Source organism: Glycine soja, chromosome 7 (genome assembly GCF_004193775.1).
Source record: "Glycine soja cultivar W05 chromosome 7, ASM419377v2, whole genome shotgun sequence".
Lineage (NCBI taxonomy): Eukaryota > Viridiplantae > Streptophyta > Magnoliopsida > Fabales > Fabaceae > Glycine > Glycine soja.
The window spans coordinates 13407710-13479798 of record NC_041008.1 but is presented as its reverse complement, the minus strand read 5'-3'; the positions used below and the strand labels follow the sequence as shown (position 1 = coordinate 13479798).

At 33.2% G+C, this 72089-nt stretch overlaps 6 protein-coding genes and 1 pseudogene across 9 annotated transcripts in view; 4 read left to right on the top strand and 3 right to left on the bottom strand.

Moving 5' to 3' along the window:
• Nucleotides 1–1739: 1739 nt before the first annotated feature.
• LOC114418805 lies at nt 1740–8542 on the bottom strand. 2 transcript variants are annotated; one of them, XM_028384321.1, is made up of 3 exons: nt 7348–8542; nt 3528–3783; nt 1740–2375 (listed from the first exon to the last, which is right to left on the bottom strand). In XM_028384321.1, the coding sequence occupies exons 1-3, from the start codon at nt 8268–8270 to the stop codon at nt 2196–2198; spliced, it is 1359 nt and encodes a 452-aa protein (XP_028240122.1). In that variant the 5' UTR covers nt 8271–8542; the 3' UTR covers nt 1740–2195. The 2 variants fall into 2 exon arrangements, with proteins under 2 accessions (XP_028240122.1, XP_028240121.1); XM_028384320.1 differs by having other exon boundaries at nt 3522–3783; nt 7348–8537.
• Nucleotides 8438–11840, top strand: LOC114420380. Its single transcript, XM_028386292.1, has 11 exons — nt 8438–8496; nt 9381–9525; nt 9615–9636; nt 9977–10061; nt 10171–10298; nt 10377–10467; nt 10544–10697; nt 10780–10937; nt 11015–11111; nt 11220–11297; nt 11679–11840. Exons 1-11 carry the CDS (start codon nt 8438–8440, stop codon nt 11838–11840), a joined length of 1179 nt encoding a protein of 392 aa, XP_028242093.1.
• A 26970-nt stretch (nt 11841–38810) lies between these two features.
• Nucleotides 38811–43878, top strand: LOC114418803 (acetylornithine aminotransferase, mitochondrial-like). Of its 2 annotated transcripts, none has more exons than XM_028384317.1 (4): nt 38811–38970; nt 39749–40228; nt 42185–42619; nt 43042–43878. In XM_028384317.1, exons 2-4 carry the CDS (start codon nt 39788–39790, stop codon nt 43567–43569), a joined length of 1404 nt encoding a protein of 467 aa, XP_028240118.1. In that variant the 5' UTR covers nt 38811–38970; nt 39749–39787; the 3' UTR covers nt 43570–43878. The 2 variants fall into 2 exon arrangements, with proteins under 2 accessions (XP_028240118.1, XP_028240119.1); XM_028384318.1 differs by lacking the exon at nt 38811–38970 and adding an exon at nt 39022–39160.
• A 1639-nt stretch (nt 43879–45517) lies between these two features.
• On the top strand, nt 45518–51427 carry LOC114418802 (cytochrome P450 714C2-like). The gene is made up of 5 exons (XM_028384316.1): nt 45518–45928; nt 46704–46930; nt 47404–47645; nt 47821–48193; nt 50832–51427. Exons 1-5 carry the CDS (start codon nt 45634–45636, stop codon nt 51255–51257), a joined length of 1563 nt encoding a protein of 520 aa, XP_028240117.1. The 5' UTR covers nt 45518–45633; the 3' UTR covers nt 51258–51427.
• A 1306-nt stretch (nt 51428–52733) lies between these two features.
• Nucleotides 52734–57561, top strand: LOC114418801 (annotated as a pseudogene).
• Nucleotides 57562–57752: 191 nt separating this feature from the next.
• LOC114418800 (probable esterase PIR7A) lies at nt 57753–59518 on the bottom strand. The gene is made up of 3 exons (XM_028384315.1): nt 58902–59518; nt 58611–58742; nt 57753–58263 (listed from the first exon to the last, which is right to left on the bottom strand). Exons 1-3 carry the CDS (start codon nt 59463–59465, stop codon nt 57973–57975), a joined length of 987 nt encoding a protein of 328 aa, XP_028240116.1. The 5' UTR covers nt 59466–59518; the 3' UTR covers nt 57753–57972.
• Nucleotides 59519–71906: 12388 nt separating this feature from the next.
• The window catches only part of LOC114418799 (eukaryotic translation initiation factor 4G-like), an 8668-nt gene continuing 8485 nt past the window's right edge, over nt 71907–72089 (bottom strand). For both annotated transcript variants that reach the window (XM_028384313.1, XM_028384314.1), the window contains exon 10: nt 71907–72089. This exon is cut by the window's right edge and continues 420 nt beyond it. The gene's annotated coding sequence lies outside the window, so the exon portion shown is untranslated.

Below are 72089 nucleotides of genomic sequence, written 5' to 3'. Positions count from 1 at the left end.
TTCCAATCTCAAATTTGTAAAATATTTTTTAATCCCTTTTTCAGTAAAAAAAATTGTCATAAATTATATATTTAAACTGAAAAAAACAAACAGAAAGGAAAAATATCTTATGAACTTTAGAGATTAAAAAAATAAATTTTGATTCAAGGAACAAAAATAAAAACTTTAAATTTGACAAATCAAAAACATATTTATACTTATATAAAATGAAATAAAACAAATCCATTAAATATCCCTATTTGTTTTCCAAATTGAGAACCATGAAATGAAATTTTCTTTTCAATTATACAGTAAAAATATAAAAATAAAATAAAATAATTATTTTATTTTATTATACTTCATTTTAATTTATTTCACTCAACCTTAAATGTCTAAATGCGACTTCATTTTAATACTGTTGTAAGATTAAGGTGAAGCCAACGTGGATGGAGAGTTAACGGGATTAACACCATGGTGTATCATAGGTGGCGTGAGGTGACGAGAGAATAACAACTGATGGGATGTGTCTGACAGAAAGTACAGCCACAGGCCCACAACTTCTGGGCTTTCAAAGCGGTAAAAAAATTATAAAAAAATTCAACTATCAACAATAAAGATTGATATACAGATATTAAATATAAATTTAATAAATAACAATATCATAATATGGTAAGAAAAGAAAAATAAACAAATATTAAATATTGATAATGTATTTAGAATGATAGAACATTCACTTATCACTTCTCAATTATCAATAACCCTTATAATATCTTGGCAAAAAAATGTTGTGTTCTTACAAAAGAGAAAAATCATACAAAAGACAATAAAACCAACTCACTATACCTCTCATAAACCGTAGTCTGTAAATGTTTTACAATTTATACTTTTTAAATACATTTTCTTGTTATTAACTGAAATTTATCAAAATTATAAAATCACAAAAGTAAAATTTAGTAAACAAATAAAGATTGTAAATGCTAAAGTATTAATAAGAGCAATAGGTATAAAATGTGTTTACTAAAATTTAGTAAACAATGCTCTTTATATTAATATTCTCTTAGCTAGAGTATTAATAAGAGCAATAGTCAATAAATTCTAAAAGATATAGAAATTTCACTTGTAATCGGTATAAAGCAAAACCCAACAAGCAGTTCTTGGATTGGCATTCGTCAAAACGTTATTTTCTTTATTTTATATATAATCTAGCTTCGTCCCTAGGGTGTTTCAATTGGTGACTCTAGAATCCAAAGTGAAGTTTGGCTAGAAGCAACTCATAATTAAGGCCCCTTCCATCTACTGATATAAAATCAATTTTAACACTTTCCAATAAAAAAATCATTTTAATAGAATTTATTTCTCAACTTTTTCAAAATCAATTCTATGTAAAATTTAATGTTTAAAACAATGTTATACGTTAGTACACACATAAATTACCATTTGAATTATATTAAAATAATTATTTTAAAAATCAACAAATATATCATCCATTGTTTAAATGACTGTAAATATTTTACATTGTGAATAACTAACTCTCTTGTATCTACACCTCCTCTCACTAGTCGGCTTTTCTCACATGCTCTTCCAGCCCCACTGACTAAAGATGCAATCCAATCAATAAAGAGCATTGTTTTAGTTTACATTACAGGTGCAGGCATTAGGTAGATAAACCAAAACATCACACCCAAAATTCTTTTAAGCCAATCATGCTTTCAACCTTTTACACCAAAAAAAAATTATTGATATTACTTACATATATAATATAGTTATAAACATTCATCTTTACCATTTAATTTTACAAAACACAATGCCTTATCTAACCAATAGAAAACTCTAGTTAACAGGTGACATGAAATATATCTCAAGTTGGGAAAAATAGAACAATTTAGGCCAGATGTTTGTTTCTCTCCTTATTTTACCAAGCGATCTTACAACAGTAGCTGGGTAGTGGTTTCACCCGCACACCAGCATTTACATCTACGTAAATTTACAAAATGTAGGCAATGAGAAAAATTATATATGTATATGTAGTTATTTTACCATGTGGAAGCCATCACCCTTCCTCCCTCTATACAAGACTCATGGCAGATGGATAATAAATCTGCTTGCTTTCATTCAGCCTGCGGTGATGATGGCAGTGTAAACAAAGCAGTTTAAACTACCGACCTCTTCAGACGATATCGTGCATCTCTACTATCAAAAGTTTGCAGTTGACAGCCTCACACAATGGGAATTGGGATGCTCATGCTGTTAACGTTATGATGCATTTGGTTTTGCACGGCCTTGACAGCAGCTACTCTAGCTGCATTGGCTGCTCTGTTAGCAGCTGCTACTGCTCTATTAACCCTCTCATCTACCTTGGCCACATCATAGGCTTTCTCAGTTGCTCTTCTTGCTTCCTGTTTTTTCACAAAGAAACAAATCATTAATAATGCAAGCTCCCAATGATGCAAACTTTAACTGTTTGCAGTTAATTTTATCTCTTCTTTCCTTCTACACAAATGAGCTAATTCGAAACATATAATAAAAGAAAATGTTCAACTATCTGACTATTCTCTCAGCTTTGACAACATGGAAAATTGTAGACAAGGAATTTTTGACAGAATGAATGGCACACTTATTGACTATGGTTAAATGAGGGACTTCTACCGTTTTATCTTATCCAATAACCCATAATCTAGTTAAAATCAGTGAAAATTCTGGCTAAATTTTCCAGGATGTGTAGCACTACTATTTTTTACTTGAAATTTCAGTTAAGCAAGACAGAAACATAGACAAATTGTAGATTCAAAAATAAAAAAAATTACAATAAAACATGTGTTATGGGATACCAATCAGAATTTCCGATAACTCAAATCATAAAAAATTCAAAAGCACATAACTAAAGCATATCATAAAAAAGTAAATTTCTCTCCCTTGAGAGATGCTTAAATTATTCTCTCCTTGAACGATTAATATAAGTTTCATCTGAGTCTATTTTAATGTAAATGAACTTTAGTTTTTTTTTTTTCTCTTGCTTTGATTATTGACATGATTGACAACTAGTTTTGAATCTGAACATTTACTATCAATTTCATGACCTTAAAAGATGAAACAAATTTTTAGATAAATTTAGGTATTTAAAATTTCGTTTACCTTCTAAAATATCAAAGTAGATAATAGATGTTAAAAGCTAGTTGCAAGTGATACTATAAGTAATAGAAAAGGATAAAATATTATTGGGAGGCACATTCATAATAGTTCACAATTGTTTTAAGAGGTTCGTTTACATTGAAAATTATTAAGGTGTAACTTGGATTCACTGATCAAGAGAGGGTGGTAGTGTAATTTAAGAATCTCTCAAGAGAGAGTAAAGCAATTTACTCAGAAAAAACTGACACATTCTTATGCCATTGACATAAAATATCAAAGCAATTGTGGCAATGACAAAACAGAATCACCCAAACTGATTGTTCTACGGCAACTTGTTTTGTCTCTAATGATACATTGTGAAAGAATATTAAACAATATATTAAGGTAAATTAAATCATAAATGTAGGGTGAACCTGAACTGCATTAAGTACTCTGGAATGATTGACACCAACAGGAGAAACAGGATAGGTGGCACTCTGTGTGCTTGGAATGTCAAGGACTCCATTTTGCCAGTGACCAGACTGGGTTTCTCCATTTCTAAATGTATACATTCCAACACCTTGCCTTTTTCCTTCATGCCAGGATCCTTCATAACAATGCCCATTTGCAAAACTATATACCCCAAACCCATGCATCTTATCCGCAAAGTATTCACCAGCATATGCATCACCATTTCTGATAAAAACAGAAATCATTAGTTCCAAAAAAAAAAAAAACACTATTATTGGTGAGCAAAGAAAAAGCAACCACAGAGCCCTATGTAATTTAATTAAACAATAAGGCACCAATGATCCTGAGAAGAGAGGAACCCACATTCAAGAAAAAATCAGAAGAATGTATTCGTGCATCATAGGATTAAGCACCTATTTTCATAAAATGCATGCCCAAGATCCTACTCACTGATACTTGACAACACAGTCCATTTTGAGATGAGAAACAGAAGGTATCAGTGTAGATTGTAGATGCTCAACAAAGTATATACAAAAGTGCACTGATCAAAGAACAAATAGTTATTTTGTTTTTACTGACTGGTTCCGTTAAGTAAAGCAAATGGAGAGGGAGAAGAAAAGACACCACACTCGTAGCAGCATGTAATATTAAATTACACAATATCACAATAGTTGGAATTACTGCTATGTGACCTGAAGATTTCAAGGCCAACTTGTGGAATTAGCTTCTTGCAAGGAACTTGAGATTATGCGTCTCTTCAGAACATGTGTCATGTTATTATTATGGAATACCCTATTGTTTTAAAGTTTGGGAGGTATAAAGCACCTTTGAAACTGAGTCTATCGTTGGGAGCAGATACTCTTCCATTGTAAACTGAAATTGGCAATAATGAAGATAAGTCCTAAGAACATAAGTGCATACAATTACTCTTTTAATCTTTCAGTTTTTACTGCATTTTAGTAATTATATTTGTTGTCTCCTGTATTCTTAATAAAAAAAATCCAAAAACCGCTTAAAATTTGAGACAAGATCCACCAACTTAAAATTTGTGAAACATATTAGGGGGTTTTATAGATAACTATTTGATCTTCCATTCAAACGAATTACAAAAGGAATATAAAATAACAAGGAAATAATATTCCCTCAAAATGATTTTCTACTCTCCTCTTGTATCGGTCTTTCTTCCATAGAAGGACTTAAAAAATTGTTCACCCAGATAATGAAAAAGAACTCATTCTCTTCAACAAATAGTAGAAAGAAATCACCTCCTTTTCCTTCCCCCTGAAAGAGGTCCCTTTTATGTTACACAAACACATCAAAGATTACAAATACAGGAATTATCACTAATATATAATATCCTTCAATCCTATTTCATTCCTTCACAAATAATTCTACAATCTTTACCCTTGCATTCCCTTTGGGTTTTACTGATCCAAACAAGTTTGAAATGATAGCTCTGATTGTGTGTCTTTAGACCAAGATCAGAGTAAGAAGCATGTTTGTTTTCCCTAAATGACTCATGTCCCCCACAAACTTATACTAGCTACTCACTGGACATTTACTGCTTCAAAACTTAAAATGTAGTAGGATAAGAGGGAAAGGTTTTCAAACAGATGTTTTGTATCAAATTAGTAGTCAGCCACCACAAATGAATGTGGCTTTTCATATAATAGCAGTACAATTCCACAAAGAAGTGGCATTTCCTTTCTTGTTGCCTCTTCCTTTCTTCTTATTTCCCCATGTGCGAGGCCTCACCAGGGGCGCAGGTGGGAGTGGATGCAGGTGCTTTTAACTCGAAGTATCAGTCTCAGGCCATTTATTCAAAGCCATTTGACCAACTTCATGCTTATAAGATTTCATGCTTACTGCATCTTTTTCATTTATTTCAATATTAGACTCCCATTTTTTTACCTCCACATAGCTAGTCAGTTGACAGCCAAATGCCAATGCAGGTAAAATTAACTACCATTAGAATAATATGTTATATGTTATTCAGTCATTTACATCTTACTTCCTTCCTGGAAAAGACTAAAGATACATTAAAAATGAACATCCTCAAAAATATCAAAACAATGGCTTTGAAATAAGTGCATACATATCATGCTCAACAATTGTAACCAATAGGTACACACATCTGACACAAGACCCAAGCCAAGTAAGTTTCAAAGGCCTACAAGGTACTTTTGACAAAACAGAAGCCACAACTGAAACAAATCAAATAGAAAAACATGTTCTAAATCTTTATCTCTACGCACATGCTTATTACTTTCAGCTGTAAGAAATAAATGGTATTTTAACTTTGAAGATTATAAAATAAAACCTAATACAACCCGCAAGAGCAGCAAAGGTTACAGTTAGAAGAACTTGCGGCAAATCTACGAAACTGACAACAAAGTACATAACAAAATCAAGCCCCAATATCCAGCCAAAATAACTCAAAATAGCTTTTACACATACACACAACAAATAAAAACAAAACAAAACAGGCATGCAATCAGTTTACATCAAATAAAAGCCGCCATCACACCATTTTCAATTGTCAAAACACTAAACCCCAATAGCTAAACAACATGTCAACAACAAAACAAGACCTAGACACACAGGGACAGCTAGAGTAACAAACATCACTCCAGAAACAAGAAATTGTCATAAACAGAAAAAAGGCAAAGCACAAAACCAAATCAAGCACCAATAACCTGCCAAAAGCATCTTATAAAACATTCATGCACGCACAACAAACAAAATCAAAACATGCACGCAATCACAACAAACAAAATCAAAACATGCACACAATCACAACAAACAAAAATAAAATCAACACCATTCTTGATTGCCAAACACCAATCAACAACATCAAAACTAAACGGACACAACACAGAAGTCACATCTCACAACTGAAGCAAATCAAACTTTTGTGTATGTTTATCCTCCTATGCACATGCTTTGAACTGTAAAAACTGAATAGAAATGAATAGCATTCCAACATTCAAGATTATAAGCCCTAACACAACCCACATGGACAAAGACCAGTAAAATGTTATTGAACGAAGAAATTGAGGCAAAGTACAGAACCAAATCAAGACCCAACATCCTGCCAAACTAACTCACAAAAAGCTTCACACACACACACACACACTCAAAAAATCAAAACAAAACAAGCATGCAATCAGTTTACATCCTACAAAAGCCTCCATAACACCATCCTCGATTCTCAAACCTTAAACACCAACAGCTAAACAACAAAGCAACCCCCCCAGCTAAACACATCATTCCAGAAGTAAGATAATGTCATAATCCACAAACCTAAGAAACCACAAAACCCAACCAAGCAACAACAAAACCCTTCCAAAACCAAAAACACCTCACAAAACATTCACACACAACAAACCAAATCAAAAACACACCCCCCACCAATTCACATCCAAATGCCAAACAAACACGAACCAACAACACCACAATGAACATCCAACAAATCCAAGCCAATACACAGCCATCAACTACTACAAACCAACCGATTTCACACATGTAGTAAGATAATCCAGAATCACGTTGAAACACTAACTACCACGATTTCAACCGAATGTTCACATGTTTAATTTCACACTCACAAACCAATTCCGAGTCCACAATTGATTCTGAGTTCAAACAACATTTCCTAACTTTTACAATTAGATAATAAAAAAATATCATACCGAATTTTACTACCAACTTACTTTTAAAATAAAATAAAAACATTCAAACACAAATCTCTATCAGTTGAATTAAACACAAACCTCCTCCAATCCATACCTAAAATGGTAGTGTCCAAGGCCATGCTTAACGCCCCACTTGAACTCCCCGACGTACCTGCTCCCATCATCGCACGTGTGAACCCCACAGCCATGACTCTGTCCACTGGCCCACTCCCCGGCATAAACATCCCCGGTGTAGAACCGGTACACCCCGAACCCGTGTCGTAACCCCTGCCGGTACTGGCCACGGTACCGGCTCCCCCGGGCCCATGTCTCCACCCCGAACCCGTCGTACTTGCCATCCACCCAGTCCCCCTCATACTTCCCACTCATACTGTAATAGTAAACCCCACTCCCACAACACTTCCCTCCATTCAACTCTCCCTCGTACACGTCCCCGTTCGCGTATGGTACCACAGACAAGGAAATGTTTATAATCGGAGAGACGGAGGAGGCGGTCCGGGACTGCCAGCCGATAGTCCAGAAGACGGGGAGCTTGAGAGTGGGCCGGGCCTTGGGCTTGAGATTGAGGAAGAGGAGGAGGGAGGGGATTCGAGGGAGGGCGACGTTCAGAGAGAATGAGAGCACGGCGGAGAAGGAAAACGCGGAGATGAAATCGAGGAGGAGGGAGTTTGTAGGGTGGGAGACGAGGAAGTAGAAGAAGGGGAGCGAGAGGAAGAGGAAGAGGCGGAGGCGGTGCCGGAGGCGGCGGCGGAGGGACACCGCGGCGGATAGAAACGTGGGAATTACGGTGGTGGTGGTGACATGGCGTGGTTTTAGGGTTGGAGGTTTGGAGAGGAGGGGTTGGGGTGAGGGTTGGGTGGGGAGGGAGGGTCTTTTGTAAGGTGCGATGGAGGTCAGTGATTCGTGGTTTGGGTTCGGAGTTAGGGTTGGGAGTGGGTGGTTCGGGTGCTGGTTGTAATCGGAAGAGACGCCGCTGCTTTCTTTTCCAATCTGAACTTCGGATTTCTTCTGATGCATTACATAAGGGAAAAAATAAACAGAAGCAATATCTTCTTCTCCACTCTGTTGTGTTTTGTGTTGTTGAGGGTGTTGTTTTGTGTTTTTTGAATTTTTTTGGGTGTTTTTTTTTTTAGTTTTGTTTGTGTTTGTGTGTCTATCTATTGGTTAAGGAAATGCTTAGAAGAATGGTGAGAAAGAATTGGCATTTGGAAGAAGAGAACTGCTGCAAGTTGCAACTGGCTTGGTGGGTAGGGATGGGGTGGGGTACGGGAGTAATTTTTCTTAAATGGAAAATCACTGGAAATTTCTGAGGGTTATCTATTTAGTGTTGGCTAAAGCTAAACTTAATAAATGTGAGCATGTTAATAAATAAATACACGTTTAATTTCTTAAGGTAATTATTATTATAAAAGGTTAATAAATTTGTGACAGTTGGAATGAATGACATTGTAGTCTATATATTATCTATAAAAGAGAATCCTCTGAAAATTCTTAAAATACTTCTATCTAAGATTGTGACAGTTTGTCCATTTCCTTGATTTTTTGGTCTTTTAGTCCTTAATTGTCCACTCTTCTGATGCTTACAGGTGTCTTATTATTTTGCTGATTGAGGCATTTACACGTGTTTTATTTTGCATGTTGTGCATGTGCTGGCCTTTTATTCTTTACGTGGTTTCTTGCATTTCATTCTTCATTCTTCAGTTTGCGTGTTTTTGCTTTTCATTTTTCCAGATACAGACCAGCTTAATTTGGGTTCTGTTTGGTGCTGTTTTGATGTATGTTTTCTTACATTCAATGTTAGCTTATGGTTTTTTGGCTTTTCTTTTCTTACATGCATATTACCTTTCGGGTTTTTGGCTTTTGTTTCTGTGTTGTTTTCATGTTTGTTTTGTTACATGCATGTTATTTTTTCATTTTGCTGTGTTGGACGATGTTTGGTTTGCATGTTTGGTTATCGTGTTTGTCTGTTCGTGGTACTTCTGTTGTTCTGTTCTGGTGTTGTTTTCATCTGTGTTTTCTTACATGCATGTTAGCTTCTCATTTTTGTGTGTTGAATGAGGTTTTGGATTTTTTCTTAGCTTATCGTGTTTCTGTTTTGATGGTGGTTTTGTTTTTTTTTTTTTGCAGTATTATGGCACATTCTCCAGACAAGATAAAGAGCATCGATGGCTCAAAAGAAACTCTTAAACTTAGTGTGAGGATCAGTGATCTATGGTTTATTGGCACGCCTAACAAATCTGAGCAAGCTGAAATGGTGTTTGTGGACTTCGATGTATGCTTCAATTCTGGGTTTTTTTTTGTAGGTTTATTACTTATTACTTATTGTTCAGTTCATTGTGTTGTAACCTTAATGCAATCCAGGGTGATGAGATCCACGTTGTTTGTAAACAAGACCAATTGAAGTAAAAAAAATGGACTTGAAAGAAAATTGTACTTATGTCATGCACAATTTTAAAGTGCTAAAAAACAATGGTCAGTACAGAGTGTGTGATCATCAATTTAAATTGGTGTTTATTGGGGTTACTGTTGTGAGGGAGTGTGTTCTAGGGGACATCCCTTTTAGAAAATACAGGTTTACTGGATTTGCAGATGTTGTGGCTGGCCAGTTTGAACCTAGAATATTGGTTGATATGTTAACTTATATTTTTGCAATTGAGTTTATTTTGAAAGTTCTGTTCTTATTAGAATTAAATAACATTCCCTGATTTCCCTACTTGCTTTAGATGTTATTGGTGTTGTGGAGGAGGTTGTCTTTCGCCAAGTTTCAGGAAAAGGTAGAAGGGTAGTCTTCAAACTAAAGGACTTGAGGTAAAGTTCAATTCTTGGTGACAATTTGTGTGATATGCTTTGTCAAGTTGTGGCTATGATTACATTATTATTAATAACTGATTGTGTCATAACTATTTGTTTCTGATAGCCAGCAATTGCTATCTTGCACTTCGTGGGATGATTATTGCTTGCAGTTTTTGAAGTTCTTAGATGATTATGAAGGTGATGGCCCAATTACAGTTCTATTGAGCCATTGTAGGATCAAGGAAGCGCAGGGTATATCCTCATCTTGAATTTATTGATTTCTTTGTTTATGTTATTGCATGTTATGATTCTATTTTTTAAATGATTTAGGATCTTATCCCGCATCGATCAGCAATTCTTTCAAGGCTTCAAAGTTAATTATTAACCAGCCCGTGATGGAGATTCAAGAATTCAATGAACGGTATTTTTTGTATGTGTTATGTAATGTATGTTGATCATTTTTTGTCTTATTTTTGTTGTTCATTCTATATTTATAGGCTTGCAGAGTTGGGTATTGAGGCTCGGTCAGGTTTTAAATCCCATGGTGAAGGGAGTACACAGCTTTCAGGTTCTATTCAATTATCATCAAAAGAAGCATTATTTGGCAAGGCTAAGGCAAAGTCTATTGCTAACATTAACACCATCTCTGAAGTAATGATCTTATATAGATTTTAATTCTTTGTCGTGCATTATCTGAAGTTTTTTGATTTGATGTGTATGGTGTTTCACACAGGAAATTGTTTGTGTCACTATTGGCACAATTACTAGGATTGTTCTGGACAATCATTCATGGTGTTATACAACTTGCATTCAGTGCCATAAAAAGAGTGATGCAGAGATGGCGCCCTTTACATGTGCATGCGGAAAATACAATAAGGAAGTTGTGCTTAGGTCATTGTGATCTTTTAAAATGTTGTGTATTTTTCATACCTTCATCATTTTTTTACTATTGGTGCATATGGTAGCAGGTATAGGCTTGAGGTGATGATCAACCAGGGAAATGAAAGCACAAAATTCCTGCTTTGGGACCGTGAGTGCAGTGAATTAATTGGTCAATCAACTGATGTAGTTAATAAGCATAAAATTGAAGTGTGTTTTTGGATTCAACCGTAACTGTTTATGTTTGATATGTTATTTTTTGTTTGTGTAATACAATTATTCTCTTTGAACAAGGATGGTGATGTTGATTTGAATGCTTCACCCCAAGCACTTGATAAGCTGCTGGGTTATGAACTTGCTTTCAAGATAAAGGTGCAACCCAAGTTCGGAATTTTGTTGTTTTGAAGTGTTTAGCTGACTCGAGCTTAATAAATGTTGTGATGGATATGCTAGCTGATGCTGAGGTAATGTTCAATGCAAGTTATTTGACATTAACTATTGTGAAAAGTATGTATTCTATTCATATTTATTTGTTTTCCATGGGTTGTTATCTTCAATGTATGTCTTATTCAGACATCTTCAAAAAATGAATATCCCAGTTTCTGATTCCAATCATTCTGCTCAACATAAATCTGTGAGTTTTGATGACTGCTCTCATTTTTTAATATGATCTTTCTTGCAATTCTTGCATTTTGACACTTCATGGCTTTCAACTTAGCATTAAACTTATTCATTGCTATTTGTTTTATCCAGCAATCCCTGACTGTGACATCAGACCATGATCCACTGCTTGGACTCCCCTTGACGCCTACAAAGCGGCAGACATTTCAAGATTGTGATGATGAAGTAGGGACCCCTCAAATTTCACCTGCACAGCTTTCACCCAACAAATTAAAAAAACATGGCGCAATTTAGTGCATTTGGTTGTTTTCAAGTTGTGTTGAACAATTTTTTTTGCCTTGCTATTTGTATATTGTACATTGGCTCCTACCTTTAATTCTGTTGTGGTGGTGTTGCTTTAGAACTCTGATCAGAACTTTTGTTTAAATTTTAATTTTATTTTGTATGCAAGTATCCTGGGATTTTAGTTCTGTGGTTTATCCGATGTCACCTTAACTATTGCACTATATTTCAAAATCCTTATTTGTTCAATTGTTAAAATAAATATCGACAGACCATGCTTATATTAATGGTTATAAAGCCATCTTTGAAGAAATCGACCTATGAAAATGTTATGAATTCAAATATATCGTGAGAGATAAAACAAGTAAGATTTGAAAATACAAATCAGAGATTGCCAGACAGAAAGTTCAGAAAACATGTTCTTCACAATCATGATAACTTAAAATTCAATTAAAGTTTTAACGGGCCATTAAAGCATCTGATTTTAAGGTGTGCATCTTTAATTGTCCGAGCACAAAGTATTCACGGGAAACAAATTAAAATATTAGAAATAATGACCACGAAATATTGATCACTAGCACAACTAAATCAGCATTCATATCTGATTAATTCATCTGATTTTAAGGTGTGCATCCTTAATTGTCTGAGCACAAAGTATTAACGGGAAACAAATTAAAATATTAGAAATAATGACCACGAAATATTGATCACTAGCACAACTAAATCAGCATTCATATCTGATTAATTTTCTAACAGCAGAATATACACACCAAGACAAAAGTATCAGCTTTGGAGTCTTGAGAAACATGATCTTGGATCATCAATGATATGTAATTAAGTGTTTCTTTATTATCAATCATCGTTTAACATGATTTGTTATTTTAGATGCCATTTTTTGCTTGATTTTACTTTGGCAAATGCATAATTGGATATTTGATAAATTTACTCCATCTTTCATCATATGTCTCAATATGATGTACAATTAATAAGACAAGTAAAAAAACAATTTCTCTTTAGGTTGACATCCTAATTCTGCCATGCATAACATTTTCGATATCACATTTCTTATCAATGGTGCCAAAGCATAGGTATAATAATGGTTATAAATGCATGTCTAATCATTTTAGTGCATTTAATTAGCTGTCAGCATTCATAATTTGAGTGTTTTTCCTTATGCTTACTTTTTATTACTTACTTTTCAAGTTTTAATGCGGCCATCAAAACCATCGCTATAATCATGCCTATACATGCATGTCTAATCATTTTTATCAAAGTATGATCCATTTAACCAGCTGTCAACATTGATAATTTTAGTCAACAAGTCAAGTTATGTCTTGGTCCGAGTGGAATAGCATTTCTTTTCTGCATGTCCATGGACTTTTGCAATTTAAATTTTGCATGTATTGTAACATTGAAACAAGAAGTCAGTAAAAATTTTATAACTCAGTCAAGATTAACAACATCCATCAAGAACATGGATAACCATGAGCATGCAAATCATCGTGATACAGCACAAGCCAGGATAAAGAATAAAGGTATTAGGCAACACAAAGTTAACGATCAGACTCAGAATATTGATTGTAAGCAATTAAAAATATTATCTTCCAAATTATTGTTAATAATTTTAATTAGTTTGTTGATTTAGTAATACAATATCCACAATTTTTTCACACAAAGACAAGCAAACTATAAGGTGCATTCAATATTATGTGAATCCATTCCACATTAAATAAATTCTACTAACTAAACTTAGATTTAATTCACTTTTTTAGTTAATATTCGTGATTCATCAGAGGATGAGAGTTCTGAATCAACACAAGGTACCAATTAAAATCGACTTTATCAAATTAATTTTCAGCATTATAATGCTATAATCTAATCTAAATGCAATTTTCATAGGCTGTGTTTCAATTTCTTCACCTGAAAACCAAAATTATATGTCCTCAGCTAATGACCCCGCAATTAATAGAGAAGGTAACGATTAATATTCATAAACACTATGTTATTAGCTTACTGTCGAATATCTTTCACTGTACAAAACTGCTTTTGTTTATCGTGTTTCAATTTACATGTTTTCCTAAAAAAATTTCAATGACCAACCTCACTTTGCCATATGTCATTAAATTATTTCAGGATATTCTGATCTTGGTGACCAACTCATGCAGTGTAGTCACTGTAATGAAAATATGTGGTATGATGAAAGAGTCTCAAAAGATAAAAGAACTACAAATCCAAGATTCAGTTTATGTTGTGGAAATGGCAAAGTTGAACTTCCATTGTTATAGAATCCACCTAAATATCTCTACCAACTTTTGTATGATCATGGTACATCTGATAGTAAAAATTACCAACATAACATAAGGACGTATAACATGATGTTTGTCTTTACTTCTGCCGGTATTAAGTTTGACAAATCAATTAATCATTCAAGAGGACCTCCTACAATAAGAATTCAAGGTCAACCATGTCATTAAATAGGTAGCATGTTACCAATGCCTGGGAAAGAACCAAAATTTGCACAATTGTATATCTTTGACACAGAAAATGAAGTGCAAAATAGGATTAATGCAATAAGGTAGTTAGTATTTCATTGTTATTATTATAAATGCACAACATTGATCAACAATCTTACATTTAAACAGAATTCAATTGTTTATTCTACATTACTAATCTTGCAATCATCGTATATATAATTGTTTGCTTTGTTCAGCAGTCCACATAATCAAATTCAAGAACACATTGTTTCACAACTTAGTGAGATGCTGGATGAATTCAACGTGCATGCAAAAACTTTCAGGATGGTGAGAGATAGATTGCGGGATGTTCAAGTGGATAATATCAAGTTGAAATTGATTGCTAATTGTGAGAAAGATGGTCGTACATATAATGTACCTACTGTTCCTGAAGTTGCAGCACTAATAGTAGGCGATTTTGATGCAAATTCAAAAAGAGATATTATTATTGAAACTCAGCATGGACAACTACAAAGGATCCATGAATTACATTCTAGCTATCTAGCTCTACAATACCTTCTCTTATTTCCTTACGGGGAAGATGGATATAGACCTGATATTATACAAAGCAGTCGATCAGATGGTAAGAAAAGGAAAAGAAATCTTTTACAATGAGGGAGTGGTTTTGTTATAGGCTACAATGCAGATCAAATGAGTCTGAGACTTTGTTGAATTCTAGGAGACTATTCCAACAATTTGTTGTTGAGGGGTATACTATGGTTGAGTCAGAAAGACTTTCTTACATTAGAAACAACCCTAAAAAACTTCGAGTTGACAAGTTTTGTAGCTTACAACAGTCATTGGATGATGGAAGCAGGAAAGGCCTAAATAAAGGTAAAAGAGTCATTTTGCCTTTAACTTTTATTGGCAGTTCGCGCTATATGATTCAACTTTATTTTGATGGTATGGCCATATGTAGCCATGTGGGCTTCCCAAATCTGTTTATTACTTTAACCTGCAATCCAAACTGGCCTGAAATCCATAGATTGCTAAATCCGTTGAATCTGAAAGCAGCAGATAGGCCAGACATAATCTCCAGAGTCTTCAAACTAAAGTATGAACAAATGCTTATGGACCTGACAAAGAAGCACATGCTAGGCAAAGTTACTGCATGTAAGTTGATTCTAAGTTTGGTGAATTTATATTATGTGTGACATTGTTATTTTACATTGCCAATATTAATCACACAATCATATCTAATAACTTTAATTGTTGTCTATTAACAGACTTACTAATAAATTACATATATGTATACAATAGAATTTCAAAAACGAGGGCTGCCTCATGTCCATTTGTTGCTTTTTTTACATCCTGATAACAAATACCCATCCTCAGATGAAATTGATCAAATTATATCAGCAAAGATACCTTCACAGCAAGATGATCCAGAACTGTATTTATTAGTAAAAAACCATATGGTTCATGGTCCATGTGGAACTCTGAATCCTGGATCTCCATGCATGAAAGGAGGCAAGTGTAGTTGTTTCTATCCTAAAATGTTCCAGCCGCATACTGTTTTAGATTCTGATGGTTTTCCAATCTATCGTAGAAGAAACAATGGTAATGCAATTAAGAAAAATGGTGTTATAATTGATAACAGGTATATTGTACCTTACAATCCAAGATTGCTGAGAAAATACCAAGCACATATCAATATTGAATGGTGTAACCAAAGCACTTCTATCAAATATTTATTTAAGTACATCAACAAGGGATATGATAGAGTGACTGCTGTTTTGATTCATGAAGATAACGATCAAACTGAGAATGGTGGCACTCATAATGATGAGATCAAAGAATATCTAGATTGCAGGTATTATTAAAACTTGATCTCTAATTTATCTGATCATCATTGTTATAACAACTACTTTTATCTTCCTAACAGATACATATGTCCCTGTGAATCTACTTGGAGAATCTTTGGATTTCCAATACATGGCAGAAAACCTGCTGTTGAAAGATTACACTTCTATCTTCGAGGCCAACATAGTGTTCTCTACGAAGACCATGATGATATTAATGATGTATTGTCTAAGCCAAGTATCTCTGATTCAAAGTTTATTTCATGGATGAACACCAACCAAAATTTTGTTGAAGGGAGAAATCTTACTTATGCAAAATTTGTTTTTAAGTTTGTATACAATCAGAAGAAAAGATGTTGGCACCTTAGGAAGAAAGGCTATACCATTGGCAGATTACTATGGGTTCCACCAATTACATGGGAATTATTTTATTTGAGAATGATGCTTACTGTTTGTAAAGGAGCTACCCCATTTGAGGATTTAAGAACAGTTGATAATGTTCAGTATTTTACATATAAAGAAGCATGTTTTGCTATGGGATTTTTACAAGATGATAAAGAATTTATTGAGGCAATCAAGGAAGCAAAAGACTGGGGTTCAACACATTATATAAGAAAGCTATTTGTGTTGTTACTTTTAACTGCAACAATGAGCAAACCTGAACAAGTTTGGGACCAAACTTGGCATTGGATGGCTAATGACATTGTCTATAATTATAAAAAATCATCAACAACTCCAGGTTGGTGCTAATTTCCCATCAGACAAATCAATATTGATACGACACATAATTTGACTTTTTTTCCCTTTTGTGTATTAGCATTACAACTTGATGATATAACTCTTCAAAATTTGGTCTTGCTTAAAATTGAAGAACTGCTGCAAGCAAATCAAAGATCGCTTACTATCCTTCAATGCCATATCCAGAGGATGCGAATTGTCTAGCTTACCTAGACAATAGCCTTATATTAGCTAAACTCAACTACAACAATGAAGAACTTAGATCAGAGTTTGAACATCTATTTTCTCACATGACAGGTACATTAACTACAGAGCAATTTACCCCTCTAAAAATTATTATGTGCATTTCCTTCTTAGCTTTTCTCATCTATAAATTAGTATTTTAACTTCATTCATTTTTCTTTAAATCTAACACCACATATCAATGATTCCAGACGAACAAGCTTCAATTTACAACCAGATTGTTGAAGCTGTTAATAAAGATGAAGGTGGTATGTTTTTTCTCTATGGATATGGAGGTACAGGAAAAACATACATTTGGAAAACACTTGCAAGTTCACTGAGAGCTGACAATAAAATTGTAATAATAGTGGCCTCTAGCGGCATAGCTTTTCTGCTATTGCCTAGAGGTAGAACTGCATATTCAAAATTTAAAATTCCATTTCCAGTTTTTGAAGACTCAACTTGCAATATCCATCAAGGAACTCAATTAGCTGAACTATTAAATCAGACAAGTCTGATCATTTGGGATGAAGCACCCATGACTCACAAATTCTGTTTTGAGGCACTTGATCACAGTCTTAGAGATATCATCAAACACAACTCAAAGGACAATAAAATCTTTGGAGTTAAAGTCATGGTCTTTGGTGGAGATTTCCGGCAGATCCTGCCAGTCATTCCAAGAGGTAGCCGCTCCGATATTGTTAACGCAACAATTAATTCCTCTTATCTATGAGATCATTGTCAGATCTTGAGACTGACAAAAAACATGTGTTTACAAAACAACATGCAAGCAACATATCAAGAAGAAACTGCAGCTTTTGCACAGTGGATTATAGATATTGGTGATGGTATTATTGGAGATGAAAATGATGGCTATGCTACTATTGAAATTTCACAGGAACTATTAATCACAAAATATAATGATCCTATTCATAGTATAATTAGCTCTACATTTCCAGATCTATCTCATCATCACAATGATCCTGAATACTTCCAAACCAGAGCAATATTAGCTTCTACAAATGAAACAGTACAACAAGTTAATGATTATATGCTTACAATGATACCGGGTAATCATATAGTAAATTATCTTATTTTGTTTTTCATCTTTTAATCAACTTTCTTGGATTTTACATTTTTGGTTGATGAATTTGCTTTTTTATGTCTAAAATATTGATAGGTGAACAAATGGAATATCTAAGCTCTGATTCAGTTGACAAATCCGAAACCATTGAAAGTTGTCATTTCCGCTCACTGACAACTGAATTTCTGAATTCATTGACAACATCTGGCTTACCCAATCACTGTCTCAAACTCAAGATTGGAACACCAATAATGCTATTAAGGAACTTAGACCAAACTCAAAAGTTGTGTAACAGTACTAGGTTAATTATCACAAGACTAGCAAAACATGTTATCGCAGCTGACATAATTTCTGGGACAAATATCGGAGATCATGTTTATATCCCACGAATGTCTATGTCGCCTTCACAGTCACCATGGCCTTTTAAGCTATTGAGGAGACAATTTCCGATAATGCTTCCTTATGCCATGACAATTAATAAATCCCAAGAACAATTACTATCTTCAGTTGGACTTTACTTGCCAAAACCAGTTTTTTCGCATGGCCAACTATATGTTGCATTATCAAGAGTCAAGTCAAAGAAAGGACTTCGAATTTTAATACATGATCAGAACAAAAAAAAAAAAACTTCAACCACGAATATGGTTTTCAAGGAGGTCTTTACAAATATTAGAAGGTAAATCCAATTTATTTCCGATTGCAAATTTAATTCTAACCACAACTGTATTTGCTTCTTACTCATATGATCTCTGATATACAATTAAAACATCATCAAATGAGCCAATCTATAATTCATTAATTTTTAAAAACCAGTCTTCCTTTATGGAGTGCATTTTCTTATTTATTGCATTTTAAATTTTCATCCCTTTTCATGAACTCCAAATTAACCATTTCTTTCATGAATTGCACAAAAGAAAATAAAATGTTTATCTCAATTTAAATGCTACCATTCAGCAAATGAATTCTATATGTTACTCTGGCTGTTTTCCTAGGATGATACACTTATTATTATTCTTTTAGTAGAACCATTTATCTTTTCTTAGATAATCAATTGGCCTTGCAAAATATTATCTATGCCAAATCATTATCGACTTCAGCATTAGACAGGTCATTCATCTGATGATGCAAATTGTATTTATAACAATAGAACAAATTAACTTACTCTTTGTTATATTCAGCAATAAAAATACCTCTTCACTGCCTCCACCACCACAGTCTTTCATACTTATCATTCTGCCAATTCATGTCCGATCTTTGAACGGAACATTCAATACTCCACAGTTCCCAAACCACTTAACTTGTCGTCACTTACACCCCCCCGAAAAGCAATGACCCTTCCATCACCCACTACTTTACATCATCAGACCATGCTTCGTTTCTCTACCACCTTCATTTCAACTCTAACCAAATTATTCTCTCAAAGCGACTAGCATCATGTCTCCCGCTTCATCGACTGCCTCAAGCAAGGTAAGCCTAAACCCAAACCTGACTGCATGTTCATTCATTTCCTAATTTTTTCCTTGCATTTGGTTACATTTTTTATCCATATCCCTAACCAAAATTCAACATCTTGTCATCTATGTTTGTAAGTTTTTGAATTCCAATTTAGGACAGACATATTGAACAATTCTACGTTTGAATCCATGATTGTCTCACTCAACTTTCTTTCCTGTGGCAAAGCCCTAATTCAATTTTCCCTGCTTCTGCTTCATTTATTTGTGCCCATTGTCTTAGGTTTCTTGCATACTACGTTATCATCTATCTTACCCTTTAGATATTAGTAATGTTTAAATCATATTTTTGTCCCTCACACTTTTTGCATTCATGTTGCCCTTTTATCGCAATGCATGTTCTATTTGGACATTTTGTTGATACTAATTCAAAAACCTGTTCCGCTGATTCTGATGTTCTATTGTTAAATAGATAGTAAGAAATTTAAATATTAATTTGATTTTCTTCATTGCTAACGAATCCTGAAAATTATTCAATAATTTTGAATGATGCTACTATATTGTCACTGTCAATGAACCCTAGGTAGCATGTCATCTAGAATAACATTTGACTCATGCATGTAGGAAAAAACAGCCTACGCATATCCTGTGCGATTATACCCCATCCTAAACAAAACAGAAACAATATTAAGTTAAACCTTTTTAAATGCCTATTAAATTTCCTAGCATTCTATTACCATTATTTCCAACTATTGTATTAAGATTCTAAGTAGTTCGGTCATATACATGATCTATTACATTGTTTTTATAATGCTGACTCTGCCCTTTCAAATTTTATTGCCTTTGGTCCTTAATTAGTGTTATGAAGTGTATTTTCTTATTTGTTCGATCATTTATAATCCTGATCCTGCTCTTTCAAACTTTCTTGCTTTTGGCCTTTAATTTGAATCATGAAATGCATTTTCTTATCTGTTCGATCATATGATCTCTGATTAAGAACTTTTGTTGCTACTGTATTTGCTTTTGCTGCATTTTCTGATCTCTATTTTATTTTCTTTAGCCATCGTTTGATCTTTGACTTTCGCTACTCTGCATGAATTATGCATGTTCTGTATTCCTTATTTTCATGTCTTGCATCTAATTTGATGCGTGTTATATTATATGCATCTTCTCTTATCTTGTTTTAATTATCCTAAATTAGAACTGTTAAATCCAATTACTACTACATTGCAGCAACGCCCCAATTTAGACCTGCAGACAATTAAATTATTCAATATACATGTTTTTTAAATGCTAAGTCCATTTTTTTCTCATTGCACTGCAGTTGAGATTGCCTGCTATCAGACAACCATAGATATTGCAATTTAAAGCTGCCTTCCATTGTGACAAGGTTAAATCAAAACCTTCATTTCCATATTTTATCCTTTGTGCTTCTGATATTGTTTTTCCTTTTTTAAATACTTTTTTCCCATTGCAGGACGCCATAGAAATACCAGGCTTCTATCAGCGCCAATGGCTACCAAATTATCCTGAAATTGTTGAATTTATGTATGATGGGGAAACCTACGAAATTCAAGTCAGACAACACAATGGAAAACTTTACTTTGCTGATGGCCTAACAAGATTGAGGATAGAACTCCAGATTTATGAATCTGTGATGATAAATTTCCTGGCCTGCGACCACCCTTCAAAATTTGACCTCCACTTCACTCCACCATTAGACCAGTAGAAATGCAAAAGGCGCCGTGCAACAAGAAAACACATCTGGACATATGAAATCACCCAATCAATGCTAGGCGCACCATATCCACGGGTAAAATATTCATATCCATTTATATCTTCTATACAAATATTAATTTCAATGCCTAACTCTTTTTTTTTTCCTACAGCAACTTCCAGCCTCTGTCACACAATGCCTAATCCACTGTGGTGATCATATGACAATTCTCAGAAGATTCGGACCTCCACTGCAATGGAATGTAGTTGGGCTCGACAAAGACATTGGTGATAAGTATGTCAGTCTCCCTTGGTATAAATTCCTTCAAGAAGGTGATTTTAACCATGGAGACGAGCTCTCATTCTACTATAGGCGTGTTGAGAAGATCTGGGAATTGATTGGGATGATAGTGATATAGATTAGGAAAATCTATGGTGTCATTTTGCAAAACAATGTTTATGTTTATTTTCGATGTCTTTATATTTATCTTCAAACAATTTGACATTACAACTATTTAATATGAATGCTACTTCTTTTATCTTTTTACAATGTCTTTTTTATTATTCTTCCATCGAAAATCATTTAGACAAAAGACCCGTGCATGCGCACGGGTTACCGACTAGTATTAATATATACACTATTTATTTTAATATATATATATATATATATATATATATATATATTAATTTTCAGTTAAATATTGATATGCATGTAGCAATATATTAAAATAAAAATTACATATAAAATATAATTCATAGTCATATTTTTTTTATATAAAAGCAAGTATTTAATTCACCGGATGAACTATTTGTCGACAATCACATTAATATTTAAATTATTACGGTGAATTTATGTTTTTATTATAATAATTTTAGTTTGAATGTAATATTTAAATTTTTTCTTTTCTTATTTAAATAATTAATTAAATATTTTATTTTACGAACATAGAAAGTATGAAAAAAGAATAATAAATCAGGATAAATATTTTTGACGAAAGTATAAAGAAAAAATTTAACAAATTATACATTACACAAAATTCACATAAAGGTTTTAAAATATTCTGCGTACAATGCATAATTCAAAATCTAGTTAGTATAAACGTTATTAAATTTGTCATGTATGGTAGTTTGAATGGCATTGTAGTATTAATGTATACAATATGTATTTTTTTTAAAATAATTAAACAATTATTAAAAAAATGACAGTTTCAACTGTTAATTATTTAGAGTAGATAACATTATATATATATATATATCTATATATATATATATATATATATTAAGAATGTAAATGTAAATAATTTTTATATTATCAATTAATTATTTTTATAATTATATATACTAACAATCATTATAGTAAGTTTATTGATTTTTATAATGATTATTTTAAATAATTGGAAAGAAATTTTTTTTATCTATAATAATTTCTATTCAATTTAAATAAAATTGTGTCAAAAAAATTATTTTTCAGTAGAGAAAAATAATAATTACTTTATACTTAAATTTTTATTAGTAAAAATTATATTTAATATGATTTTTAATTTATTGATAGTCTATAAATTTTTATCCTAACAATAGATTAAACTCGTATAATTATTTGAATAAAGATATAAAAAATTGTGGAAAAAAGTGATAGAAAGGGGAGCACCCAATGCCCAACATGACTAGGCAAGCTGTCAATAACACATTGTGATTGACAATTTCTAGAACACTAATACAGAAATCCAAATCAAAATCGTAATTCACTTACAATTACTCAATTAGTCCTTAAGTCACCAGTTACTCACCAAGTAAAAACAAAGTGATTTAATTCATTTAAAATTTATTTGATAAGATAAATTTAACGATGTTTTTGGACTATAAGACATTTTGTAGGAAAAAAAGTTTTTAATTTTGGGAATCTTGGATTTAGAATCTTAGATTTCTGGAAAATAATATTTTTTGAGAATTTTTTAAGAATTTTTTTAGAAAAACTTTCTCATGAACAAGGTGAGAATTTTATTTTATTTTTAGCTTAATTTGTTTGTTACAGTAAAAATATCATATTATGTTTCTTTTATTAACATCATTAATAATTAAATTAACTAGTAAAAATATTATATAATTTTTCAATTTCTATAAAATTTAATCAAATAAATTTTACTTATTTTTAAGATTCATGATTCCTAGAGATCATGATTCCCAAACATAAAAAAAAAAAAAAAAAAAATTATCCCTACGAAGCGCCTCATGTTTTCATTCAAATGATAAGGGTTAAAAATGAGTATTTATATACTACTTTTTATGATTTTTTTAAATATTTTAATATTTTATAAAAAATAATAAATGGAAAATAATATAATCATTTTATTTTTTTAATAAGTAGAAAGATTAATAAAAACAAAATAATTGAAGGATTTAAAATTATTCTTTTTTAATTTCATAAAATTATTCTTAAAAAACCTGAAAATTGAATTTGGGATAACATTATTGTTCTTAAAAGAAAGCAATAGCTTTGTCCCTTGGAAGTGTCGTTGGTTTAAATTCAACCCTTTTAATTTGTCTGCATTTGAATTGACGTAGTCATCCACCGCGGGAATGAATACAAAAAAATTATTTACTAAAAATAACTTAAACATAGTTTATTTGTGAATAATAATTTGGTCAACAGTAGTATAGTTTAAAGAAAGTTTTTTGGATTGCTCCAGCATATGTTATGACGTTGAACTAAACTCGGGTATAGAAAACTCTACTTGGGGCAAAATGACCAAAATGGGTCATTTTTACAAAATTTTTTTTATCAAAATGGATCTCTTTTGATATTAATTACCGAGTGGGTCAGTTTTGCTCTGACTGGCGACACGTGACAGCGGGGGATTGGACATGCCCGCGGCTGGGCGTCACATATCACGCTCTGCACGCAGGTGCCCTGCTGACAGACGCGTTGACTAGCGCTGCTGCTGTTGACCGAAGCGCCTCGGGTCGCGCCCAGACCCAGACGCTTCCAGGTGCCCTTAAAGTGTGGTCCCCCCCCCGCCCCCTAACACGAGGCCCCCCCTTGCCCCCTCCCCCACAAGGCTGTCCCACAAGGTTTCTTGGTTCCCCTTCTTGTTTTGGTTAGTAATTTTTTTAATGTTTTTAATTTATATAAATTGTCTTATTTTAATATTTATATGTTTTATTTTTTGTTGGTAGGCATTTTATGTATTTTAGTGAATTTGTTTGTAGAGATAAATATTGTTAGTTTTATAGTGTGTTAGATTTATTTTTTATTTTATAATAATATAAAAATCTTAATTATTGTTAAAGATAATTATAGATAATAATATTGTTATTTATGATTTGTCATTTAAATATTATATTATTGTTTTTGTTAATATTTAATGATATTAATTATAATTTATGTTATTTGTAATTGTAAGACTTTGTTGTTGTTGGGTTTATAATTTTAATTTTTAGAATATAATTTTAATCAAGATTGATAATAAATATTACTGTAATATTGTTATTGGGCGTATTTAACAAATAAAGGCATATTGTCATGTTTATTAAATTGCTCCCCCTTCAATAAAGGCGTATAATAAGATTGATAATAAATCTTCATGTAGTTTATTAAAGGCATATTCATTAAATTTTGTGTGTGTGTGTCAGTGTCATGTTTATTAAATTGCTCCCCCTTCAACAAAGGCGTATAATAAGATTGATAATAAATCTTCATGTAGTTTATTAAAGGCGTATTCGTTAAATTTTGTGTTTGTTTGTTTTAACAAAATAATTTTGAAGAAATTTTTTATTTCAATTTACTGTCATTATAATTCATTCATTTACTTAAATTACGTGTTCGTTTGTAAAATTTAAATTATGTATTTTTTTAGAATATTGTTTGCGTACGTACTTAGACTTTATTTATTATTTATGATATGTGTGATTATTAATTTTTTTTTCTATACAGGAGTTTTAATATGGCAAGTTCGTCATCTTTTACTCATTATGATGTGGCATCTGGACCATTAGAGGATGATTTATGGTGGATGCAAAAAAATCATATATCACAGCATATTTGGAATGATGCTGATGATAGGATGTTAAAAATCCGACAAGCTACACCATTGTACAATCATAAAGAAGCACCGCCCGACGAAATTATTCCTCTGTTATAAGTTTCGGGTTTGTACCCGATAATAAAATTGGCGGAGTTGAAAGTAAATGGAGCATTAGTTAATGCTTTTATTGAAAGGTGGAGGCCAGAAACGCATACATTTCATTTGAAGTGTCCGGAGGCAACTATTACACTTCAAGATGTTTCTGTGCTACTTGGTATTTATGTGGATGGAAGACCTTTAATTGGAAATACGAATATTGACTGGTTTGAGTTGTGTCATGAATTATTGGGTGTCATGCCTGATGATGCTGCACTTGATGGGAAGTCACTTTTATTGAGTTGGTTGGCTTCTCAATTTGCAAATATTCATGATTTTACAGGCAACCAAGAAGGGCTTGAAAGATTTGCTCGTGCTTGGATCTTAAGATTCATAGGAGGAGTGATGTTTGTTGACAAAAGCAGCAAAAGGGTGCCAATGGGATATTTGCAATTTTTGAGAGACCTTAGAGAGTGCAGCAGTTATGCATGGGGAACTGCTCTGTTGGGTAATCTTTATAGAGAGATGTGCATCGCAACAGACTATAATGCTAAATCAATAGGCAGTTTCACTCTCTTGATTCAATTATGGGCATGGGAACGATGCCCAACGTTAGCCCCGTCGCTTATTCCTCCACAACAACAAAATGCACCACTTGCCTTCAGGTATACTTTCCTTTACTATTTTAAATTGATTATTAATAAATATGGTTGGTTGATGTTAATCATTATTTTATGTAACATTTTATTTTGTTATTTAATTTTTTGTGAAGATGGTTGGGTGGTCAATTGCATCACATAGGCAATGACAATTTACTTGATTTTCGTCGTAAATTAGATGTCATGAAACGCGACGAGGTAACAATTTTGACGTTTGTTTATTAAATGATGTTGTAATTCTTAATTAATTTATTAAATTTAACTTTTATATGCAGTTTGTCTGGGTCCCTTATTCTGGACATGTGGAAATGAATTTGAGTCAAGTTTGTTTTATTGGGTCTGTATTATGGACATGTATCATACCACTTATTTGTTTTCAAAAAGTGGAATGGCACCAGCCGGATAGAGTTATGAGACAATTTGGAATGCAGCCGCCTATTCCGGGCCCAGTAATGCAATCCAACAACATACATGACTTGACATTAAAGGGAAAGGAAGGAAAAAATTGGATGCGACAAATGCAACCCGCGCTTAATGAATGGAATAGTCGCTATGAAAGGAGAGTAGAGCAAACGCCACCACAAACAGGGACCCTTAGTCTGAACTCTGAATATATGAGGTGGTACAGGCGTAAAACAAAAGTTTATGTTGACCCAAAACATGCAAGAAGAGGACTATTAGTATACATTGTTCATTATAATTTATAAAATAATGTTGCGCTTATTGAAGATTATTTTAATAACTATTCCTTTATTTTCTATGCAGGGTGAAATCGCCGAAACACTACATTTTATGGTGTCGCCTGTTGGGAGAAGGGTTTGTACTTTTGACGATTTACTGTCATGTATCGAGAAGATCACTCTTTTGTCTGACGAAGAGGATAGGATACTTGAGGCACATGAAGATGCTCCCCCTTCTCAGCCACAATTTGAACATCAACAGTTCAATATACTACAGCGCAGTGTGGAGACTCGAGGCTTAGTGCGACGTTGGGAAACTGTTGATGCAACAACGTACAGTTTGCCTCCGATGCTAGAACGACAACATGGAATGTATTACACACCGCCGACATTCACCCAAGAACCATCGCAGATGCCGCCGATGTATTCATACCCACATGATTTTCAACTAGGGTATACTTTGACAGACATATTTGGATCCTCTCCTCCTTCAACGGGAACTCCTTCATTTACCCAAAGTGGTGAACTATCGACCCCAAATGCCCCTTTTGCTGGTCCGTGGAATGTACCTGGAGATATACCCGACATGGACGACTTATTAGGGGTCGATTTACGTCATGATTTCTCTACCGAGGCTGACCAAGTGGATGAAAGGGCAAATCGTAGAAGAAGAAATCCTGATAGGGCAGCTAGAAATTGGGACCGACCATGTGGGACTTCGTCGCGGCATCACAGACATAGTGATGATTGATTAATAATGGGTTTACATTTTTTCCACATGTTTTAACATTTTCATGTACTTTGTATTGTTTTTTTTTCATGTTTTAATATTGTCATGTACTTTGTATGGTTTTTTTCCATGTTAATTTAATATTATTGCCACTTTAACGTTTCAATCTTATTGTGCAATGCTTTTAAAATAAATAAAAATAAATAACGATAATGTCAATGACACATAATTATAACCAAATATTAAATTATTAAGTTACAAAAAAGTTGGTGGCCTATAATGCAAACATAAAACAAAAGTGATATCTAACGTAATTTAATGGCCAAATCAAAAAGTATTTTAAAACATTTTAGGATTTCAAAATGTATTTTAAGTGAAAATGTATTTTATTGAAAATGTACTTATATATACTTCAAAAAGAGAGAATAAAAAAATATAAAAAAAATAATAAATAATACTAATAATAAAAATTAAAAAAAAATAATTTTTTTATCAAATATACAATTTAGAGTCTATAAATAATTTAACATAAAGTATAAATGATAAATAAATACTAGTAATAATGTTATTGAAATTTTGGGGTGGGGGTGTGGGAAGAAGGCTGGGGGGTGTGGGAAGAGGCTGGGGGGTGTGGGAAGAAGGCTGTGGAGGGGGTGTGGGAAGAAGGCTGTGGAGGGGGTGTGGGAAGAGGCTGGGGGGGTGTGGGGGGCGGGGGGGAGGCGCCTGGGCCCTGGGCACGACCCAAGGCGCCTCGGGCAGCAGCGCGTTGACTCGCGCCTGCCAGCTGGACGCGTCCAATCGCGACCCTGCCACGTGTCACCAATCCGCGAAAACGCCTTAAGGGGTAACGCTTTGTAGTAAAAAAAAGTGACCCCCTCGATAATTAATATCAAAAGAGACCCATTTTGATAAAAAATTTGTAAAAGTGACCCAGTTTGGTATTTTTGTCTGATACTTGACCTCCAAGATTAATGTATGGTATAAAAATTAGTTTAACTAATAAAATAGGTGATGCAATCCTCCCTAGGAAGGGACCAGTCACTAGAGTCATGAGCAAGAGACCCTAAGAGGATTGCTGCTGAAGAAAGTCCTAGGGTTCTCATGAACCTCAAGGTAGATTTCTGAGTCCATGGGCCAAGGTCGGGTCCAATTATTTGTATACACATTAGACTAGGATGTCATTATATTTGATCCTTGTATTTAGGGCTCTATAATGTAGGTAGAGTATCCTATAAATATAGGATTTTTCAGCCTTGTATTTTAGGACACCTAGACTAGTTTTTGTATTAGGGGTAGTTTTGTAATTCCACATACACTAAGTGAATATTTGATGTGCGTGTTGGGAAATAAATTTAATTGAATTGGTAGAAGTCCAATACAATTAAATTTTAGAGGGGAATGTGAGTATTTGCTTACTACACCTCATTGTCACATCGTATAGTCACACTTTGTGCATGTTCTTCATGATTTACATGTCTCATGACACCTCATCACACTCAGTGGAGAATCTTGGAATTGATCTTGGATTAGTGGGCTGAACCATAACTAAAATTCACTAATCATAATTAGTTAAATTTTGACTCCAAAGTTTGACTCCACAAATTTAATTTTAAATTCAAGTGAAATTTGAATTGAAATTCAAATTTCCCTCCAATTTTGTGTGACACTTAGGCTATAAATAGAGGTCATGTGTGTGCATTTTTTGAACTTTGATTATTTGAAAATTAAACTTCAGATTTTAGAGCTGTTTTAGAGCATAAAATTTCGTGCTCTCCTCTTCCTCTCCCTTCATTTATCTCCTTCTTCCTCCAAGCTCTTATTCATGGTCTCCTATGGTGGTGAGCTTCTTCTAGACTCATCTTCTCCTTGAAGTGGCGTCTCCTCTCTCTCTTCCTTCTCCATTTCGTTGCCATTCATCTTCCAAGAAGTAAAGGAATCCATTGATGAAAAAGATCATAGACCTACAAGCTCCAATGGAACTTACATCAATAGGTGCTTGTATTTTTTTAGCATATAGATTAGGATTTATTTTTTGTCTATGTATAAAAAATATATTAGAAAAAAATTCAATTTAATACTTGAAAAAATATTAGTCTTCATTTGTTTAAACATAGATTAGTTTATTTTTTAGAGACACGTATAAGTTTGTTCATTTTTTATAAAATATGTATTTTAATCCTTATATTTTTAGTAAAAATTGGTGTTAGTAATTGTAATTTAATTTTTTATCAAATTGGTTCATTAACTTCAAAAAAATAGTTATTTTTGTGCCTTATCACAAATGAGTGAGAAGGTCCAGTTGTAAAGTTTATGTAATTAATATAATATAGAGTTGGCCAACGTCAGGATGGACGTGGTTAAAATGACTTCACGATCTCGCACGTCAGACTGAGAGTACCCTTTGTTAGGAGGACAAGAGGGAGGATCTACAAAACAAAGGACTCTGACACTTAAGTAAGTACGTGAGTAGGGTGAGAATGAAAGATGAAAAGGGTGAGATAGAACCTAGTACTTATAGAGTGGAGTGGGAGTTGTGTATCCTTGTTTGTAGGGACTATTATGGTGTTGTAATAATCATTGCAGATAATTACTAATTTGTAGATGATAGCAAGTAGATAATTGAAGCTTACAAATAATTGAATATCCGCCATGTCATAAGGAGGTTGCAATATTATCATTAATATTCAAATAATGAAGTGCTTAAAGATAACTTGTCGGTTTAGGAGCCCAACTGCTAAGGGTGATGCGTCTGTGCTCTTGTGCCAGGGTTGACATGGAAGGCTGATGTGTGTATTGGAGTGCCACGTCACTTGCCACGTCCACTTTGTAGACCCTGGACAGTACATAAGCCCCTAAGCTTTGAGCTAGCTTGTAGGCGAAAGACGTTGTCTAATGTCAAGGGAGATTATCAAGTGTCGAGGGTAGTGGCCTTGACAAGTATAAGGGTCGCAAGTTTGTTGAGCCCCCAAGCATGGACAACTATTGTCTGGGTTGTTGTTATTAAGTTATCCAGGGAGGACATGCTTTTGGTTTTGCAGGTGAAATCAGACGTGTCAGGTGAGTGGAGTCCTTGCATTTGACAAATCTACCATTTTCTGACTGTTGGAGAACGTATTAAAGACAAGCATTTTGTTTGCCTTTTTTGCTACAGGCGAGTGCAGTGCATGCACGTTACTCATGCATATGTGTCACCCATGGAGTGGATACGTACTGGAGACGCAGTACGTGGGTGAGTGGGACTACATCGTGGTGCAAACTTTTGGGGTGTCATTTTAGCTCCCGCCAATTACCAAAGAGTTGCGCCCTCTTTAAATGGAGTATACATTTGATTTGTGATCACCGTTACTTTGAATTTCTACTTCCTTTCTCCTAAAACTTCTTTGCCTTCTACTCATAATTTGGGATTCTCCTTTGTTTGTCTTCTTCATTCTTAAGGTACACCTTCTCTTCATCATGTCTTTCATTTCTGACTTCGTCATGGGTATGGGTGGTAATGACTCTGGGGTTCGATTCAGCAACCCCTCGGAGGAGGAAACTTGCGATGGAGCTTCTAATAGCAAGTCATCTTTTTTTCAAAGGATCGTGGGCTCCTACCATGTTGGTGGGGATACTTCTCGCCTTCGTATGAGGGCACAACCTTTTACTAATTCTCTGGATAGGGAACTCATTCCAGTCACCACGATCATTCCCCTTTCTACTTTTGGTGGAGCAAGAAGTAGTGGTCACGGGGACGTTAGGGCTTCCCTTAGTGTGCGGCGTAGCCACAGTGTTGGGTCTTTATCGTCCCCTCCTGCTGTTGTTGGCAATGAGTGAGTGAGGGATGATGTTTTGAAATATCGATCCCTTATTACCTTTGCAGCAAGCGTCGCTGCTCTACAACGTCAATTGAGGTTGACAGACCCCGAGGATTCTTGGAAGATTGTCATCCAAGCTTACAAGAGTGATGATTTTCCCTTTATGAGGGCGATGTTGAGTTATCCACCCTTCTTTTTTATGTACCATTGTCTCTTCGAGGTCTTGGGGGCTGATTTTCCCCTTGAACTCATTTCAATGTGTTCTGCTTGAGCACTTAAATATGGTACCCTCTCAACTTCACCTTAATAGTTGAGCCATGGTAAGGGCCTTCGAAGTCCTATGCCCCTTCTTCAACATCCTGCTTGTGCTTTTGTTTGTTTTGTAGATATCATGCGAGATTTTGCATGGAGGACTTTGGTCAAGCAGGGCAAACTTGCAGGTGGGATTGTGCCACCTTCTATCGATCCTCCTGTTGGAGAAGGGGGTTAACTTGCTACTAGGGTTGGCCCCAATGATGATGAAGTTGTTAAGGTCTCCCCCGACGTGTCTTTCTCTATTTTGGCTAAGAGGAAGCGTGATGATGACGCTGGGTGTCAAGTCGCAAAAAGTCAAGGGCTTATTTCAGCCTCCAAGCAAGGAGGTAAGCAGTAGGGTTGAAGTCCGGTTCGGGTCGCCCCTCCGGTTTGCGGGGTCCGCCTTTAGCTTTGTCAGTTGTCCAAGCGGCTACTCCTACTATTGCTACGGTTGTTTCTTCTACTCCTCCAACTCCTCCTTTTGTGTCTGTTTAGAAGGTTTTACTGTGATTACTACATCGGTCGCTTCCGCTAGTCCTGTCATGGCTCCGCCTTCCACCATCGTTGCACCCTTGCTGAGTGCTAGTGTGACAACCACGAGTGCTCCAGAGATATCACCTCCTTCATCAGCTTTGCCGGTTTCTGCTTCAACTATGTTGGCAAGCATCGCCTTCTTCCTCTTCTCATCCAAGTGTCTCCTTAGATCACATCTACACTTCTTGTGATACTAATTCACTGTGGGGTATGGGTTATAGCCGAAGTAGAAAACCCCGATTGGATTTGTGTCTCCTTTGGACAAAAATCTTATTCAATTAGCTAGAGTTTAGAATGCAACTGATTCTGCGAAGGTCTTCCTCCAAAGAAGTCTGCGCGATTTTGGAGGAGAATGGACTACGACACCTGGAAGCTCTATGCAAAGTGGCATCCTTAGAGGTTGAGGTAGCCAAGTGGAGGGTCACTACTCGTACGGTTTGGAGAGTGGAGTGTCCTAAGGTGGCCAACACCACTATCGCCTTTGTTGAGGTCGTGAGGTCGAACCATTAGTTATCATCCAAGGTTGGCAGTGTTCTTTCCAAGCTATTGTGCACCATATTAGATGGTGATGAACTGTTTGAGCACTGCAAGGGCTTGTCGAGGGAGAAGAATGAATTGGCTGACAAGGTAGAGAACATTGCAGTAGAAAAGGATGAGCTTACCAAGGTGGTTGTTGATCTCCATGCCCGGTTGAAGGAATCAGAGTCTGAGCTGAGAGTGTCAAAGGATAGGGAGGCCACCAAAGAGCTTAAAGAGGAGTTGCTGGTGTACAAGAAGGACGTCATAGACCAACACAAAAAGGGCTTTTATCTACAACAATCCTACAATCCATCTCATAATATATACATATTATATAGCCCTAAGGAGATAACAAATTCCAAAGCAGATAGTAGACCAAATGCTTCTCATTTAAGCACAGTAAGAAACAACCTCTTCCAATTAGTCTTGGATATGACTATGTGAATGTTTAGTTTTCAGGTAGAAACGTAATTTTGAGGCATAAGTAATTTTATCAAAGGATCAAGACTCATGTTTTCACTTTTATCCATTGGATGTGAATTGAAACACACATAACATTTATAACTTCAATCCAAACATGCATGTCATGATCATATCTAATAAAGAAGTCAAACCCATTGTAGTTTGCATCATAAAAAAATAAAAATAAAAGTGGCATCCACATTGCATACAAATGTACCAAAATTGGGGGGAAGTCCAATGCAACAAATATGTGAATGATGAGTCTGGTATGGTTCAACGTTTAATCACAGGGTAGTCTTTAGCTTTAACCTTTAGACCAATCTTAAAAATATGCATATGCTTTATGCAAAATTGAGATATCAAAATTACCTTATCCTTACATAGTTTATTGTTTCTATTCCAGCTCTAAAGACTCTAAATAGCATTGCAATTCAATTCTAATTATGGCTACCATATTTCACATAAGATAAAAAAAATAATTGCGAGAAAGATTCAACATTAATCAACACAGTTGATTAATAGTTTCTCGCAAATTAAGATGATTCCAACAATCAACATTCATGAGGCAAGTTACTAGAATATGGCAGGTACTTTTACATTTATTTCACATAAGGTGCATATACTTGAACAAGCAACCTTATGACTTTGCAATTTAAGATGAATAGGTAGACAATCCTTACAGGCTCACCATAGCATCATCTTCACATGAGGTGGAACATTAAGCTTCCAAAAAATTCATCTAGTCCCTTGTGACAATAAGGGACTCATGTTGGATGAATTTCAGCATGATCAAAAGATAAGCATTTTTTATTATGTAAAGACCATTCTTTGTCCCCAACCAAATCCTTTTATCTTCTTTAATTGTTGACATCAAAGGTGTCCTTCTTATGGCTTTCATATCTTAGAGAAAAAACAATTGTTTTTAGCAATGCTATAACTTATAACTTAGTTCTTTATAAGTGACATTGAATTGTCTTATTTCGTTAGACAATTTTGGATAGTGAAAAAAAATCAACCATAAATGTAAAATTAAATAGGTGATCCCATGGAAAGTTTCATAGAAAAACATATTGAAAATTTTTGTGTCGATTTATGGGGATAGTCCTTGATCCTAAAAGTAATTTGTCATTACATGTATTACATATAAGATTTGCATATAATATATAATGATTGAAATTTTTTGTGTTGGTTTATGGGGATAGTCCTCGATCCTAAAAGCAATTTGTTGTTACATGTAATGCACTTAAGATTTACATCTAATATATAATACTACCTTCGTTCTTATATATAAGAAATAAATGAAAATATTTTTTTGTTCTTAAATATAATAAACATATGACCACTTTTAAATGCATTAATTGTTAATTTCCTTCTATTCTCTTATTTATTGTAAAAACTATTAATGAGATAAGTCATGTTCATTGGGGGGAAATGTTATTCCTTGAAGAATGAGTAGTGTCATTAAATGCAACCACCACATAAATCATTTAATTTAATGAGTGTTTTTGGAATAAAATCCAAATTTTTGATATTATTAATTAAAGTTAACAAAAATAATTACTTTTATTGATCTAAATGAATTAGGTATTTATTTCTTATGTATAGGAACAAAAGTAGTAATAATTATTCAAATATGTTTTAAAGAAAATATTTGAACAATTATTATAATTTTAAATTTTTAATCCTATATAATTTGTTTATAATGTTTTAAAAAATCACATAAATAAATATAATTTTGTATATTTTTGTTAAGATTATAATTTTATTAAAAAGTTAAAACTTAACTTAAAAAGTACACTTTAAAAAATTCTATGTACATTTTAACAAAATACTAGTATTTGAACATAACTTATATTTATATTTTATCCTATCATTATTTTTTATTTGTGTCAAAAACATGATTTTTTTTTACAGAATGTCAAATACATGATAGACTAAAGTTGAGTCCAAAAATGTGAAATTGTATAATTAACTATTGGCTTTTGCTATATTCACTTCATCTTTTTGCTAAGTACACTTCCATTTTTTTAATACTTTTTAGAACATAACTCCTATGAGAACACTTTCTTATATAAGAACAATCAATAACAATTATCATATCAAGATTAAAAAAAATAAGAGGATTAATATTAAAATATCTAAAAATTCAAATTAAAATCTAATATAACGATCAAATCTCTAAAAGATTTATTAAACAAACCATGTCCTAAAATATCTTAATTATTGTTAATTCATCACCATCACTATGACTATCATCACCTCCACTGCCATGACCATCATTGTCATTGTCGTTGCCGCCACCATCACTGTCAACGCCAATGATGGTGGTTGCGAAAATGACAATGACGATTATGGTGGTTGACGACAGTGATGGCAGCGACACCAGTCATGATGGTAGCTACAGTGATAGTCATGGTGGTGGTGGCAGCAACAGCGACAAAGGTCATGGTGGTGGAGGTGGTGGCGGTTGATGACAACAACAGTGATGATGACGACGATCATGGTGGTAGTTGTAACAGTGATCATGGTAGTGACAATGATAGTCATAGTGATGGTGATATGTTAATTGAGATATTTTAGGAATTGATAATTGAGATCTTTATGAATAGGTTTGTTGTTTGGTTAATCTTTTAGATATTTGATGATGTATTAGATTATAATTTGAAATTTTAAATATTTTAATCTTAATCATTTATTATTTTTAATCTTGATTTAATGATTGTTCTCATGTTCTCACATAAGATAGTCTTTTCACGTTAGTTGTAGTCATACTCTTTGTGCGCATAATATTGATAAATAATAATTATTTCATAATGTACTTTTGAACAATATTTTGTTTTTAACATTCAATGAAGTTGTTTTAAAAATATATTTTAATTTTAGAAAGTACTTTTCATAATTTTTAATAAATGAAGTTGTGTTCTAAAAGCACTTTCTAGAGTAATTTTTGTTTTTTCTTAACATTCTAGAAAGTACTTTCTAGAATACTATTTTATGTTCCATAAATTAATTTTCAGAATGTTAAAAAAAATACGAAAAATTCAAACAAAATACTAGAACCATTGAAAATCCCATATAAAAAAATTGTACAATACTTGACCAATTGAAGAGAAAACATATAATCAATGTTAGACCTACAATTTGTAAGACTCTAAGAAGCATTCTCTTGCAATAACTTTGGACAAAATTAAGATATAGTGGTATATTATTGCATATATAAAATGAAAGACATCAATGCCATTGGTATGAGTGAATAAAATAAATCAAGAAGAAAAGTGTTTGAGAGCATAAACATAATGCAATTGAATTTGAAAGATGAAAAAACTCTAATGCAAGAGTAAGAGAGGAGCAAAGGGAGACTAAAACAAAAGATCCAAGGGAGGGATAATAAAATAGATGAGAGAGTGTAATGAAAGAAAGGATGAGTGTGTTATTGTGCTGAAAATGAGAGTCAAGAGAGAAAAGAAGATTTGAAAGGGGAGGGTTAATTAACTAGTGGATTTAGCCGTTGCTATTGGCACCTCACTTATTTACTCATACACTTCCCCCCCCTAAAATACCATCATCTCTTTCTCGTTCGTGTATAATCCTATCGGCCATTCTCCTTCAACAACAAAATGAAAAAAACACCCTTCTGCTAAACAATGCTTTTATCCCATCTAATGAGCAATATAATTTATTTATTAGATTGTTGCTTAATAATTGTCCCGTTTAGTTTTTGCTTTTACCCCTTCCTTTTATTGTTTAGATGTCTATGTTTTTAGTTGAAAGTTTATTGGCGGGACAAATATTTCTCAAGAAAAGGTTTGTCGATTTTCAATTTTATAAGCCTCGTGTACTGTATTTCGCCATTCCATTTTTATGCATAAACAATTCTATTAGGAGCAATATTGTTGGCTTTAAATTTGATACCTGCACCGTCGCTTGTCTCGTAAGAAATACATACGATACATTTGTTAGCTAAATTCTTCTACAAATTTATGAGACATAGAAAGCAGCTAAGTGCAGTAATTTTTAGATACAATTCCTTTTCTATATAATGCGTCAAATTCTCATGTAAGAGATTAGATTTTATCTTTCTTCAAAAAAGCTTATAGTTAAAAATATAGGGAGAAAACTTTATGCGACCAAGTTCTTTTTGTGAAAAGTTAAACTAATTTAAACCTGGACCAAAGTTTACAGAATTCGAATTAATAGATACGCTTCATTATAAAGTGATGTATAATAGCTAATAAGTCCTCCATGCTATACTAAATATCTCTCTTGAATATGGTGAACATAGATTGGGTTGGACTCCGTTTGACTAAAACCAATCACTTAACCTAATAAAAAAAATTTCGGATTGGATTAAATTGAATTTGAGAAATTTTTTACCAAGCTCAACCAAAATTAATCCGGTCATAAATGATTTGGATTGTGTTTGGTCAACTGGGTCAAATTATTTTAAAAATAATTTTATTTTGCAAAATTTAAATTTAAATAAATTATGTAAAAATTAAAACAAATTGAATAATAAGTATCTATTAGTCTCAAATGGACTTTTTTAAAATTTAATTATTTTGTGGCTTATAACTATCATCCTTCATGTCCATAGTCAATTTGTCCAAAACATAATATATCTCACCATTTTGAAGGTATTTCTCATTTGAAGTACTTCACACACCCAACAATAATGATACAAAATAAAATTGAAAGCAATAATACAGTTTGTTGGACAATAAAATAAAATTGAATCTTAATTTTGTATATATTATTATTATTTTAAAATAATATATATGTTCAAATTGGGTTGGGTCATGGGTTTGAAATACAAAATTCATTACCCACCAATTTAGTATTGGGTTGGGTCAACTTTGACCTAAACACTTAAAAAATTCAAGCCAATATGTTCACATTAGGTTGGGTTCGCGGGTCACCTGGACCCATGAATATCCCTAATTTTGAAATCAACAATAACTAATACGTCTCGGTCAAGGGGTGCATTTTTACTTTTCATAAAATCTTAAATATGTTTTTGGGACCAAAAACATACTTGCACTTTTTTAACGTCTTTTAATTAATAGTACGTGTAAGTTTGCGTTTTTTTAATTTTGGTCTCTATAAGATATTTTGGTTATTTTTAGTCTTGTAAGCTTGCATTTTTTCAATTTTGGTCCATGTAAGTGTAAACTTATGAGGACTATAAAACGATTAAAATTGAAAAAATATAAGCTTATACAGACTATAAATGAATAAAAAATTTTGCAAGAATCCAAATAGAAAAAATGCAAACTAAGAGGAACTAAAATAAAGTCATAAGGAACAAAAATAAAAAATGATAACTTACATAAAACAAAAACATATTTAATATTTCACAAAAGAGGGAGGAATTAAAAAAAATTTAAAAAGAAAGAAAGAAAAGGTGCTTTAAGTAAAGAAGGAGATACGAATAGCACTTTAATATTTATAGAAAGTTGTAGCTATAATATAAAAGCCCATAATACACATTAATCTCCAAGAATAATTACCACATTAAAACAACCTTATGGTTTCCCTAAAATTTAGTATATCCCTAAGGTCGGAATAAAACGTGAGCCGCCAAGCATAAATATCACCTAACAACAGTATCAGAATTTTCTATTTTTCTTGCTTTATTTTATTCCACACGCATGCAAAAGCAACTTTTTAAAATTATTTACTACTATATTTTATTACTAACTCTCTCTCTCTCACTAAGCTACACCTTTTGTCTCTCTGATTTTTCTCAGCACACACTTGAAAGCGAGAACACCCTTGTTTGTTTTAGCTCCTAAGTTGGAAGCTTGTAGATTGATTTTCACTGCCAAGGTGTTGTTTTTGCTTTATCACACAGCATCAATTGTTAATCTTTGAGAAATTATTATTATTATTATTGTTTACTGTATAAAATTAGAAATTGTTGTTAGTGTTTGCAAAATGAAGGTCGAAGGGAACCACCAAATGGGACTTTGATTTCCTTTGAGACTAATGCATGCTAGATTGAAATCAGAGGATAAGGGTATCCCAATTCTTATTCACCAAAAAGCAATTGTTATGATTTGAACTTTGAAGTTATGCTTGTTATCTTATTTGAATTGGGGGAAGAAGGTCTTGAATCTGATTGATTGTGAATTAAATTTGTGTTATTTTATAGTACTCACGAGGTGAAGACTGAAAATCGATTAGTGTTATATCAATGCTGGTTTCTTTCTCAATTACCAAACTTTTTGTTTTTTTTACTTTGTTGAGTCCAGGGAGTGTAGTTTTGCATAGAAAGCTGCATCAGAGTTTTGCTTTGTTGAGTCCTGCTTTCACTTTGGGGTATAGTTGTTTTGGGGTTAGGTTTTCTGTGGTGTTTTGTGGTTTGTTTACTGGTCAAATTTGTCATGCATTTGAATTTGATTCGAAATCTTAATTTAGTTAGTGTTTTTTTTTTCTCTTTCTTTTCTGCAAGTTGCTCTCTTTGGCATTTCCAGTTGCCAATGTATCAGTTTTGTTTTGAATAAATGAGGTAACCTGAACCTGAAAATTCTTGCTTCAAGTGGAGGGTTTGAAGTCTGAACTATATGGGAAGCTCATTTGATTTTTTTTTTTTTTTTTGTTTCAGCAAAAGAAAGTGAGGGAATCTAACCCTTAATTGAACACAATGAGTTCATTTTACATGTCTCTGAACCCTTCAATTTCTCAATCGTGTTACAAACCCAAGCAATTTTTCAATTTGGAGAGAGAGAGTACTTTGGTGGGAAGAAGTCCTGTTATTCAGATTAGATGCCGGAGGGTTGTGAGTGCGTGTCTTAACGTGGATGTTGATGCACCTGATAGTGGGAAGACAGCATTGGAGAAAACCAAGGATGTGATCGAGATGGAAGGGAAGTTCTTGGTGGGGACATATGCAAGAACACCGGTGGTGCTTGAGAGGGGGGAAGGTTGCAAATTGTATGATGTTGAAGGGAGAGAATATTTAGATTTGAGTGCTGGGATTGCTGTCAATGCACTAGGGCACGGGGATGCAGATTGGTTGAAAGCTGTTGTTGAGCAAGCCGGTACTCTTACTCATACCAGCAACATATTCCACACAATACCTCAGGTTCGGGCATGTTATTATATGTTTGTGAGTTATATCAATGTCTTCATCTGCATAAAAGTCATGGGAAACTTTATGTTTACCTATCAGTACCTTAGGTATGGGCATACAGTGAGTTGTGTATTTGCATCTGAGTTTATTTCTATATCATCTTCAATTTGCATAGGTATCATGGAAAAAATCTGGAATAAACTACTGCTATTTATTTATTTTTGGTTTGTTTAAGACACTAGTTTTCTTAAAAACAATTAATCTGGGCAACAAATTTTCTATTTGTTTCATTAGTGGTTTATTATAAATAATTCAAACTTACATAATTTAGCCTTGTTTTGGATTTTTTGATCTGTGAAGTTGTGCATAATTTTGGAAAGCTTTGAAGAGATTTTTCAACGGTTGGAGCATTGGAGGTGGGAATGCTGGTTTTTATGATTGCTTAATGTGGTGTTTATCAACTATTATTTTAGCTTTAATGGAGATTATGGAAGTAATATTTTACTGGGTTTATGGTGACAAAGGACTAGATTGAAAAGTGTATGCACTTAATATTTTTTTTGAAAAATGTATGGAAAACTTTAAATTTGATGGTGGAACATGGTTCTCTTAATGGTGATCTACCATAGCTTCTGAGAAAAATTAGTTTCCAGGATTGAGTACTTGTTTTATTCCTTACCGTTCACTAAATGAAGAGAAACCCAGTTATTGTTATCAAGCTTTAGTAATCCTTAGAGTATAGTGCTTACACTGTTACAGAATTTTGTAATTCTATAAACTTTAATTTTTCTAGAACTTTAGTAGGGAAAGGAAAACTAAACCAATTTATGAAAATGAAAAAATGTCCCAAATGAATCATAGTGTACATTACATTGTCCTTAGTTATTAGTCTTCATAAGGTGTTAAAAGATTTAGGCTATGATTGATTCAGTTTTCATTTTTTAGTTTTAAAAGCTATTTTCTAAAATTGTTTTATACTACTTACTAGATTACTTCTCACTCAAAATTGATCAAGTTTTAAAAATTATATTCAAAACAAGAATTTTACAAAGCAAAAAACTGAAACAACTCAAAGATGTTTTCTTTCTCTTTTTCCTTACCAGGCTCTCTAATACATACTTTGATCCAGTCTGAGTTGATTATAGCAGTGGAGTGATTGCTCTCCTTGCAAAGACAATCCATCCTTCTCAACCAGACACTCACATCTCTTCTGGAATTTTTGTTGTGTTGTGCAGTGCAGTGATTGTTTTGCAAGGAAAACAAATTGATTACAAAAATTCCAATCAATGCCTGAAACACTTTCGGAATCAAAGCTCATAATCAACATGCTTGGAATACTTTCATCTCTTCTCCGTCTCTTTTTCTCTTTTTTAATTTTTTTTTTATCAAACAATTAGTTTTCTAATTTTTTAGTTTAAGAAAACTAAAAGCTCTTTTAAAAAGGGTACTCAAACATGCCCTTATTTACATCCCTCTCCAATTTTGGACCCTATTGTTCATAGAATCCAGTATATTGTATTTTTCCAATATCAATTTTCTTCTTTCCCTTGTATGTTTGCATAAAGGCTAGTTAATCCTACTTTATATGAATCCTCTCTCACCGTTACTCAATAGAGTTTCAGATTTGAAGATTTCAGCTGCATATATTATATTGCTTTGGAGATTACAACGAAAGAGATTGTCACTGATCATTTGGGTTTTGTAATGTCACTCTTTTATTGTATCTACATTCTGAAAAGGAAAGAAAACAACTTGTTTAGTTTCTGCTTTATCCAATAAGTATATGGTTGTAATGTTATCATGCATGCATATATTATAACTTTATTTTTGTATCTATTTATTTGTAATTGTTTATAGTGGTTCTATTATGCTTTACTTTGGTTCATTTCTTGTAGCAGCATGTTTTGTGTCTGCACAGTGTTGCTTCTACCTTCATTTGTTTCTGTAATTATTTTGGAATTGATGCAGGTAGAACTTGCGAAGCGTCTTGTGGCTTCTTCTTTTGCTGATCGTGTGTTCTTTGCAAATTCTGGAACCGAAGCGAATGAAGCAGCTATTAAATTTGCAAGAAAATATCAGAGAGACACAACTACTGACGGCAAAGAGCCGGCAACAGAGTTCATAGCTTTTAGTAACTGCTTCCATGGGAGAACCCTGGGTGCACTTGCTTTGACAAGTAAAGTGCAATACAGGACACCTTTTGAACCTGTTATGCCTGGAGTGACCTTTCTAGAATATGGAAATGCTCAGGCCGCAGTAGAATTAATTAAGCAGGGCAAGATAGCTGCAGTTTTTGTAGAACCCATTCAAGGAGAAGGTGGAATTTACAGTGCCACAAAAGAATTTCTACAGTCTCTGCATAGTGCTTGTGATGAAGCTGGGGCACTTCTCGTTTTTGATGAGGTATCGAGCATCTAATATTGATATATAACTGTACTTGTATGGTAATAAGCAAATGCCTAGTGTTCCTGAAAATTTTTAAACAGAGATTTGCTCATATAACAGGCAACAGTATTAGTTTTCTCTTTTAATTTTTTTTTGAGTTGCTTTGGAAACGATTGTCTAATATCTTACTCTTGATGACATTTTCACTTGAAATTGTTGGTTGGTTTATCTATGCCTTATTATTGATTGAATGATAGTGAGAAGAATGAGATTGTCTAGTACCATGACCTTCTATTAAATCCACAAAGATTTCTTAGTTCATAGTGCGGCAAAGTATAGCTGTCATATTTTGAAGTATATTTATAACATGTTTTAGTTATTCCATTTAGTTGTTAATATTATTGTATTTAATTATCATATGCTTTCCTGTGATTTTGTAGGTTCAATGTGGTTTAGGTAGATCAGGGTTTCTTTGGGCCCATGAGGCATTTGGTGTCTTCCCGGATATGATGACCCTTGCAAAGCCTCTTGCTGGAGGCCTACCTATTGGAGCAGTCCTAGTGACTGAGAGAGTTGCTTCTTCTATAAATTATGGTGACCATGGAAGCACTTTTGCTGGAAACCCTCTTGTTTGTAGTGCTGCCCTTGCTGTTTTTGATAAAATATCAAAACCTGATTTCCTGTCGTCTGTATCTAAGAAAGGCCTCTACTTCAAAGAATTACTCAAGCAGAAGTTAGGAGGAAACCAACATGTGAAAGAAATTCGTGGTGTTGGGCTAATCATAGGAATAGATTTAGATGTACCTGCCTCACCCTTTGTCGATGCATGCCGAAATTCTGGCCTTTTAGTATTAACTGCTGGAAAAGGAAATGTTGTCAGGCTTGTCCCACCATTGATCATAACAGAGAAAGAGCTCGAGCTAGCGGCCGACATTTTGTGCAAAACTTTACCAGTTCTTGATAACTAGGAGTGTAAGAGAAAGAGGTTTGGCTTTACAAGCAAAATAGAAAACTTAATTGGTTGTGTATTGTTGAGTAGCTTTTAGATGCCAAAACTTCATGGTTTCCCTTTCATTTAAGATGTCTCGATGGTAAGAATATTTCAGAAATATTGTAGCATTTCTTTGATTATGCGTCCCGGATCAGATGGTTTACATGGTCTATTCTCTTTCTGCAAGAGATTTATTTGGGTATTTTTTGTCATATAAAGTGTAATAATAACTACAAGGTCTTCTGAGTTCCCCTCATAACCGTAGATAAACTATCTTCTTTTGGTAGATGGCTGTTGTTCAGATTCTTCTTTCTCCGTTGGAAAAACTTCTAAAAAAGTCTACCTAGTTTTGTGGTACATTGACTTGTTTTGAATTTTCTTATTTGAAATGAACTTGTGTTGTGTTGCTAACTTTTGGTCTCTTCTTTATCTATATTTTTTCCCCAGAAAAAACTCCTTTAAAGTTATATTTATGTGTCTTGGGCAAATTAACTGAAACATATTTATTTGTTCATTTTAAAATTTAAAGATGGTTATTATTACTTCTTTTTTGGTTACTACTTACTAGTGTAGTTGATAAAATAAGGATTATATAATGCATCAATGGTGCAATCGGAGGATTACTTTTTTTTTATAAAAAAAACTGTCTTGTTATCCCTCTAGGCTCTAGCTATTATGTAAAACTGTACAACCTGTAGCTTGTCCTTGATTTATTTTGATAGAGTTAATTCTAAATCATTTAACGCTTCAATGCCTGCAAGATGGAGAAAAGAAAGATGGATAATTTTTTTTTTTTTTGAGAAGGAAAGATGAATAATTTTTTTTTTTTGAGAAGGAAAGATGAATATTTAATACAATGAGAAAATAAACAAATGAAAAAGATAAGATGGAACCTTAAAAACGATGAATAGAAGAAGCCATTCATCAACAGTGTGATTACGTCAGCCAGCTGTGACTTTCAAGTTTCAACGCTGCAAGAGAGAGAAATGGAAGATGAAAAGATGGATGAATTTGTTAAGATAAGTGAGTGACGAGGAGATAATGAGACTATCAGAGTATAAAAAAATTAATATGGTTGTACTATATTGTATTAACTTCTTATAAAGTTTTTATTAAAGCCCAAGGTCTAATTTTATGTGATGTTGATACTGGTAATAACTTTTTATTGGGAGTAGACTTAAATTTGTGTAGATAAATATAGAGAGAGAAATGGAAGATGAAAAGATGGATGGATTTGTTAAGATAAGTGAGTGACGAGGAGATAATGAGACTATGAGAGTATAAAAAAAATTAATATGGTTGTACTATATTGTATTAACTTCTTATAAAGTTTTTATTAAAGCCCAAGGTCTAATTTTATGTGATGTTGATACTCGTAATAACTTTTTATTGGGAGTAGACTTAAATTTGTGTTGATAAATAGATATATAAATTATTTTAAACATTATATTATTAATGATTTCTGCCAGAGTATTGAAAGACCATGTCTATTAAACTCTTCTTTTATTCAATATTCTCTTACAAAATTTCACCTAATTTTTTTTTGTTAAATTATTCATTTGTTTCCAATAATTTCATGATTATTATCTTTTTAATCATTATAATCTTTAATCTCTATAGTTTATATTTTAATTTTTTTTAGTTCCTGTAATTTAAAAGTATTTATTTTAATTTTAATAATTTATATTTTAATTCTTTTTTAATTCCAAAATTATAGGGACTAAAAAAATAAAAGTCATGAAACTATAGAGATTAAAAGTAATATTTTTAAACTAGAGAAACTAAAAAAATATTAAAATATAAATTGTAGAGATTAAATAAGAACTAAAAAAATAAAAATTATAAAATTATAAAAATCAAAATAAGTAATTTAACCTTTTTTTTTTTTTTTTACAACAGTGGTACAAAAATTAATTTAAGAAGACACTGCTGACTTTATAGTTTATAATGACCAAGAAACTTAGTCTTACAATTGAATCACGGAGATTCTGTAGTTTTATTGTGTAAACCGAAGGAGCAGGGAAAGGAAAAGAAGGTAGTGATGGAGATGAACACAGTGCAAGTTGTGTTGGTAGCAGTTGTTGTGGTGTTGATACATGTTTTCAATGTTTTATTGTTGAGGTCAAGATCACTGAGAGCAAAGCTTCATAGGCAAGGGATTCATGGTCCTTCACCTCACTTCTACTTTGGCAACATCCCAGAAATGAAGACCCTTTTGCTTCAAGTTCAGTCAGCACCAATCACTCAAGTCAAAGACAAAGATGATCATGATTCTCTTTCTCACAAATGGCCTTTCACCCTCTTCCCTCATATTCAAAAGTGGATCAGCCAATATGGTCAGTTACTTTGGCCAGTCTCATAAACATGTTGTTTCCTTCATTTTATTTGGAGAAATGAATCAACTATCAGTACTCTTTGCAAGTTAATATTTGGTTTTGAATGAACTAAAAAAAAGAAATATTGTTTTAAAAGTTTTCTAGTGAGATTTTGATTATAAAAATTGGAATGTTCTAAATGCAAAATGAAAGCACATACTTGATGTTTTTGTTTGACTTTTTGTTTTTGGGGTCTTTCATATTTTGAGTTTATTGGTTTATCTATGACCAAGCATATTGAAGGCTAAAACACTGAGTTGAGTTTGAGTTTACTAACAGTCTATTATAAACACTTCATGTTCTTGATCTGATAAAGTTGATAGAAATGTTCTATAGGGAGAAACCTTTTCAGATTCCATAGCAATGTATTTTACTGCTTCGGTGCCAAATTTTGGAATAGTTTCACTAGTTCAAAAGGCCCTATTGGCTACAGGCCTGAAAGAATCAAGTTCGCAATTCTCATGTAAAAGGTGAAGATGTTTACCCTACTTGTAGAAGAATGGGTAGAATGGTGTGTTTTAATGACAAGTTTAGACTTGTAATAATAAAAGCCATAATAAAAAATAATCACATACCAAAAAAGAAACCCAGAAAATAATAATACTTTGCAGGAAGTTCTAAAAAGGGTTGGCATAATACTAAATGAATATTTAGTCTCCTAGGACTAATAGGTGATATGATTTTATTGCCGTCCATTTAAAGTCCAACTTTTGATTTCAGTTTGACATGAATGCAGGTCCCATATACTTGTTTTCTTCTGGGACTATACAGTGGCTAATGGTGTCAGATATAGAGATGGTGAAGGAAATCATCATGTACACCTCTTTGAATCTGGGGAAGCCTTCTTATCTGTCCAAAGATATGGGGCCACTCTTGGGCCAAGGTATATTGACATCAAGTGGGCCAATTTGGGCTCATCAGAGGAAGATAATTGCCCCTGAACTATACCTTGATAAGGTGAAGGTAAGTGTATTCTACCCTACCCTGCTGAAGAGAAATGGAATGCTGCATTGGCCATAGAGAAGAAATAAATGCAGAGTTAATTTAAAATTTGGCCCATGAAAGTGACATCTTATGTTGCTTTGGTCCTTGAAAGTGCTCCATGTAGCCGAATGGCATCGTGCAATCCATGTAGCTAAGCTCACCTACTAGGATAAGAGTTTGTTGTTGTTGTTGTTAGTCCTTGAAAGTGCAAGTCAATACAAATCAATCCTTAAAATTGTCAACTTGCTGACAAGTTTACCCTATTCATGGACCAAAGCAACACAAATTGTCAATTTAGGGACCAAATTGTATGTTATCCAATTACGTATGTTGAAGTATTTTGACTTTGAAAACTAACCTAAAACTAATCTACAAGATAGCTAAAAAATGTCAGTTATACTGTATTACAATACGAATCTCATGATTTTCTTTTGCTGTAAATCATGTTGAAGGCAATGGTTAATCTGATAGTGGACTCAACAAATGTAACACTAAGGTCTTGGGAGGCTAGGCTTGAAAGTGAGGGAGCAGTTTCAGAGATTAAAATTGACGATGATTTGCGAAGTTTGTCAGCTGACATAATTGCTAGAACTTGTTTTGGGAGCAATTACATTGAAGGAAAAGAAATATTCTCAAAGCTTAGAGATCTTCAAAAACTCTTATCCAAGATTCATGTAGGAATTCCAGGCTTTCGGTATGTATGCTCATAAAAAGCTTTCATGCTCATCAATCATAAGAGATATAATGTGCATATTTTGCATTGTAATGCTTTCCTTTTACTTTCATCTTTATCATATATTTGTATTTTATGTTCTTTTTCTTGTTAGTGATGCTACTAAAGTGAAAAATGGTGCCATAATCTGTTTTAGATATTTGCCAAACAAAAGCAACAGACAGATGTGGAGATTGGAGAAAGAGATAAACTCAAAGATATCAAAGCTCATAAAACAACGCCAGGAGGAAACTCATGAGCAGGATCTATTACAAATGATACTTGAGGGCGCAAAGAATTGCGAGGGCAGTGATGGCCTATTATCAGACTCCATCTCATGTGACGTGTTCATGATAGATAATTGCAAAAATATATTCTTTGCTGGTCATGAGACTACTGCAATTACAGCCTCATGGTGCTTAATGCTGTTAGCTGCACACCAAGATTGGCAAGATCGTGCTCGTGCCGAGGTGCTTGAAGTTTGTGGAAAAGGTGCTCCAGATGCAAGTATGCTTAGAAGCCTGAAAACGGTATGTTGTACACCGTATGTGCTGAAACTAAATGTTTCCATGAAACATATTAAATTGATAAATTCATTGGTCCTTGGATTAATTTTCTTGGACTTCAACAACTCTGCATGGAATGAAATTTCAATTCAGAGATTTAGATTGGACACAATGCATGAATAACATTTAATGACATTGTAGTTGGAGAAATTTCATTGTACTTTTTAACCATTTCATTTGCATTCTAATCTCCCCAAGAGGAAGAAAACAAGTTGAGAGATCATCATAACATAGTAGATCTATCTGTGCTGTCCAAAGGATTTTATATAAAATTTTCTTGCTCATGATTTTGTTGGCATAAAACAGGCAGTACATGCAAAAAAGTGATACATAGTGTTGAAAATAGGATGGAACAGACAAAAAATAATCATGCTATTTGGCAATTCGTTTATAATAGCCTTGATGGTTTTAATTTGAGAAAAAAAGTAGGAGAGAAGGAAAAAGAACATAGAAGAACTCGAGTTTTAATTTGGAATAGCTAGTACAATATTTTTATTGAATAAGCCTCATATTTAAATACATTTAAATAACTAAATAAAAAGATCATACTCCATTATCTTAGGAATGGTTATTGCCCACTGATAATTAAAAAAAAACAAAATAAAAAGCTAATTTGAAATTTGAAACTAACTTATTCTCTAACAACACAATAACTAATTCAAATTAAAAATCAAAACCTTGACAGCATCTAAGGGTGCTGAAAAATTATTGCTTCCTTCACACGTGATTGAGTCTTCATTCTGCTCAATTCTTTCATCTTTCTCCTTCAAGTGTATCTTCTTGTTTGTATGCTCTTGTGTAATAGGTGCAAATTTTTCTTTATTTGAATTACTTTGGGACTTAGGGGCTGCTATTTTAGAATTTACTTGCTTTTCTTCAACTTTCTGCCTTTTGTGAGACAATTAAGTGATATTCTCTTTTATTGAAAAAACAATTTGTTCCTCCTCCAACGGATTTAAAGCAAAGCTTTTTCCTCTCATCTTTACTTTGACAATATCCTTGTCTTTTGCGTCTTTAATTAAATAAATTTTGTTTTCGAACAACACCTTATAACCTTTCTCAACTAGTTGTCCAACACTCAACAAATTCTAATCAATTTCAGTAACATACAACACATCAAAAATGAGTTTTGTACCTTTGTTGGTTGAGATTGCTACAGTTCCCTTGCCATTCACACGGATGAACTTGCCATCTCCAACTCGAACCTTCAATATGCATATAATGCTTTGTTCCTTGAATAAATCCTTGTTGTTTGTCATGTGGTTAGTACAACCACTATCAATAAGCCAATTTTGACTTGATTCAATACTAGAGAAACCTGTAGCAGCAAACAGGTACTCCTCCTCCGGATCAACAACCTTTGTAGCTTCACTGTGTGGTTGATTCCTGTTTTTGCAAATAACAGTTTCATGTCCCATTTGATTACACTCACTGCACTTAGCATTATGTATTTTCTGGAGGATGTCCTTTCTTTATGTAGTGTTGTCAAGGCAGATAAGATTTCTTCCAATTTCCTTTTGCATTGGTTGATGCTGAGCTTGCTCCCATTCCATCTAAGTTCTTGTTTTTCTTGTATTTGTTTGCATTCTGGTGCTTGGCTGGTAAAACTCCTTTAACTTTTGATTCTTCCCTCATCAATCTTCTCTGATCTTGAGCATGCAAGGCATGTATCACCTCTGTTGAAGAGATCTTGGACAACTCATTTGTAGTCTCCAAAGTGGATATTGATGCTTCATATCTCTTAGGCACTGTAACCAGAATTTTTTCAGCAATTCTTGAATCTGCAAATATAGTGTCTAACAATTTAACCTTGTTAGTGATGCCAACCAACATGTTCGAGTACCCTATAATTGTCTCGGATTCCTTCATCTTTTGTACCTCAAATTTCTTCATCAAATTTAGTACTTACATGACACGAACGTGCTCATCCCCTTCATACTCTTCCAATCCCAAATTTCTTTGGGTGAATTGAGAGTCATGATCATCTTTTGAGTAACACTAGCAAATAGACATGTCTTTACCTTCGTCTTCTTGGTTTTTTTCTCCTTGTGATGCTTTATTTGGTCCATAATGGGATTTTCAGGCAGCAAGAGACACTTCATAATCCTCTTCCACAGCACCCCACAAATCCAAAGACTCCATGTAAGACTTCATTTTCATTTTCCAAAGGTCATAACTCTCGTCATCAAAGACAGGAGGAGCAATTTGCGAGAAACTAGATTCTCTCGAGAAGGGCGTGGGTTTTAAGTTGGAATAGCTGACACAATATTTTTATTGAATGAGGCTCATATTTAAATACATTTAAATAACTGAATAAAAGGATCATGCTCCATTATTTTAGGAATTGCTACTATCAATAATTGAAGAATAAAATCAGAAACTAATTTAAAATTTGAAACTAACTTATTCTCTAACAACACAATAACTAATTCAAATTAAAAATCAAAACTGCCTTGACAGCATCTAAGGTACATTTAACAACAAGCCTTTTCTGATTTTTTTGTGCCTCAAATTTTATTGTAATTATAGTTGATCATTTCCAAGTTTCATGAGCATTCTTACTGATCTGTGAAGGCCATATATAAAAATGTTACACTTGCAGTTGACCATGGTGATTCAAGAGACTTTGAGGCTTTATTCGCCAGCAGCCTTTGTTGTTAGAACAGCTCTCCAAGATGTTAATTTAAAAGGCATCCTAATTCCAAAAGGAATGAATATTCAGATTCCAATCTCAGTGCTGCAACAAGACCCTCAACTCTGGGGGCCTGATGCTCACAAGTTTAATCCAGAAAGATTTTCAAATGGGGTGTTTGGAGCTTGCAAGGTTTCACAAGCTTATATGCCATTCGGAATAGGGGCTCGTGTCTGTGTTGGACAACACTTAGCCATGACAGAACTGAAGGTGATTTTGTCTCTCATTCTGTTGAAGTTTCACTTCTCTCTCTCATTAAGTTACTGCCATTCACCTGCCTTCCGTTTGGTTATAGAACCTGGCCAGGGAGTTGTTCTTAAGATGACAAGAATTTAAGCAACAATGTAACAGATGAATGATGAAAACATGCAGGTAATGGGATGGTTGATATAGTCATAAGACATCATTTCTCTAGCTGATGAATGCTAATAAGTTTTTTTTTTTATCCAAATTAGATAATAATATTTTTTTTTATGAAAGGAAGATATTCTCATACTTCGAAGTTATGAGACGAAGATGATCAAAATTTATCATTTGATGAATTTTTTTAAAGATTAATTTAAATTAAAAAAAACTTAAAAAAATGCAATAACGCATATAACTTTTTTAGTATACATTTTGTTTTCTATTTCGTCCTTTTAAACATCATAAATCTCTAATTTAATTGATTTTAAATATTATAACTTTTGTATTTATTCTCTCTACAATGAGGATTAAATTAAAAAAAAATGTGATATCTGGCATGCATGATTAAGTAAAATATATAAAAAAATAAAACAAAAGACTATTGAATGGATGATTTAACGATTAAAATATTTTATGAATGTCTGATTTTAAAAAATAAATGAGGTATCAAATGATGGAATTATAGACTAAAAAATTAGTTAAATTTAAACTAATTTAATTTCTTTTTTCCATTAAGATACTGATTGATGTAGAAAATATTTTAACATTAAAACATAAAAATGTGGAAATAAAAGTTTTTCATGTTTGATAAAAGAGAATTAAAATATTTTTTCAAGCATGAGATTTTTATAGATATTAGGGGTGGGCAAGTAGGCTAACGGATTGGTTTGCAGGCCTATTTTTTTTTTTTTTTAAATGCAATTTTAAAATAGATATATATTTTCTTTTAAAAAAATAACCAAATTTTTAACAAATACTTAATTATAAAAGTTTTAATACAACCAAATAAATTTTCAACATAAATACAAAGATATTTTGGACTCAGCTTTTAAGATTAATTGAGTTTGGGTTGGATTTAATGGGTGGTTGAGGGTTTGCGGGCCAACCCACAAACTCTACGGGTCAAACCCACATAGCCCGCGAATCATGTGGAGCGGGCCTAAAATCCTATATAGCCATAAACTTTTTAAAAAAATTGATCCAAAGTCTACATGGATCGCAAGTCTTGCATACCAATTCATGGACTTAACCGATTTACCCACCCTAATAGATTTTCATTTATAAATAAGCACTCTTTTTTTAATCACTTTTTCTCAAGTATAGAACTTTCAAATACAACTATTAACCCTCTTTCTCTATACCCAAATTGAAAAGTATTGCCCGGGATTTTGCAATATCCTGACTAATTAGGTTGGGAATGTAGATGTCATTTTTTTATTTTTTAATTGAAGTATTAACCTTTTCTCCAATGTGAGTGCATAATAAAATACCTTCAATAAAAAGATGTAAAAAAATTTAATTTGTTAATAAAAAACATTTTTGTAATGATTTGTTTTACGTTAATATTTTTTTTCATGTCCTTTTTATTTAATCTTAAATATAATACTTATTGTATTTTTTTGTCTTATACAGCAATCTTTTCATTCTTACATATTATTCTTTTTAGTATTTCCTATCTATGATTAGAATTGAAATTGAAAATAAAATGAATACCGTGCATAGCACGGTTGGAAACTATAGTAAAAAACATACAATTGAATTACACAGATTTTGTTGTTTTGCTGTGGAAAATAAAGTTGCATAGTGGTGATGGAGATGAGCACCATGCAAGTTGTGCTGGGAATGGTTTTAGTATTGTTGATGCACGTCTTCAATGTTTTGGTGTTGAGGCCAAGATCACTGAGAGCAAAGCTTCACAGGCAAGGGATTCATGGTCCTTCACCTCACTTCTACTTTGGCAATATTCCAAAAATGAAGACCCTTTTGCTTCAAGTTCAGTTAGCACCAACCACTCAAGTCAATGATAAAGTTCAACGTGTTTCTCTTTCTCACAAATGGCCTTTTCCTCTCTTCCCTCATATTCAAAAGTGGATCAACCAATATGGTAAGTTACTTCTGTCTTGTCTTGTCTTATAAACATCATGTTTCATTCCTTCATTTTGTTTAGAGAAATGAATCAATAGTCACCATGGTTTTATATTGTGGTAGTGGGTAGAGGTTGCTGCTGATCTTTGACAATGCAGGTTAGTGTGGAAAAATGCAGCTGATGTGCCACAAATTGCAGTCGCGCTAAGTCTAAAAATTTCATGTTGTGGCTGCAATTGTTGTTGCAGACAATTTTTAAAGGGCAAAACATAAATACAATTGTATAGGTACTTTTGTTACTGTTCTCTAATCAGAATTGGAATTTTACACGTGTAATCTACGTTGACTTTTAATGTAAACCTTTATTGCGTGGATTATCGAGTGAAACTCCAAATTCTGATAGAAGTAACAACTAACAAAAGCATATAGAGCTGAATCAAAGCATTATCTTTCTCTAAAACCATGATAGTCTTTATCTTATACAGTTGATGGGTTTTCGAGTAAGAATTTGATTATAAAAATTAAAACATTCAAAATATAAGCGTACACTTGATGCTTTCATTTGAGTTTTAGAGCTCTTTCATATTTTCTGAGTTTATTGGTTAATCTGTTAAATTAATACAGCAAAGAATATAGACAGCAATGAAACATAAATCATAAACACCATAAGCAGAGAAAATGAGAGAGTAGAGCTATTTTCGTTTCTGCTGAACATCCATACTGTTTTGCATGTTTCCGTTCATTTTTAAGTGCAAATACATGAGAAATGACAGTCCATTATGACACCCATACATGGTGTCATCAAAAGACATGCAACCACTCACATTAGAGAGTGCAATTTTGCCCAAATTAAAAGCAAACATAAAAACCACTAATAGGAACATGGCTTTGATTTGGTCTTGATAGAATATATGATACGATATTCTATCAGTATTGTTAGCCTAACTAATAAGTTTGAATTTGATAAAATATATTATCAAAATATATGATAAAATATTGTATCATTATTCTTAGTTTATCTTTAAGTTTGTAATCCTTTATATAAGCTAATGATACTTAACGAAAAGGAAGATTGAGCTAGCTTTTGGGGTTGAGTTAGGCCTCTCAGAGATAGCGCGTCATTTAAACCCTTTCTTTTTCTTCTCCATCAGCATGTCTCACTCAAACTCTATCTTTCACACTGCCCTAGCTGTCTTCAACATCAAAAATCATTTTCCAATACACCAACAGATATATAAACTACACTTCAAGTATTGAGGCAGTCGATGTGAAACTTGGATATTTCCCAATAGGTCTATTCACTTATGACATTCTCAATTTCAAACATAAAGAATAAGTTCACAATTATAATATAAAAAAGTGAATATATTTTCCCTAGTTGTACTTCTGTTTATAATAATGGGTAGAATGATACTTTGTAGGAAGTGCTGATATGAAAATAATAATCATAAAATCAAGTAGGTTGACATGAATTCATTGCCGTCCATTTTAAGTCCAAATTTTGATTTCAATTAGATTTATGCAGGTCCCTTATACTTGTTTTCTACTGGGACTGTACAGTGGCTAATGGTGACAAATACAGAGATGGTGAAGGAAATCATCATGTATCTCTTTGGATTTAGGGAAGTCTACTTATTTGTTCAAAGATCCGGGTCCACTCTTGGGCCAAGGTATATTGTCATCAAGTGGGCAAATTTTGGGCTCATCAGAGGAAGATAATTGCCGTGAACTATACCTTGATAAGGTGAAGTTAAGTGTATTATTGTACCCTTCCATGCTCAAGAGAAATGGAATACTACATTGGCCTTAGAGAAGAAAAAGAAATAGAGGGAGAGATAATATAAAATTGGCTAAAATATGTTTTTGGTCTTCATAAATTCATATTTTTTCAATATTGGTCCTTGTAATTTTTTTGTCAATTTTTAATCTTTATAAGTTTGTGCTTTTTCAATATTGATTTTTGTAAGATATTTTGTTCATTTTTGGTCCTACAAGTTTCCATTTTTCCAATTTTGGTCCCTATTAGCACGAACTTATGAGGACTATCAAGGAAAAAAAATTAGAATTTAAAAAGACTAAAATTGAAAAAACACAAACTTACAAAGACTAAAAACAAACAAATAAACTTACAAGGATCAAAATTAAAAAAACACCAACTTACAGGGATTAAAATTAAAAAAATAACTTAAAGGAAGGGACCAAAAATGAAAAAAGATTAACTTATATAGGGACCAAAAACCTGTTTAAGCTTATAAAATTTGTTCCTTGAAAGTGACAACTTATGTTGCTTTGGTCCTTGAAAGTTCTTGTCCATACAAATTGGTCCTTAAAAGTGTCAACTTGCTACCAAGTTTATCCAATTGATGGACACAGGCAACGCAAATTATCAAATTTAGGGATCAAATTTTATATTAACTCAATAAGAATGTTGAAGTATTTTGACCTTGAAAACTAATCTAAAAGTAATCTACAATAGAGCTAAATAATTTCAGTTATTCTACATTAGAATAGCAATTTCATAATTTGCTTTTGCTGCAAATCATGTTGAAGCCAATGGTTAATCTGATAGTTGACTCAATAAATATAACACTAAGGTCTTGGGAGGCTAGGCTTGAAAGTGAGGGAGCAATTTCAAAGATTAAACTCGACGAAGATCTCTGAAGTTTGTCAGCTGACATAATTTCCAGAACTTGTTTTAGTAGTAATTAATTACATTGAAGAAAAAGAGATATTCTCAAAGCTTAGAGATCTTCAAAAACTCTTGTCCAAAATACATGCTGGAATTCCAGGGTATCAGTATGCATCTTAACCATATATTTGGTGATTGGCGATTTTCAACAAATCTCAGCCATCATACAGAGAGTGTTAGAGAGTGTAAAAAAGAGTATCACTAGCATTCTTCATTTGCATTCTTGTTCTTGACAAATGTTGTCATAATCTGTTTTAGGTACTTGCCAAACAAAAGCAACAGACAGATGTGGAGATTGGAGAGAAAGATAAACTCAAATATATCAAAGCTCATAAAACAACGCCAGGAGGAAACTCATGAGCAGGATCTCTTACAAATGATACTTGAGGGTGCAAAGTATTGCAAGGGTAGTGATGGTCTCTTATCAAATTCCATCTCACATGACAGGTTTGTGATTGATAACTACAAAATTATTTTCTTTGCCGGACATGAGATTATTGCCATCACAGAATCATGGTGCTTAATGCTGTTAGCTTTGCACCAAGATTGGCAAGACCGCGCTCGTGCTGAGGTGCTTGAAGTTTGTGGAATAGGTGCTCTAGATGCAATGCAAGTATGCTTAGAAGCTTAAAAACGGTATTTTATACACCGTTTGTGCTAAAGCTAAATGTTTCCATGAAATACATTAGAATATTAGGTTCATTGGCCCTTGAATTAGAGTTGTCTTTATCTTGGACATAAAACAACATGGCTAGGAAATGTTTCCAGATATTTGAATTGGACACAATGCATTAATAACATGTAATGAATTTGTAGTTGGAGAAATTTCATTATAATCTTTCCCATTTCAATTGCATCCTAGTGTACACAACAACAAAAAACAACAAAAACCTTATCTTACTAAGTGAGGTCAGTTATATGAATCCACACGGCATCTTGATATACACAAAAGGAGGAACAAGTTGAGAGATCATTAAGAGATAGAAGACCTATTGGTTTTGTTCAAAGGATTTTATATAAAATATTCTTGCTCAAGATTTTGTTGGCATAAAATGGGTAACACATGAGTGTTGAAAATAGGATGGAACAGACAAAAATTAATCATGCTATTTAGCAATTCTTTTATAAGTGCCCTATTCTAATTCAACATTTATTTGTGTCTCAATTGTTTATTTAGATGTTGTAAATCTTTTCAAAGTTGACCTTCTATAAAAATGTTACACGTGCAGTTAACCCTGGTGATTCAAGAGACTCTGAGGCTTTATTCACCACAAGCACATGTTGTTAGAACAGCTTTCCAAGACATTATTTTAAAAGGCATACTAGTTCCAAAAGGAATGAATATTCAGATTCCAGTCCCACTTCTGAATCAATACCCTCAACTCCCTGATGTTCACAAGTTCAATCCAGAAAGATTTGCAAATGGGGTGCTTGGAGCGTGCAAGGTTCCACAAGCCTATAATCCATTTGGAATAGGGCCTCGTGTGTGTTTGACAACACTTAGCCATGGCAGAACTGAAGGTGATTTTGTCTCTCATTCTGTTGAAGTTTCACTTCTCTCTCTCATTAAGTTACTGCCATTCACCTTCCTTCCGTTTGGTTATAGAACCTGGTCATGGAGTTGTTACTAAGATGACAAGAATTTAAGCAACAATGTAACTTTTCCCCCTTGTTCTTTAAGGTCCTATTCTGCTTTCTGCTTGGGAAATGGGATGCTTGATATAAGCACAAGGGAAATCATTTTTTCCATGTCAAAACTAATGAATTGATTTTTTATATGTAGGAATCGAAAACATGTATCAAGGATTTACAACAAACTCAACCAAGTGAGTTAGATCCTTTGGTAAAACTAATGAATTTGACATCACATGTATTGTCAAACTAATTAATTAATGCAGCAACAAATCATTAAATAACTATGTCAAATTTTTTACATCAGCCAGACAGCCACAAACCAAAATCAAACATAAAAAGACATAGTAATTATAAGAATGATTAAAAGTTATTGGTTACTTATTTTTATGATACATGGTCCATAAACATGTTTTTTTTTCTTTTTATGATGACGCAAGACACATTAACATTTAAAGATCAATATTTGTAAGCAATCTTTAATAGTTCAAAGCTAAGCTTTTTTGGTTTGGAAAACATGACCATATGATCTGAATCCTTTATCACTTTCACCTCAGCATATGGACCGGTGCTTTCAATTACCCACCTTTGAAAGTCCTCTGTGTGCAAATTATCTTTTTCACTGATGATGAAGACTTTAGATACCCTTCCATTCTTGTACTTTGTAACTGCAGTTTGTTTCATCAATAATTTAACATCGCTTGTAATGGGAGGTAAAGGTCTCACTAGACAGAAAGCAAGTGTCAAATCCTGCACAATACGTAATTGAACTTGACTTCATTAATGAGGAAATTACAATATTTTTTTATCATGGGGAACATTACATAGTACATAAAAAAGATAAAAATTTTATCAAAATTAAATCAAGTCCATGTCAATAAACTAAAATATAATTAATGAAGTGTTTATATATCATTTACAGATCAAAGAAAGTGGATAGTAGAACTCTTCCTAAAGTTCTTACCCAAAAATTAAAATTTTTACGTTGTTTTTTCTCTAATAAATAAATACCTTCTTTATGATTATACCATCTTAGTTAAAATCAAAATATATAGTAAACCTGTATGAATTGCAATTTTTTTTAAAAAAATATTTACCTCATTTGATGTCAATTGATAGAATCTGGATGCTAATAATTCAACTCCAAGCGATGAAAGAATTGGAGCTTTGTTAACCCCATCCAATATGAAAAATTCGTCCAAGTTAAGGGAAATCAATCTTCTCCTTCTCTACAATAGCCAACATAAAAATTCCTCAAAAGTGTCTAGTTTCACAATGGTAATTTAATAAAGTGTTATAATGCATTTATATCAATACATAAAAATAGTGCTTTGATGCATACAAAATGATAGATGGGAGTGGTTTCAATACAAACACATTGAGAGTACCTCTTGAAGAAAAGCTGGGTAGGTGAGATTTTGAGAGACAACAGTGGCAGTGATGAAAACTGCAACAGAGATTTTCTCAGGGTAATTTTCCATGGCAATAGATGCTGATAGCCCACCAAGACTGTGACCAACAAGAATCACCTTTTCCTCTGGAGGAAGAGAGGCCATGAATGTCATCAAAGGCTCATTGTACTCTGAAACTGAATGAACCTCTTGCCTTTGCTTTGGATTGACACCACAAGCAGCCATGTCTAGAGTTGTGACATTGTGACCTTCAGATTTCAGCTTATTGGCCACCTTATACCAACACCATGCACCATGAAGGCCTCCATGGACCAGCACAAAATGCATACCATTAACACAAAAAGACAGAAAAAATAAGACAAGGGCCACCAAAAAAGGCAAAAAGTATCTCTCCCGTTTACACATCTTCAAAATTTTGGCCTTGTTTTTCTTTCCTTCATTGATGACTTTGCTATATAGAAACTGAGTCTTGGTCTTCTCTTTTGCTTTGTCTACTGATCTAATGTTGTTTTCAGCTAGAATAGTTAATTGTTTAATCATATGTTTGTTAATTTTATAGACAATTTCTTTTCTGATTGCCCCGTGCAGCACGGGCTAAAATCCTAAAACAACGTAGTATTTATATAAGCTAGCTAGCTCATTATGAAAGGCAAACCTTGCCAAATTAATTTAAAAATTATCATTTTCTTTCTTATTCTCTCTCCTCTCTTTCCTTTACTTTTTGGCTGCTGCATCGGAGAGGATCCAATCTGAAGAATAAAGCTAATTATTTTTCTGAGTAATCATTCTATGGGCTTATTTTATATTCATATAATTTTTTTCCAGTTTAAACCATTTGCATAAAGCGATGTGACAATATCTAATTTTAGTACATGGGTTACAACACTTAAAATTATCATGTTGAGTGTCAAATACATTAATTGATGCAAAATTATTTCAGTTTAATTAGTAGTATTAAATTTGAGTTTTGAATATATAATGGTATCATTCATAATTTTAAAAGGTATATATATATATATATATATATATATATATATATATATATATATATATGTCTCAATGCCTAATTTTTGGGCTATTTCAGGATTTAAGCCCAATAAAGAAGGAATCAAATAAAAAAAAGTTTAGGTTGAGTGAACTGTCAATCTCAAATGCCCAGAATTATATAACCAATTATTTTTTATATATAAAAAAAACACACAACATATAAAATACAATAAAAAAATCTTCAAATATTTAATTTTTATGCTCTTTTACAAAAATGGCAGAAAAAAAATACATTAGTAAAAATATAGATTGTGATTAGTTTTCAATTACCAATAAACTTACAATTGAATCACTGAGATTTTATTGTTTTGTGGTGTAAACTGAAGGAGCAGGTAGAGGAAGTTAGTCGTGATGGAGATGAGCACCATGCAAATTGTGTTGGTAGTGTTGTTGATGCCAAGATTACTGAGAGCAAAGCTTCAGAGGCAGTGGGATTCATGAGCTTTCACTTCACTTCTACTTTGTAACTTTGGCAACGATCCCAGAAATGGAGACCCTTTTGCTTCAAGGTCATTCAGCACCAACCACTCAAGTCAAAGACAAAGATCAACCTGTTTCTCTTTCAATGACATCTCATTGTTAAATCTAGGCTTAATATATTTTTCATCCTTGTAATTTAGTTTTTTTTTTCCGTCAATGTAAAAAAAATTATTTTAGTCTTTTTGTAAAATGTACTTGTTTTATTTTTTTTTTCTTTAAAACGCTCTAGACAATGTTTTGAATAAGAAAAAAAAGTTTTGAATAATGAAAAAGTACTATATAAAATATTTTAAAAATGAAAAAAAAAACATATTTTACAAAAACTAAAATAAAAAAGTTATGGAGACAAAAATGAAAAAAAATATATTTAAACACTAAAACTAATTAATTAATGCAGCAACAAATTATTAAACATATATGCCAATACATTAGTCGAAAATCAAAGTTAAACTTATATATATATATATATATATATATATATATATATATATAGTAATATAAAATAATGACTACAAGTTATTGGGTACTTATTTTTATGATACATGGTCCATAAATTTGTTTTTTTTTTAATGAAGCACATTACATAAACATTTAAAGATTAATATTCATAAGCAATCTTTAATAGTTCAAAGCTAAGCTTTTTTGGTCTGGAAAACATGACCATATGATCTGAATCCTTTATCACTTTTACATCAGCATATGGACCAGTGCCTTCAATTATCCACCTTTGAAAGTCCTCTGTTTGTATATTATCTTTTTCAGCAATGATGAAGACTTTAGATACCCTTCCATTCTTGTACTTGGTCAATGCAGTTTGTTTTCTCAATAATTTAGCATCGCTTATAAAAAGAGGCAAAGGTCTCACCAGAGATAAAGCAAGTGTAAAATCCTGCAAAATATATGTAATAGGATTTGACTTCAGTAATAAGCAAATAACATTTTTAAACCCTGGGGAGCATTACATTGCACATACAAAGGATAAAATTTATCAAAACTAAATCAAGTCCATGTGACAATAAAAACAAAATAATTAATTATCATATTTCATTCATTAATTTTCCAATTGCACAAATGATTCTGGATCAAAGACAATGGACAATACATATATTTTTGGTTTAGTAAAGAAAGTAAAAGGGAAGAAAAGGATTAGAGTGAAAAATAATTATTTTTAGGTTATCAGGTAAAAGACAAAATGAAAGGAAAACCAATATTTTTTTCCCTTTTTCATTTGTTTAGTTGTGTAAAAGGTTAAAGGAAAAAAAAGAAAGAAAGAATTTACGTAAAATTACATAATCCTAAATAAAGAATGAAATGTAATATAAATAGAAGTATTTTTTTTATTATTGTATAAAAAAAGACACTCTTCTCTTTCTTTTCCAACAAAAAAGTCAAAACCTACAAATGCAATTGGACCCATATTTAGCTCATCTTCCTTGTTTTTTTTTTTCTCTGAATATACTTTTTCTTCTGTTTTTTTTTCTTCAATATACATCACTTTGCAATTTAATTTCCAATCTACACTATTTTGGATGTTTTGATTCACACTACTTTGTAAATGAACGTGGCCAAAGAAGTCGCAAAGCTGTAAATTCAAATGAATATGAATACACTCTTTCTCTCCTTTTTGTTTTTTTTTTAAATTTAAAATATTATAAATATAAATATTGTATCATATAATTTTTTATTTGGTTTTAAAATTACTTATTTATTAAATTAAATTTTATAATTTTTTTAAAGAAAATGATATTATTAAATATAATTATTTTTGTTTTATTATTTAATTTACTTAACATATTTTTTAGGTGAATATTTTTATTTAAAATCTAAATTTTCTAATATAATTATTTTTGATAAAATTATATTTCTAAATATAATTAGTTTGTTGATGTAATTAGATTTAATTAAAAATGATAAGACTTTTTGTTTAACAATTTATTTATAAAAGAACATTATATTGCATTATCAATAAAATACTTAAACAATTACACTTGGCTAAGGAAAAACTTAAGATGACAATATGTTAGAACAATTGTTTCTGTTATGACCATGTTGTCAGCAAATTCTGCATTTTTTTATATTTTCCCGTTCATTCTCTTCTTCGCCCATCTCAGTAGGAATGCAAGTTGAAACGAGACGACCCTTTGTAGTCCTCTTTCTCCTTGGATCAAGACCCCACTGATCTCCTTCATATTCTTGCCACATTGATTCGTGTGACACTAAACTAAAAGAGTTCTCGTAGACGTGCAAAATGTGTTGTAGAGTGAATAACATTGACACATAGTTCATGGGATCAAGATTGATAGATTTACAGGTAGTCATGACGTGAGAACACGCTAAGTGTTTAACCTGATATTCACCACAATCACACTCTTGAGATTGTAACATTACTCTAAACCTTCCAGGTGGTCTAGGTGTTTGAAGTGAAAATTGAGTCTCTATTATAATAAAAGTGTGATTGTGTCTGTCGAATTCATTTACAATGTGTGTATTAGATTCTTGTTGACCGTTATTCATTGCATTAGAGACAATTTCAGAAGACTGTGAGGCGGAGTTGATCATTGCCTGAGTTTGACAACCTCTAATAGCAAAGAGTTGTGTGGTCTTGAAATACGTCTCCTTAACCAAAGATGACACCGACAAATGTCTTGTGTTTTTTAACATGGAATTAACAGACTCAGACAAATTGATAGCCATGTGTCTCCAATGTTTCCCCTCATCGAAGCATTATACCCATTTGTTTGGGTAATTGATCAAGCCATTTAGATGCACTTGACTTATTCGCACGGATATTCCCAAGATGTAACTAAAAAAATATCAACAACACATAAATTTAACTACATTAAAACAAATATCTCGTTATTACATTAAAACAAGCGTGCACTCTTATTTTAACATAATAAAGAGATCAATTACACTAAAATGTCCAACAAAATGTATGAATCTACTATTACTACTAACCCCCAACAAAAACTATTTTCTAAATCAGCCAAGATCAGTCACTTCTCAAAACCACCCTTGTTGCCTACACCCCCTAACCCTGCTGAAACATCTAAGCCCAAAACACAAACTACAAGAAATCTTACATCTACCTATATGAGTGAAAGAAGAGCGGAGGGGTTGTGCTATTTCTGTGATGAGCCCTTTACACCAGAGCACAGTTTGACACACAAGAAATTACAGATACATGTTATGGAGGTTGATGATAATTCAGATTCAGAAGGGGAAGATGTTGTGAGAGAGGAGTTGGTTGTCTCTTCAGCTAGTGATCCACTAATATCAGCAAATGCTTTAACTGGAACTACTAGTTTCAGAACAATGTGAGTCACAGGTTATTACAGGAAAAAAAACCCTTCATATCCTCATTGACAGTGGTAGTACACATAACTTCTTAGATGCACATGTGGCCAAGAAATTAGGATGTAGAATTGAGGTGATTCCCTCTTTAAATGTAGTTGTGGTTGATGGAAATAAGGTACAGATTTTAAATGTGGTTAAGAGTTTTACATGGGTGATTCAGAATACCAGTTTCTCATTTGATATAATGTCGTTGCCCCTAGGCTGTTGTGATTTGGTGCTTGGGGTGGAGTGGTTGGTAACTTTGGGTGACATTACTTGGAACTTTGATAAGCTGACTATGGAGTTTGTTACGCAAGAAAGGAGACATGTGCTGAGAGGGGCTTCTAATGCTAAGCTGAAAACAGTGAAGAAGCAGCAATTGCACAAGGCACTTTCTTCTAGTGTGTGCATTTCTATGCCGCAGTTGTGTGAGGGAGAAGAAGACTTATTGTTGAATTCACTTACTACTCATGCACCTACATCTGCCATGCCTACTAGTGTTGCAGAATTGCTATGCAGTTTTGATGATATTTTCCTGGAACCTACCAATCTACCTCCTGTTAGGCATGCCCATGATCACAAGATTCCTCTAGTCCCAGGCGTTGTTCCTGTAAATAAAAGGCCATATAGATATGCTAAACACCAGAAAGACATCATTGATGGTCTAGTCAAGGAGTATCTGCACTCAGGCATAATACAAAACAGTAGCAGTCCTTATTCTAGCCCAGTTGTATTGGTGGGAAAAAGAGATTGTAGTTGGAGGCTTTGTGTGGATTATAAGGAGTTGAATAAGGCTACAGTGAAGAATAGATTCCCAATCCCTCTTGTGGATCATCTTTTAGATGAGTTGTATGGTTCCAAGTGGTTCTCTAAGGTAGACCTAAGATCTGGCTACAATCAGGTGAGAATGGATGAAAATGATGTGCACAAAATAGCATTTAAGACTCATGCAAGTCACTTTGAATACCTGGTTATGCCCTTTGGTTTAACAAATGAACCAAGTACATTTCAAGGTCTTATGAATGTTGTGTTTCAAGAATATTTGAGGAAGTTTCTGCTAGTATTTTTTATGATATTCTCATCTATAGTAAGTCATTAGAAGACCATGTGTCTCACTTACATACTGTCTTTTCTATAATGAGGTCTAATTCATTGTTTGCAAAGAGGTCTAAATGCTACTTTCTTGTAGCTAGAGTGGAATATCTGGATCATTTCATTTCAGGTGAGGGTGTTGCAACTGATCCAGCCAAAGTTGAAGCAGTTAAACAGTGGCCTCTGCCCCAATCCTTAAAGCAGTTGAGGGGATTTCTTGGGCTTGCAGGGTACAATAAAAGGTTTGTGTTTCGATATGGAAGTGTGGCAAAGCCCCTTAATGACATGCTTAAGAAGGATAACTTCTACTAGACTCAAGAAGCTAACTAAGTTAGCTTTCCAGAAATTGAAGGATCTATTAGTCTCAACACCTGTCCTTGCTTTACCTAATTTTGATAAGGAAATTTTAGTAGAAGCAGATGCCTCAGGTATGGGTATTGGAGCTGTCTTGATGCAGGACAATCATCCCACAGCCTTCATCAACAAGAGCTTGAATGTGCAGCAACAGTCCTTATCCACTTATGAGAAGGAGTTTCTAGTTGTTGTCTTTGTAGTGCAGAAGTGGAGACATTATTTGTTACCTAAGAAGTTAGTAATCAGAACCAATCATAGGAGCCTTAAGTATATTTTGGATCAGAGGTTAGCTACAACATTCCAGCAGAAATGGTTAGTAAAACTCATGGAATTTGCTTTTTCATAGAATACAAGTAGGGTCAAGAAAATTTGGTGGTTGATGCATTGTCTCGAGGAAGTTTAGTTGAGTGTAATGTTGTTTTTGTGGTTCAACTTGAATCAGATATCCTCACCAGAATTAAAGCTTCTTGGCAGTCTGATCTAGATGTTCAAAAGCTAAATTTTGAGTTGCAAAGTGATTCAAACTCCCATAAACACTTTTCCTGAGTAAGGGGGGAATTGAGGAGGAAAGGAAGGTTAGTAATTGGTAAAGATTTGGAATTAAGGAAAGATGTAACAGCCGTAACTTTTAATAAATAAATAAATAAATAAATAAGTAAAAGTAAATAGGTCATAATTTCTAATGTTAACCTAGAGCAGCTTTTAGAAAACACATTTTGTTCCTTTCTTCTTCTTCTTCTGACGCACAAGAACTCTAACAGAGCAACCGGAGGAGGAGCTCTAGAGAGCACCAAAGACGCCACAATTGTTAACGGAGAACATTTGAGCGACTACATCGAGGTAAAGGATGAGTTACTCACGCTTGGGGATTAGAATGAACATGTGTAGTGATCCCTAGAGGATCAATTTTTGGGTTATTTTGGGGTGTTTATGAAGTTTAATTATGTTTTCATGTTTAATCATGGATTGAGTGTGTTTGATGAACCAATTGGTGTTCTGATGCGAATTTGTTGTAGAATTGACGTGTTTCTGTGTTAGGTGTGTACCTTAGGAATTAGAATTCTTTATAATTAGCATAAAAATTGTGTGGTAGTTATTTTGTTTATACCAAATATGTTGGCCTTTCAATCTTCTTTATTTTTGCTTTTTTAAATATTTTTTTACACCGTAGTGTATACATGTATAGATATTGACACTCTTATTTCAGAAACTTCATATTTTGTTTTGCGTAGCTAATTTCTCATCATGAAATTCACATGTGTAACAATTATTGGATAATTGAATTGACTAAAATCATTTGAAGAAATTAACTAAAGCTCTGTTCACATTGTAATTAGGCATTTTTTTTATGTTGGCGAATTAGTTGAAATATGTTTAGAATATGGGTATACATGTTTTTCATATAAAACAATATAGATATATATAGAATTACATATAATTGTGCATTAATATGTTATATATATTTGTTTATAAGTCTTGAAGTTAGAGGTGTTATGTTATTTTTATTATACATTGTTATCTAATTGTTAAGTATATTTTGTAATTAGTTAAATTGTAGACATGAGATATGGTTGTGAATGAGAGTATGATTAATATTTGTTGTGATATTACTTGTCTTGTGAGTTATGAGTTATACAGTAACACGACCAGTGTTTACCTCGAGAAAATTTGTATGCGTAGTGTTAAAGGAAAATTGTAGGATTCCTAGTTAGGATCCTGAAGGGTTGAACTGTAGCGCAACTTGTTAAACATGTTTGAAATATAAGTGTGAGGTTGTTGGTATTGTATAATTCATGAACATTGTCTGCGTGCAAAAAAAATTATTTAGGGGTTGGACCTGAATCAGGAGGGAGAGGCCTTGACGAACTCTTTAGAGTGTAGGCCTTGGGGGTCACCCAGTTTGAGTGCTCCTTTAAGTTTGTGCCGATCCCACATGGTTGGAGCATTCTCGCAAAACAGCGTGACCCTGACTGGTCTCTCTATGATTTTACTTAGTGAGAATGATCTACCCATTGTGTGGTGTGTCTTGTTATGTACTCCCAGGCGCCCCAGTGTGATTTTTCACTGATATGATACCACATTACATATAGGCTTGAGTCTTAGTATAATTGTTGCATAACGCTTGTGTCTGACTTCCATTGAGTTAACAATTGTGGTTTGATATTATTTTCTGGAGTGTGTGAACTTGAATGGATGTGAATAATGTGTGTGATTTTATGAAGTGATGTTATTTATACAAATTCAGCTTTAAGTATTATATATTTTACATGCTCTAATGTTTTAGTATATATGAATGTGATAACTCATTCCCAGTGTGTGTTTGTGTTTGGGATGATTGTCATTTTGTTCAGGTGAACCATAACATGATGAGTTCCACGCTAGAGATGGAGAGACTTAGTCTGTGATAGGGACATGCTCTGATAAGTGTGACATTGGGGCATAGGATTGTGCTTCGCATGTTATAATTTCCGTGAATGATATGATTGTGTTACATTTTCTATTTTAATTTTTTTAATTCAGCATGGACAGCCTTGTTTTGAGCCGGGATAACTTTGTTTTTATTCGAACAAAAAAAAAATCCGCATGATTTTATTTCCTTTTATTCGTTATTTGTGAGGGTATAGGGTGTTACAAAAGATATTCTGAAGTGGTTACATTCTTTAGCTTGTGGAGGCCACTCTGGTAGAGATGCAACCTTGCAAAGGGTCAAGGCAGTTGTCTTTTGGAAAGGAATATCCAAGGATGTTAAGTTGTTCATTCATCGGTGTAGTACTTGTCAAAGGTGCAAATATGACTCTGCTGCATATCCTGGACTGCTGCAACCTTTACCTATACCTGAGCATGTATGGCAGCACATTACAATGGATTTCATTGAAGGACTTCCTGACTCATGGGGCAAACAAGTTATTTTTGTGGTGGTGGATAGACTCAGTAAGGCTGCACACTTCATGGCTCTCCATCATCCTTATTCTGCTGCTGATGTAGTTCAATGTTTCATGGACAATGTCTTTAAACTGCATGGGTTTCCTGACTCTATTACAAGTGACAGGGATCCTATCTTTGTTAGTTGGTTTTGGCAAGAGTTTATGGCTTACCAAGGCGTGCAATTCCAGTTGTCTACTGCCTATCACCCATAAACAGATAGGCAGAGTAAAGTGGTTAATAGGTGCTTGGAAACTTACTTGAGATGTATGTGTTCTGACAATCCTAAACAATGGTCTAAGTGGCTTCCCTTAGCTAAATGGTGGTACAACACAACCTACCACAGTTCAATTAAAGCCAACCCCTATGAAATAGTGTATGGACAAGCCCCACCTGCCTACCTGAGTGAATCTAAGGTTGAATTGGTTGATAGAAGTTTGCAGAAGAGGGAGGAAATGCTTAAATTGGTGAAGTTTCACATGAGAAGGGCTCAGGATAGGATGAAACAACTAGCAAATAAGCATAGATCTAACCGAAAGTTGTAGATTGGAGTTTTGGTTTATGTAAAGCTACATCCCTATAGAGAGGTCTCTGTAGCTTTCAGAAGCAATGCTAAATTGGCCCCTAAATACTATGGTCCTTATCCTGTTCTGGATCATATTGGTGTAGTGGCTTACAAGGTTCAACTTCTGCCTAATTCTTTGATCCACAATGTGTTCCATATCTCCCAACTCAAGAAGTTTATAGGGGAGGCATCAACATTTGTTAATTGCCCAAGTACTGATAAAGAAACCAGTCACAAGGAGCCTGAGGTTATACTCAATAGGATGACGGTAAAAAGAGGCAACAAGGCGGTGACAAAGGTGCTCATCAAGTGGAAACATCAGTTTCCAGAGGATGCCACATGGGAATTTTACTATGATCTAAAGAAAAAGTTTCCAGAATTCAATCCTTGAGGTCAAGGATTTGCTTGAGAAAGAGGAATTGATGCAGGATCATTACTATAATTTGTAATTAGATTGCATATTAGATGATAATAGGAGGCTGAGGGAGTTAGTTAGCAGTGCCACGTGTCATTAGATAGTTAATTCTGTTAGGTTTTCCAGTTGGGAAGTTGTTAGGAGGTAGTTAGTAATAACTTGCTATATAGCAAGTTGTTGTGAAGGCTCATTTTTACGTTTGGAAAATTTCCAATATCCTTGTAACCCTATGCATTCTTCATTCTATATCAATAATATCATAATCTCTTGTTTGGGATTCTTTTCTACATTTCTAGTTCTTCGAGTTGATCCAAAATCCTAGTACTATATCACAATGTCTCTTCTTCTCTCTTTCTCTTATTGTCTCTCCTCTATTTCATTGTCTATCCTTAACAAGATTCGATCTTGAGGACCACACGTTTCTGGATCTTAAGGGCACATGAAAAATTAGATGAAGAAAGGATAATAGTTGGATCTAATTCATAGTTTGTGCCAGAGGGATTGTGATACTATGGATGCTTGTTGATGGTGGTTGTGGGTGGAGCTGAGAGGATGACGAAAAATCAATAATTTGGAATTAGTTTTGGGAAATTTCTTTTTTCTATTTTGCAACAGGGTTTTAAAATCATAAAAAAAAAAAAAAACAACTCAACGCTAAAATTGGTTTTGATTTTACAAAATTTCAAAACTAAAAACAAGCAACCACCCAAAAGGGGCTTTAGATAATTGGTTGTAAATGAGACTAGTCAGAATTGTACCTCTTGAAGATAACCTAGGAAGGTGAGGTTTTGAGAGACAACGGTTGCAGTGACGAAAACTGCAACAGTGATTTTTTCAGGTTATTTTTCCATGGCAAATAGATACTGATACCCCACCAAGACTGTGACCAACAAGAATCACCTTTTCCTCTGGAAGAAGAGAGGCCAAGAATGTGATCAAAGGCTCATTGTATTCTGAAAATGAATTAACCCCTTGCACCTGCTTCGGATTGATACCAGCAGCAGCCAAGTCTAGAGTTGTGACATTGTGACCAGCTGATTTCAATTGATTAACCACCTTATACCAACACCATGCACCATGAAGGCCTCCATGGACCAGCACAAAGTGCTTACCATTTACACAAAATGAGTGAGAATAAAACAAGGATCACCAAAAAGCACCTTTCCAATTTAAACATCTTCATGATTTTGCCCTTGTCTTTCCTTCCTTCATTGATGACTTTGCTAAAACAATGTAGTATTTATATATGATTAGCTCATTATGAAATACTAACATTACTAAGTTAATTTAAAAATCATGTTGAATATTCGCTATTCTTATAACAATTGTGAAAGACTAACATTACCAAGTTAATTTAAAAATCAGTTGAATATTCTCTATTCTTATAACAATTATGAAAGACTAACATTACCAAGTTAATTTAAAAATTATCATGTTGAATATTCTTGTCATTTATATGCATCGTCAGCTCTTTGCTAACTATTTTTCCGTGTAATAATTCAACAGGCTTGTTTTATATTCATATCATTGTTTTGTTTTCAAAAGACGATGTGATATATAATATTATTCTAGGAATTAATTTATTGTTAAGTATAACATCCTTCATGGTCAACACTGATTTTTCTGTCTATTTGTTTTTGTGCAGAAGTTATTCATGACTTTAACATGTATCTGTTGTGAGTCAATACCTAATTTTTGAGCCATTTCAGGATTTGAGCCGAATTTAGGATGTAACAAAAAGAAGGAAGCAGATAAACAAAAATGTTTGCGGACAGTGGTACGAGTCTCACACATGTCCAGAAATATAAATTCAAATTCTTTAAAAATTAAAACACACAAACATAGAAAATACAGTAAAAAAAAAAAAAACAAGATGAAATAAAATTGTTGAAAATGGTGTTGTAGCCGTGCAGCATGTGGGAGGTGCCTGATAGATATAATGTAGTGTTTTCAACACTTTGTGGTGGAATAAAAATGATATATTTTGTATTCAAAATACATTGCAACAGTAAAAAATGAGTTATTGAAGCATTAATATTTTCTACAATTGTGGGAAGATTACATATTTTATATCGAGACTAATTTCTACTAGATCAATCAAATCATAAGAACAAAAAATCCTTTTCTGCCGGTCAAGCTTGGATACTTTATTTTATGTTTGATAACTTTGCTCTTAGGCAAATACTTGTATTTATTATTAACTAATTATTATAACCTTTAAGAAAATAAATAATAAAAATAAAAAATAACTTGGTCCATTCTATATATATATATATATATATATATATATATATATATATATATATATATATACCAATTTTAGACTAAATTATTTTGGCAATAAATCATTCTAGATTGGCTTTTAATAATAAACAATAAGCATACCTTCTACGTTTCATTTAATCAAGGGGACAAAAGTCCAAGTGAAACCTTCCTTTCATAACAGGGATTTATTTTTAAAAATAATATTTAAATTAAAAATTATATTTGGAGCATTCCATGATTCCAAAATTGAATTAATAGTGCAATTTTGTGATGTTGACAGTTAGGATAACTACTAAAAGCTGATCGCATAAAAGAGACTTCGATCATAACTTAATTGGCAATTTTGCTTTCTTTCGCCCCACAAAACCTATTACCAAGTAAAAATTATACCGAGTTTTAATTATCACGGTACAAAATATTTTATATTAACATAAAACTACTTTCTCTTATTTTCTCTATTGCTTTTCATTTTTTGAACATTAATGAAAAACAACCAAAGACGATATGAAAATAATATTCTTGACGCTCATTGAACCTTTTATATCTACAAAGAAATATGTAAAGGTCATCAAGCAGGCATAGCAAAAACGCCTAAAATTTCTGATGTCCGAAAAATAATTTAAAACAAAGAAAATCCCATAGATAAAACTCTACCGACCCATCTCACAGAGAAAACCATTCTCTGCAA

Coding starts and splice junctions, on each gene's coding strand:
- LOC114418805 (XM_028384320.1), bottom strand. CDS start 8,270: ATGCATCAGAAGAAATCCGAAGTTCAGATTGGAAAAGAAAGCAGCGGC. Junction 3,784..7,347: donor CTTGGACACTACCATTTTAG/GTATGGATTGGA, acceptor TGTTTTTATCAG/AAATGGTGATGCATATGCTG. Junction 2,376..3,521: donor GAGTACTTAATGCAGTTCAG/GTTCACCCTACA, acceptor GTGAAAAAACAG/GAAGCAAGAAGAGCAACTGA.
- LOC114420380 (XM_028386292.1), top strand. CDS start 8,438: ATGGTGAGAAAGAATTGGCATTTGGAAGAAGAGAACTGCTGCAAGTTG. Junction 9,526..9,614: donor TGGTGTTTGTGGACTTCGAT/GTATGCTTCAAT, acceptor AATGCAATCCAG/GGTGATGAGATCCACGTTGT. Junction 10,468..10,543: donor ATTCAAGAATTCAATGAACG/GTATTTTTTGTA, acceptor CTATATTTATAG/GCTTGCAGAGTTGGGTATTG.
- LOC114418803 (XM_028384317.1), top strand. CDS start 39,788: ATGAGTTCATTTTACATGTCTCTGAACCCTTCAATTTCTCAATCGTGT. Junction 40,229..42,184: donor TATTCCACACAATACCTCAG/GTTCGGGCATGT, acceptor GAATTGATGCAG/GTAGAACTTGCGAAGCGTCT. Junction 42,620..43,041: donor CACTTCTCGTTTTTGATGAG/GTATCGAGCATC, acceptor GTGATTTTGTAG/GTTCAATGTGGTTTAGGTAG.
- LOC114418802 (XM_028384316.1), top strand. CDS start 45,634: ATGGAGATGAACACAGTGCAAGTTGTGTTGGTAGCAGTTGTTGTGGTG. Junction 45,929..46,703: donor AAAGTGGATCAGCCAATATG/GTCAGTTACTTT, acceptor ACATGAATGCAG/GTCCCATATACTTGTTTTCT. Junction 48,194..50,831: donor TGCTTAGAAGCCTGAAAACG/GTATGTTGTACA, acceptor TTACACTTGCAG/TTGACCATGGTGATTCAAGA.
- LOC114418800 (XM_028384315.1), bottom strand. CDS start 59,465: ATGATTAAACAATTAACTATTCTAGCTGAAAACAACATTAGATCAGTA. Junction 58,743..58,901: donor ACCCAGCTTTTCTTCAAGAG/GTACTCTCAATG, acceptor TGGCTATTGTAG/AGAAGGAGAAGATTGATTTC. Junction 58,264..58,610: donor ATCAATTGACATCAAATGAG/GTAAATATTTTT, acceptor CGTATTGTGCAG/GATTTGACACTTGCTTTCTG.